This window comes from Herpailurus yagouaroundi, unplaced genomic scaffold (assembly GCF_014898765.1).
Source record: "Herpailurus yagouaroundi ecotype Mexico unplaced genomic scaffold, PumYag 139, whole genome shotgun sequence".
NCBI lineage: Eukaryota > Metazoa > Chordata > Mammalia > Carnivora > Felidae > Herpailurus > Herpailurus yagouaroundi.
This window is the reverse complement of record NW_024412394.1, coordinates 49,278,902-49,350,990: the sequence shown is the minus strand read 5'-3', so window position 1 is coordinate 49,350,990 and position 72,089 is coordinate 49,278,902. Positions and strand designations below refer to the sequence as shown.

The 72,089-nt window shown below is 38.3% G+C and overlaps 2 protein-coding genes across 4 annotated transcripts in view; both read right to left on the bottom strand.

Annotated features, from left to right (window-relative positions):
* GJA10 (gap junction protein alpha 10) overlaps positions 1-4,345 on the bottom strand; it is a 14,520-nt gene extending 10,175 nt beyond the window's left edge. Inside the window, exon 1 of the mRNA XM_040474175.1 lies at positions 3,511-4,345. The gene's annotated coding sequence lies outside the window, so the exon portion shown is untranslated. The remainder of the gene's footprint in view (positions 1-3,510) is intronic.
* An 11,332-nt stretch (positions 4,346-15,677) lies between these two features.
* CASP8AP2 (caspase 8 associated protein 2) lies at positions 15,678-51,864 on the bottom strand. 3 transcript variants are annotated; one of them, XM_040474172.1, is made up of 12 exons: positions 51,793-51,864; positions 41,470-41,545; positions 39,639-39,721; positions 37,327-37,395; positions 32,465-32,565; positions 31,844-31,918; positions 30,319-30,434; positions 24,679-26,888; positions 20,939-24,065; positions 18,726-18,825; positions 17,854-17,940; positions 15,678-16,286 (listed from the first exon to the last, which is right to left on the bottom strand). In XM_040474172.1, exons 3-11 carry the CDS (start codon positions 39,691-39,693, stop codon positions 17,884-17,886), a joined length of 5,910 nt encoding a protein of 1,969 aa, XP_040330106.1. In that variant the 5' UTR covers positions 39,694-39,721; positions 41,470-41,545; positions 51,793-51,864; the 3' UTR covers positions 15,678-16,286; positions 17,854-17,883. The 3 variants fall into 3 exon arrangements, with proteins under 3 accessions (XP_040330106.1, XP_040330107.1, XP_040330105.1); XM_040474173.1 differs by having other exon boundaries at positions 17,888-17,940; XM_040474171.1 differs by having other exon boundaries at positions 15,678-17,940.
* Between the last annotated feature and the right edge of the window lie 20,225 nt (positions 51,865-72,089).

Sequence of the window (72,089 nt, the reverse complement as noted above, 5' to 3'; positions counted from 1 at the left end):
GTGCCTAAAATGAGTTTTGTGAAGGCTGTGTCTTACATCCCTCATCTTGTACACTCTTTGCAGATAGGGACACATTCTATAGCATTTTGTTCTTTGCACACAGAAGGTATCAATAAATAATAGTGGGATGAATCATCTTTCCATTTTAAAACTCGGTTCCTTGACCTTATCACTGGAATAATCATCACACATACAACAAAAAAAAGTAAATCCTCATTATGTATTATATTATCCATGCTCCCACTGCAAGAAAACAAATCAGCCAAATATACCCGCTGGAACTGGCACAGGATAGCAGTAAAGATTAAGCAGACACAGAAACAGTACCAGACATGTGATAACATTCACAACGCCACATCTGGAACAGCATGTTTTCATGAAAGCTTTGCTAACTTAGAAGAAAAGTGAATATAAACTGCTTTTCTAGCAAGCTTGGATCCAGGAAAGAATTAAAGCAGAGCTGACATGAATAGGTTATTTGGTTTACCCTAAAAAAAAAATGTTTTTCAAAGTTCAATGAGATTAAAAAGTTAGATTAAAGGTTTCTAAGATGTAGAAGACTTCCCAATATGAAAGATATGAAGAAAAAACACGAAAAGTGTTATTAAGTTAAAAACCAATAATGAAAGAATTTTCTCTTCCATAATTCACCCATTCAATAATATTTACTAAATCTTACTATCATCTAGGCATTGTCCTAGATGCCAGGGAATTCAACAGTGAACAAGATATACCTGGTCCAGCCCTCACAGTATTTGGTCAGTAAGGAATCTCACTAACATAAAATGAACAAATCGTGAAAAGAATGGATGAATATCAACTCAAAAATACAAGAGATGGGGCGCCTGGGTGGTTCAGTCAGCTAAGGATCCACCTCTGATTTCAACCCAGGTCATAATATCACAGTTATGAGATCAAGCCCCACATCATTGGGCTCTGAGCTGGGTGTGGAGCCTGCTTGAGATTCTCTCTCTCCTTCTCCCTTTGCCCCTCCCCTGCTTGTGCTGTCTCTCTCTTTAAACACACACACACAACATGGAATCACTACATTTTCCCAATGTATCTCCCAAAAAAATAAATTCCAAGTGGAATAAAGTATTAAATGTAAAAACGCCAACCATAGGGGTGCCTGTGTGTCTGGCTCATTTGGTTAAGCACCCAACTCTTGGTTTAGGTTCAGGTCATGATCTCACAGTTCATGGGATTGAGCCCTGCATCGGGACAGACAGCACAGAGCTGGCTTGGGATACTCTCTCCCTCTCTCTGCCCCTACCCAACTCTCTCATCTCTCTGTCTCTCTCAAAATAAACATTAAAAAAATTTTTTTAAGTTAACCATATAAGTATTATAATAAAATATGAAAGAATGTTTTAGAATCTTGAAATAGAGGAAGTTTTTTTTAAGCACATCAATGCCAGAAATTATCATTGGAAAAAATTTTTAGATTTTACTCAGCAAAACTGAATGGCAAAACTGGAGCTGTCCCAGAAGGCATTTGGGTCTAGAAGACAATAAAAACAACAACAAAAAATACAAACTAAATGTAAACATTTGTGAATAATCACTGAATAGGTAGAGAGGAGATCACCCAGGGACAAGAAAAAGTGAGCCAATGACAAAACCCTGAAAAATAACATAGGAGAATACGTCTACAAATAAAATACAAATAAAATGAATACAAATAAAGTAAAAGTGAGAAATGGCCAAAGAAAGTTGGGGGGCAGGGGGAGATTATGAAAACAGAGAACCATCACTGAAACCAAAGGATAGAGTTTCAAGGAGAGACACAATGCCAAATACACATATACATACTCCTATTTATATGAATTAAATGTGGGATATACCATGCTCAGGGATTGGAAAGCTCAGTATTTGTAAAGCTGTCAGTTCTCCCCAAATGAATTGATTGATAGATTCAATGTGAGATTTTATATCAGATTAAAATAAAATCCTATAAATGTACATATATATGTATGCACATGTATATGGTGTGTGTGTATATATATATATATGTATATACACATATGTGTGTGTATATATATGTATATATATGTGTGTGTATATAGTAGATATATGTAGAAATATATATATATGACTTTGGACTATATGACTATATGACTACGGAGACTTTATGACTTTGAAAAAAATACAGGGCACACACCAGGAAGTTAATACAGGTTATTGGAGGTCTCTAGGAAGTGATGACAGTGGAGGGGGGTAGGGGAAAAAAAAAGGAAAAAGAATAAAGACTCTTCTTCTAAGCAAGTACAACTAATTTTTTATCCAAAGTAAACATTTATATAAATTTACCTGTATATGCATACATATATATAATTTCTTTTAATAAAATATAAATAGTAGATACCTCTCTGAATTTGGGAGGGGTATTAATGAGACTTTTATTTTACTCTATATGCTTGCGAATTGCTTGAAATTCAAAATTAAGAAGGTAGTTACATATACTACTTGTAAATAAAATATTAGATTTAAAAATTTTGGACTTATGCCTTATTAGCTGAAGCAACAATTTACTAAGTTCTATCCTCTCTTAAAGAGTTCAGGTGCTTTCTCATTATTTCTTTAAAAATCTACAGACATTATTCTTTTTTTCAAAAATTTTTAAATGTTTATTTTTGAGACAGAGCAGGAGTGGGGGAGGGGCAGAGAGAGAGACAGAATCCGAAGCAGGCTCCAGGCTCCAAGCTGTCAGCACAGAGCCCAACATGGGGCTTGAACCCACAACTGCAAGATTACGACCGGAGCTGAAGTCGGACACTCAACTGACTGAACCACCCAGGCGCCACTAGACATTATTCCTTATTAAAAATTAATTCCTGAGGAGCCTGGGTGGCTCAGTCAGTTAAACATCCGATTCTTGATTTCAGCTCAGGTCATAATCCCAGGGTCGGGGGATTGAGCCCCATGTCAGGCTCTGCACTGAGCATGGAACCTGCTTAAGATTCTCTTTCCCTCTGCCCCTCTCCCCCACTCGTGCACTCTCTCTTTCTCTCTCTAAAATAAAAAATAAAGATAAAAAATAATAATTCCTTTAGCACTTAAAAAAATATCTAGAGCTTCTATTTTATATAAAAACACTGAAATGGGAAAGTTAACTCAATTTGTTAAATTATCCTCTACTTGGCAGTCCTAACCTATTTAATGTTTCTATTGCCAGTATCCCTTTAAAACTTGGGAATTATTATCTTTAAATAACAAGTAAAGGAAAACTGGTCCAACATGGAAAACAGGAATACAATCATGCATATTGACATGCAAGAGCAAAATCCTTTAGACAAATATTCCTGTTTCCCAAAAGTAACTACTTTTTATCAATAATGAAAACAGGTCCTAGAAATATTCTTGAATTTTATTATCAAATACTAATTTAGCATCTCTCATGTAAAAACTGGTGTTCCTCTCCTGAATTTTATTTCAGATCTTATCTTTCTATCCCCACAGGGATTTCCTATATTTCTCATAAACAAGGAAGTCCACATATTTACCACTTACCTTATAGGTGGTCAAAAATAATAGTAACTGCTCACAGAACCTTAAAGTTGGACCGTGAGTGGCTAATTAGTGAAAAACTGCTGCTGGTTGCAGATATAAAGCGTCTAATCAGCTGGGTGTGGGGCAGGATCCAGAATGAGCACAGTAGTTTTGATCAATGGAGTCTAACCTAGTTCTCTCTAGAGGTCAAAATGTCCTCTGGGGCTTTGCAATTCTCTTGTGATATTTTCCTCTAATTGACCCCATGCCTGAGCCCCTCCTGGTATATCATATTTACAAATGAAAAGTGAAACAAATGAGAATTTTCCTATCTTTTTTGTGGATGATCACAGTGATTTGAGTTTTGGGTGCATTTCTTCCAACCAATTGGGAATCCATGTCATAGATCAATGGGTCACGTCCAATTTCATTCAACAGCTGCCTGGGATGAGTCTTGCCTCATGAAATGTGAACAAGTAAAAATGGAGTGACAATCAAGCCCAAAGTGTTCTTGCAAATCATGCTAGGCTGCAAGTAGTAACATCTCAAAAAGAGATCAATAAACCAGAGAGGGGGCTGTACATGTCTGTAGATTATGCGTGCTACCAATACTCTATTAGGCTGAAACAGGCAGCTCAGGATATCCCCACCGCCCCCCCAACCAACTCCAAGTGGATAATCTGAAAGCCTTAGAAAGCTCTGTCAGATTTTTTGGAGAAAGTATTTGAATTCCAGAGAGGTCAAATAACTTGCCCAATGTGGACAGAGATTAGGTCTCCTAATTCCCAGTCTTACATAACATCTACATTAGTCACATCTCAAGTACAGTCTTACTGCCATCTTAGAAGGGGTGACAGCAAGGGTGTTACTAGAACCCAATGGTGACTTCAAATCACAGCTCCTATGCACATTTCTGAGCCTGCTCTTTTCTGCTTAAATTTTGAAAGTATATAAAACTATTTAGGGTGGCTGGGTGGCTCAGTTGGTTAAGCATCCAACTTCAGCTCAGGTCATGATCTCACAGTTCGTGAGTTTGAGACCGACATCGGGCTGTCTGCTGCCAGCACACAGCCCACTTTGGATATACTGTCCTTCCCTCTCTCTGCCCCTCCCCCACTTGCTTGCTCTCTCAAAAATAAACATTTTTTAAAAACTATTAATAGTTCCTATCACCCGCCTATTCTATTTCACATATTTAGTTTTTAAAAAAGGATAATAAAGGCTAAACAGGTGAGGAGCTCAAATTTCCACTATATCGCACACTAGCCTCAAGTACAAATTGCCAGAATTAACTAGAGGCAAAAACACATGATGTATTAATATATGTATTTGTATAGTACTGGGCATACTGTCCCAAAAAGCCCTTGACATTTAATTCTAAAATTCACCTGAAGACTAATGAATGTAATACCTTTAATGCATTTTGTCAGAGTCAAACATTAAAATCATACATTATGCATTGAGTAATTCAGAATGGTACACAAGAAACTCCTATTAGTTGCCTCAAGGGAGGTAACTGAGTGACTGGGGAACAGGTGGGATGAATACTTTTACATTGAATCATCTGAACAGCAAATGCATTACCTAACTCAAGATAATAATGTTTAAACCAGAAAGTGAGGTTTAAAAAAACCAAAAAGCCCACAACCCTATGTTGATGTATTTAAAAATCTCCTGCAGGGGCACTTAGGGTGGCTCAGTCAGTTAAGAGTCTGACCTTTGCTTTCGACTCAGGTCATGATCTCACATTTGGTGAGTTGGAAGCCCACATGGGGCTCTGTGCTGACAGTGCAAAGCATGCTTGGGATTCTTTCTCTTCCTCTCTCTCTCTGCCCCTCCTCCACTCACTCTCTCAAAAATAAATTTTAAAATAAACTTAAAAAATAAAAATAAACTTTTCCCTGATAAAACAATCTGATCATTCTTGAAGAGTTTTAGCAAGCAGAGGATTGGCACAAAGTCAGCAACTCTCCCATATCCTCATAGTAATAATGTGAAATGTCCCCATGAGGTAATACTGCCCTGCACTGCTGCTGGGGGGGAGGAGCTCTACGCACTGCCTCATCCCCACCAGCCCAACGGCTCAGCAGGAATTAGCACACTAAAGGATGAGAATCAGTGCCATAGAGAACAAGTTTTGTTTTGTTTTTTCAAGTTCCAACTTTCTCTCTCACCAAAAGAGATGTTGAATCTATGAAGTCACTGGCAGGCCCAGGACACACTCAGAGAAACAGAAGGGAAAAGGAAGTTTAGAAAGAACAAACGTAACAGGATGGAGGAAGGCGCACCTGGAATGAGAGCTCCACTAGCTACCGCCTCCGTGCTAGTCAATGGTATCAATACTTTCCATGTCACTGCACTCACAGCTGGTGATATACACTCCCTAGGGCCACGAGGGGTTGTTGGTTTTCTGTAAGCAGCTGTAAAACATTAGAACTGGGAAGGCTGACATAATATCAGTGAACAGAAATTCCGAGTCATAGAGGGTAGCAGCAGCAGAAGAGGAAAGCTCATTTGTGTCAAGTCCTCATCTGCTGAGATTCAGAGGAACTTACAATAAGAAAATAAGAGATTCCCAGAAGAAAGTGTGAGAAATTATAGGAACTGGGTTAACCTATCAGGTTCCTAGCAGAGAATTTGGTGTTCCTCAGATAAAAGGTATTACCATGCCAAAAGATAACCACACCAATTACAGAAAAACAGAACTGCAAAATAAAAGGTCGAGGTGAGTGATTTTCAAAACACCGTAGGGGCGCCTGGCTGGCTCAGTAGGCAGAGCATGCAACTCTCAGTCTCGGGCCTATGCGTTCAAGTCCCGCATTGGGTGTGGAGATTACTTAAAAAATAAAATCTTTTTAAAAAAGTAAAATAAAGGTAGTTCTAAGAAGCATGAAATTAAATCCCACCTTCCACTTGGAAAAACATTCTACGACAGTGTCAACCTCACATTAATGAATATATGAAATTCATAGCTGACTGTCTCATATTTAGGAGACACCACAGCTTAATAAACATAGTAGTTCACTCTCACCACTTTCAGCAAGTCCTCTCCCAATCCCAGGATGTGTGCTCGTGAACATAATTTAACCTACTATCCTGGCCTTCAATTACATATCCTTATGGGAATTTGTTCTACAGATTTACCTGCACATGTATAAAATGATGTGTACAAAGTGATTCATTACAGTACTGCTGCATTTGCAGAAGATAAGAAATGCCAGAATGTCCATCAATAGGGAAATGGTTAAACACAATAAACTCTCATTTATTATTATTCTCCCACCCCCACTGCCCACAAGGGGTAATCCCTCCAGCAACCCTTTGTCCTCTATATTTAAGAGTCTCTTGTGTTTTGTCCCCCTCCCTGTTTTTATATTATTTTTGCTTCCCTTCCCTTACGTTCATCTGTTTTGTATCTTAAAGTCCTCATATAATATTTGTCTTTCTCTAATTTCACTTAGCATAATATCTTCTAGTTCCATGCATGTAGTTGCAAATGGCAAGATTTCATTCTTTTTGATTACTGAGTAATACTGAAGTAAATATATATCACATCTTCTTTATCCATTCATCCATCGACGAACATTTGGGCTCTTTCCATACTGTGGCTATTGTAGATAGTGCCGCTAAACATTGGGGTGAATGTGCCCCTTCGAAACAGCCTATCTGTATCCCTTGGGTAAATACCTAGTGGTGCAATTGCTGGGTCATATGGTAATTCTATTTTTAATTTCTTGAGGAACTACTATACTGTTTTCCAAGGTGGCTGCACCAGTTTGCATTCCCACCAGCAGTGCAAAAGAGATCCTGTTTCTCCGCATCCTTGCCAACATCTGTTGCCCGAGTTGTTAAATGTTAGCCATTCTGACAGGTGTGAGGTGGTATCTCATTGTGGTTTTGGTTTGTATTTCTCTGATGATGAGTGATGTTGAGCATTTTTTCATGTGTTGGTTGGCCATCTGGATGTCTTCTTTGGAGAAGTATCTGTTCATGTCTTTTGCCCATTTCTTCACTGGATTATTTGTGTTTTGGGTGTTGAGTTTGGTAAGTTCTTTATAGATTTCGGATACTAACCCTTTATCTGATATGTCATTTGCAAATATTTTCTCCCATTCCATTGGGTGCCTTTTAGTTTTGCTGATTGTTTCCTTTGCTGTGCAAAAGCTTTCTATTTTGATGGGGTCCCAATTCTTATTTTTGCTTTTGTTTCCCTTGCCTCCAGAGACGTGTTAAGAAGTTGCTGTGGGCAAGGTCAAGGAGGTCTTTGCCTGCTTTCTCCTGGAGGATTTTGATGGCTTCCTGTCTTACATTTAGGCCTTTCATACATTTTGTGTTTATTTTTGTGTATTGTGTAAGAAAGTGGTCCAGGTTCATTTTTCTGCATATCGCTGTCCAGTTTTCCCAGCACCATTTGCTGAAGAGACTGTCTTTATTCCATTGGATATTCTTTCCTGCTTTGTCAAAGATTAGTTGGCCATATGTTTGTGGGTCCATTTCTGGGTTCTCTATTCTGTTCCATTGATCTGGGTGCCTGTTTTTGTGCCAAACCTTCTTAATTTTTAAACCACATAAATGTATTATCTAGACAAAAATTTTGATTAAATATATGTAATTTACCCACAAGAAGCTAAGTCTATGCCTTCCCCAACTCTTCTCTGCCTCGCTGTCCTTCAAGGATCAGATCATATAGCACTTCCTCTATGTTGCCCCAACTTGTTCCTTGTAACACTAGTATACCACTTCTCACAGTTAGTTGGGTGTTTGTCTTCCCGGGAAGCTTAACTCCTTCAGAGGAAGAATGATTCATCTTTTTATCACCAGCTCCTATCACAATGTCAGGACTTAGGCACCTCAAGATACATTTAATTTTTAAAATATACCTCAGGGGCGCCTGGGTGGCGCAGTCGGTTAAGCGTCCAACTTCAGCCAGGTCACGATCTCGCGGTCCATGAGTTCGAGCCCCGCGTCGGGCTCTGGGCTGATGGCTCAGAGCCTGGAGCCTGTTTCCGATTCTGTGTCTCCCTCTCTCTCTGCCCCTCCCCCGTTCATGCTCTGTCTCTCTCTGTCCCAAAAATAAATAAACGTTGAAAAAAAAAATTTAAAATATACCTCAAGTGCATTGAATCAAATCAGTCATAATCCTTGTATCAAGGCACACACACTGCCTTTATTCTTCCATGGAAGAAATCTTTTAAAGTTTTTATTTATTTGTTTGTTTGAGAGTGAGAAAGAGAGAGAGAGAGAGAGAGAGAGAGAGAGAGAGAGAGAGAACGAGCCAGGAAGAGAGGCAGAGGGAGAGAATCCCAAGCAGGCTCCATACTCGACAGAGCCCATGTGGGGCTTGATGCCATGACCTCGGGATCATGACCTAAGCCGAAATCAAGAGTCAGATGCTCAACTGACTGAGCCACCTAGGGAACCCCCAAAATTTATTTTCTAATAATAGAGTCAATATCCATGAACCCATACCAAACTGAGAACTAGAACACTGACACTAAATTATATTTCTCTAGATGCTATCCCTTCCCTTTGCCTCTTTGAATCTAGACATAGAGCTTACAGCCTTCACAAAAATTAACTCGAAATGGATCACAGACAATACACTTGTCACCATCTTATCTGAAGGCTATATTAATTTTCCTCCTCTGCCATAAACTAGGCCACAGAAGTCTAGTCTAGTCTTGACATCTCCCAGAACTTTAGACTGGGCCACAATATTAATCTGATTGGATCTGATGAGAGAGCGGTAGCAAATATGGTAGATGCTTTAGTAATAAGACATGCAAGCCACAGGGCAGGATATAAACTCCCCCCACCCCAAAATAAGGCGCCTGCCACCTCAGTGGTTTCTGGAGGTCCAGCCTTTACAAAGTGAAAGATAAGTTGCTGTCCTTTGCACTAAAATAAGCACACACACACGCACACACACAAAACCCCACAATGCTTGATAAGCTTTTATGAATTCTAGAGGCCACTTGATGTGTTATTTGGCCCACTAAATGATCAACCTGTAAAGCTGTCAGCTTTCACTGGGGAACAAAGAAAAGGCTCTGCAACAAGTTCAGGTTGTAGTACAAAAGTCGTGCAAGATGCCAGCAAATCAGCTAATACTCAAAGAGATGATAGCTAATATGTTGCATGAAGTCTCTGGGAAGCCTCAATGAAACAATCAGAGTGCATACCTCCAGGGTTTTATAGCAAAGCTATGCCTTGTGGGAGACTGAATGCCTGACCATGGGAAATCAAGTGACCAGGTGACCCAAGCTGCCCAGAATTAATTGGGTGTTATCTGAACCACCCAACCAAAAAGTACTAAATGCAGCATTCATCAATTAAGATGAAAAAAGGCAGGCTGAGGCAGGTCTGAAAGATACAAGTGACATAAGCAGGTAGCTCAGACTCTAGTATGTAATACTGTACCTGCTTTCTTTACACTCAATCCAAACCTATAGCTTCGTGTGCAGCTCCTTATAACCAGTTAGGTGAGGAGAAAGATTTGGGTCTGGTTTCCAGGTGTTTCTGCATTACATGCTAACACAAGCCAGAAGCAGACTGCTATAGTATTACAACCCAAATCAGGACAGAATGAAAAAGGGAAAAAAGGGAAATTCTCCCCCAAGGAGGGGGGATGGAAGAAGTATAGAACTTTTTTTTTTTTTTTTAAGTTTGCTCATTTATTTTGAGAGAGAGAGGAAGCACACATCGGGGAGGGGCAGAGAAAGAGGGAGAGATTGAGAATCCCAAGCAAGCTGCACTGTCAGTGCAGAGCCAGACATGGGGCTCAAACTCACAAACTGTGAAATCAGGACCTGAGCCGAGGTTGGTCACTCAACCAACTGGGCCACCCAGGCACCCCAGGGTATAGGACTTATAACAATATATATAGTTGTCTCCTTCCTTCACTTTGAGAGCCAAAGCTAGAACCTATTCAAGGTTAAAGGCTTGACTGGATGGTTAAAGACTTAGAACATAATTGGATATATATAACAAAGTCTTAGGGAAGCAGCAATGTGAATGGACTTCTAACATTGTAAACAAAGAATGAATATTGTGTCCCAGGTGAATGTTCACAAAAGGCACCTTGCAGAAGAGAATCTCCATGAGATGGACAAGATAATACATCCTGGAAATGAGTCTCTTCCCCATGCAAACCCAGTGCTTACTTAATGGACCCATGTACAAAATGGCCATATGGCAAGAAAGCAAGCTTTGTATGGGCTCAACAACATGGACTTCCCCTCACCACAGCTGTTCTTGTTACCTCCATTGTGTAAGGCTTATCCTATCAACCACGAAGTCAAAGTTGAGTTCAAATACGGACTACCAACTACTAAGTAGCAGGTGTATTATAGCACACTGACTATCCATGGAGGGGAGGCAATTATACTATTGGAATGACACTACGGAATACCTGCTCACCATTATCACATTCCACACATTTTCTGTCCAAGAAACTCATTTCACAGCAAAATACATTCAGCAAATGGGTTTATGCTCATGTCTTTCACAATTTCATCATATACCTCTCACAGAAAACAGAAAAAAGAACATTTCCAATGCATTTTATGAAGCCAGCATAATAACCTGAATACCAAAACCTGAGGAGGCATTATTAAGAAAATACTTCAGATCTCACAAAAAAATTAAAAACCCACAGAATATCCTAAACAAAACATTAGCAAACCAAATCTAATATTATATAAAGAGGATCTAATACATCACATTAAAGTGAGGCTGATTTTTTTTTTAAGTTTATTTATTTTGGGAGAGAGCATGTGCATATACACGCATGAGAGCAGGGCAGGGGCAGAGAGAGGGAGAGAGGACCCCAAACAGGCTCCAGGCTCGATCTCACAATTGTGAGATCATGACCTGAGCCAAAAGCAAGAGTCGAACACTTAACCCACTAAGCCACCCAGGTGCCCCAAACTTAGGCTTATTCTGAGACTACAAGGTTAGTTTAGTATTTAAAAATCAATATAATTCACATTTACAAAATAAAAGAAAATTTTAATAAAAGTAAACATCCATTCATGATTTTTTAAAAATTTATTTTACAGAGAGAACGTGCAAGTGTGGGTGGGGGAGGGGCAGAGAGGCAGAGGGAGAGGGAGGAGAGAGAAACCCAAGCAGGTTCCATATGGAGCCCCGTGCAGGGCTTGAACTCAAGAACCATGAAATCATGACCTGGGCCCAAATCAAGAAATCCCACACTTAACCAACCAAGCCACCTGGGAACCCCCATTCAGGATTTAAAAAAAAAAAAAAAAAAAAAATTCTGGGGCGCCTGGGTAGCCCAGTTGGTATAGCGTCCAACTTCGGCTCAGGTCATGGTCTCACAGTTTGTGAGTTCGAGCCCCACATCGGGCTCTATGCTGATAGCTCAGAGCCTGAAGCCTGCTTCAGATTCTGTGTCTCCCTCTCTCTTTCTCTGCCCTTCCCCCGCTCACACTGTGTCTCTCTCCTTCTCAAAAATAAATACACATAGGGGCGCCTGGGTGGCGCAGTCGGTTAAGCGTCCGACTTCAGCCAGGTCACGATCTTGCCGTCCGTGAGTTCGAGCCCCGCGTCGGGCTCTGGGCTGATGGCTCAGAGCCTGGAGCCTGTTTCTGATTCTGTGTCTCCCTCTCTCTCTGCTCCTCCCCCGTTCATGCTCTCTCTCTGTCCCAAAAATAAATAAAAAACGTTGAAAAAAAATTAAAAAAAAAAAATAAATACACATAAAAAAAATTTTTTTTTAATTCTTAGGAATAGAAAGAAGGAAACTTCCTTAAACTGTAGTGGTTTTTATTTTTGTTTTTAATTTACAGGAAACCTTATATTTATAAAATATTGAGTCTTCACTATAAGATCAGGAATAAGACTAGTTCACTACCTTAGTGTTCACTAGTATCAAATTCTAAACTTTATTGTATTAAAGGTCTTTGACAGTGCAAAAAAAAGTAGGAAAAAAAGCTTACAGATTATAAAGAAAGAATTAAAACCATGATTTTGTACAGAAGATTCAAAAGAATTTACAAATTTTTGACACATATATGATAGTTCAGCAAATTTCTAGGTATAAAGTCAAGTGTGTTTCTGTATCCCCAAAAGAAAACTAAATCATTTACTACAGGATCAGATACTATCAAACACTAAGAAAAATCTAATGAAAAAATGCAAGCCTTATACGCACACACACATCATTATTTAAATAATTACAATAAATGGTGGAATATACCATGCTCAAGGACTGGAAAATTCAACACTGTAAACATGTCAATTCTCCCCGAATTTATTCAGATTCTGTGGAACTTGATAAACTGATTCTAATATGTATGTGGAAATGTGAAGAACCAAATATATCCTCTAGGATAGTGAGGAAAGAAAACAAAGTGATGGAACTTGTCTACTGAATATCAAAACTTATTATAAAGCTACAGTAATTAAGAGAGCAATAAGAAACTGAAAATAGAACTACCCTATGGTCCAGCAATTGCATTATTAGATATTTACTCAAAGGATACAAAAATACACTCAAAGGGGTACATGCACCCCAGTGTTTACAGCATTATCAATAATAGCCAAACTATGGAAAGAGCACAAATCTCCACTGACTGATGAATGGATAAAGGGGTGGTAACAAAGGGGTGGTAACGAAGGGATAGTGTGTGTGTATGTGTATATATATACGTATACATACATATATATATATATACATACACACACACACACACACACACACACACACACATATACACAATACCAGTATTACTCAGCCATCAAAAAGAATGAGCTCTTGCCATTTGCAGTGGTGTGGATAGAGCTAGAATGTATTATGCTAAGTGAAATGAGTCAATCAGAGAAAGACTAATACCATTATGATTTCACTCATGTGGAATTTAAGAAACAAAACAGATGAAGATATGGGAAGGTGGAGGAAGAGAAGTGAGGGAAACCACAAGAGACTCTTAATGATAGAGAACAAAGTAAGGGTTGATGGAAGGAGATGGGTGGGAGACTAAAGATTAAAATTAAGAATGTATATTCATCAAAAAATATGTGATCCAAGGAAAGGCAAACGACAAAGTGGGAAAAGGGATTTCCACATACAGAATAAAGAGCTCATATCCAGAATATATAAATTATTCGTACATATTAATAAAAGAGATCAGAGACTTGAACAGGGACTTTACCAAAAAAGGAAATTCAAATAGCCAACAAACATTCAGGAGGTATCATTCCACCAGAATGGCTAAGATTAAAGACTTATCATACTGAGTGGTAGAGAGCATGTGCAGAAACTGGAGCTCACACTACTGAAGAAGTATAAATGGATAAACACACTTTAGAAAACTGTTTGGCAGTGTTTACTAAAATTTCACACCTTTTTTCTCATTCTTGACCTGGATGGGTGTTACACAAGTATCCACTTTGTGAAATTTACAGAGCTACTTTTCCTCAATGCCACACTTTAATTTTTTTTAGGCTTAGTCTTTTTTAATGTTTATTTTTATTTTTGAGAGTGCATGCATGAACGAGCGGGGAGGGGCAGAGAGAGGGGGAGACAGAGGATCCAAAACAGGCTCCATGCTGACAGCAGAGTCAGTCAGATGCAGGACTTGAATACACAAACCATGAGATCATGACCTGAGCCAAAGTTGGTCACTCAACCGACTGAGCCACCCAGGTGCCCCACCAGACTTTAATTTTTAAAGTTCAGCGTTTTTATATTTGTACCTTCATCCTAACAAGGCAAAGACTCTAACATTTTCTTGGTCCCTTGACCTCCATCATGTTGATACTGTCTAAAATTAATTATGGATATTTCCTCTTTCTCGTCCTATTCACACTTTACCCAGGTATCTAACCACTCCTTCTGCCTAGCTCTGATAATATCTCTTGGACTTATTGTTGCTGAGCATTTTCTCAAAAAATGTTTATGATGTGGATTTTTGATTGGTAAATCTTAATGATTGTATTAAGCCCTCACATTTGAATAACAATTTAAATGGATGTAAAGCTTTAGGTCCAATACTTTAAAAGGTTTTCTTACAGTCAGTTTTGCTCTTGAAAAGACAGATCAATCTGATTCTTATTCCTTTATACAAGAAAAATTTTTATTTTTTACAAGAGTAACTTTTAGATTTTTCTCATTATCAATATGTCTCTAGATGTGGGTACTTCTTGTTTGGCACTTCACGGCCCTTTCAATCTTTAATTTTTTCTTATCCTGGACCTCTTTTGTTACTTGAATGGTGGCACATCTACTTTGTCCTTCATCTCACTTAAATCTGAATTCATGTCTTCTTTTTTCTCTTTTGCTTCTTTCTGGGAGAATTTCTCAATTTGACTTTCCAACTCACTAACTCATTCATCAGCCATACTCATTCAATTTTTATTCCACTTATGTTATTTTAAATATGTTTTTTATATTTCAACTTGGCTCATTATTTCTTATTCTTATACCACATTGCTAAACTCTTCCCTTTTTTTTCTGTTTACAGGCTTAATTTTAGATTCTGATGATCTTATGTAATTGAGTTTTCTTTTGAACCAGTGGCATTTCTTGGTAATCACTTTACTTTGGCTTGTGAACTCACTTACCTGATGGTATGGGCTCTTCTGAGTGATAGAATGCCCTGGGGAAAGGCTAAGGGCAGCAATCTGGGCTATGTTGGGGGTTCAAAGAGAGGGAAGAAGATAAAGCCCTATGGTGCACCGCCCCAACACTACAAAAACCACAGTAAATTATTTGTTTGTTATCTACGAAGTAACCCTTCAACCATAGCTCCCTCTTTAGACACCGTGGGAGAAATGGCAATTTCCTAAGGCATTTCCTAAAGTCTAGGGCCTACGCTGTAACCCATTAGTCCTATAAGTCTGGAGGGGGAGGAGTGAACAAATAATGCACAAGCTAGTCAGTCCTTACCTGTTTTCCCCAAATCTTCACCCAAAAGGGTTTTGTGCTGCCCAGATTTTATCTGTGAGGACACCTGCAGCAGAGGTCTGGTTCACTGTACTAGTACCTGCTGTGAGAAAGCAGGCAAAGGCAACTGGTTTTCTCTAATGAATCTACTCACAGACATTCAGCCAGCCATACCCCCACCAAGAACCACTTCAAAACAGCTCCCATATCCCCTGTGAGTTTTACCTTTTTTTCTTGTAATTATTATCTAAACACACTAAAAGAAACATTCTAATCAAAATATAATAGAACTTTACATGGCTTTATTTATACATTACTGGTATTGAAAACAAACTTTATACAAAAAGTTTTATACAGATAAAAAAAAATCCTTGGCTAGGCAAAGCCATTTATGTGTGTATGTACACACAAACACACCTATACACAAAGTATTATACATCACTGTAATTATACATATTTACATATACACTATTTAAATTATTTTACAATGTACCAAAATGAGAGGCAATTAGAAAAGCAAATAAAAATGGATGAAAATGAACTAAATAATCGTTTCAAATGCTACAAAATTATTTTGAAAAATCTAGAAAAGAAAGTCATTTCTTTGAGGTTTCAATGCCATTTCGTTGTTGCTTTTATCTTAATAACAAGTTCTGTTCAAAAATAAATATCTTGACCAATAACAAGTGAGCAAATCAGACTGATGACTGGAACAAGCCAAGCACGCTGACTTGAGATTAAAGCGTCAGCAATTACAAATGTAGATTTTTATTACTAATCGAATATGCCATGAAACTGCCCTCTACTTCCCCATTTAAAACATGAGGAATTCCAAGCTTCTGTGAAATATGCAATATCAATCAAGACTCCAAGGAATTCAGCAATTTATCTGTAATGTAAGAAAATGCTGAAGTTATGATTCTATTTTTCTGATGACCATTTTATAAGGTGTTGTTCTTTAAATGAGTTCACTCAGGTATATCAGTGATAAAGAACTAGCTTTTTACAGACTCAGTTTGGTAACTTTATTGCTATATTCTGATTCTGGCAAGAATCTTATGAGACTATAGCACTTGGATGGAAAAAAAATCAGTTAAGAGACAGATAGGAATAAAATAACCTACTATTTTTGCTATCATGCAAGCAAAAAAAATTTCAAGTAACAAATCCACTGAAGATTTTAGATTTGTAAAGGAATTTGGAAATTTCAAACTAATATGCATCACTTTCAGATACAAGTTAATTCTTTCATAAATGTATGTATTATCTTCACAAGGGAATGGAACTCACATTTTAACATAACATTCAGGTAAAATAAAAACTCAGTTTCATTTCTTAAAGGCAGTAAAAATTTTAAAGCACAGTAAATCTGAAAAATAATCAGGCCATTGTAAAAGGTTCTTAAAGAATAAGCTTTTCTATTTAAATTCTCCATTATTCAATCTTACATTCTGAATTATGTAAATAGGATTTTAACTTCACAGTAAACTGCTAAATATCTTCTGAAGATCTCACTAGCAAACTAGTTGCTTGGAGAAGATATTGAAACTAACAGGTTATCCACAGATAATAAAATTTCCACTGGGTCCAGAAGTCGATTTAAACTTCAAAAATATAAGGACCCTTCACACTAAGATCTATGTCCAAATATGGATTCTTTTCAGATTTAATTTAATTTGAACTGAACTGAATTTGAAATTGGGTGTTCTGCATTCAAGTAATTATGATACAAATATAGTGAAAACAGTGATAGGTTAAGTACCTTTACAACTTTCTTTATGTAAAGTCCAAAATATCTAAGCAATTGGTTCAGGCCTTAGAGAAAAAAAACCTGCTGATAATTATTGCCTGTATAGGAATGGCTTATATAATTATAAACCTGTAGGAATGGCTTAAATAAACTAAGAAAACAGGTCAGTGAACATCATTAATAATTTAACTTGGTAAATCATGTCATCTATTCAGATGACAAAGGATTTCATGTTTATGAATGATGTACGTTTTATATTTTAAAATATTTAGTACTCCTAATTAAAATTTGAAAAATACTAAATTTCAAAGACTACAGAGTTCACTGCCTGTGAAATGTATGCTATTCAAGAATGTTTTATTTTTCTTCATCTATAAAAAATTTTTTGTTAATCATCAAATGGATTATCCCCCCGCATCTTAGACTCATCAGCAATCAGAAGGTTGAGAAGAAATATGATATGTTGGTTATACTCCAAAAAAAAACAAAAAAAAAGGGTTGAGGAGAGGTGCCATGCTGATCTGAACTGCAGCAGGCTTCACTCTAAGCCATGTCTCTATGGATGAGCAACCTCTGAATCCTGCACGAGCAACCATCCTCCAACCTGTGACTGAAGCAGAAACTAAACTGGATGTCTCTACCCACTACTCATATCTTCAGTGACTAACAGGCCATTAACTGCACAGTTACAGTGTCAGATATTTACTTTACTGGTGTCCTGTAGCAGAACCATTAACTACCTGCATTTTGACTTTTCAAAAAGCTTCATTAGCTGCTGGAATCTTTCTGAGACCTGAAAAATTTTAAGTGACGGTTAATTACAAACATCTCAATATATATATATTTTTTATCTGTGATGAATATTTTCACAAAACATCTAAAGACAAAGAAAGTTGCCCTCAATAATAAAAACATGAAGTAATGTTTGGAAAAATAAAATATCTTCATTCTAAAGGTGATTGCTAGTTTAATTGTTCAATATTAAACATTCTTAAAGAAGCAAACATCATTATAAGACAAATGAGATCAAATAAGTAAATGGTAAGACAATAGGAAAAAATTAGGATTGTTCCCAACTACGTCCACAATCACCAAGATTTTATTTATTTATTTTATTTCCTTAAGTAATCTCTATACCCAAAGTGGAGCTCAAACTCAAGATCCCAAGATAAAGAGTCACATGCTCTACTGACTGAGCCATCCCGGTGTCCCTTACCAAGTTTCTAACAGTCCTATGTAAAGAGCCATACTGTTAAAGAAAATGGTTAATAGGAGCCCCTGGGTGGCTCAGTCAGTTGAGTGTCCAACTCTGGATGTCAGCTCAGGTCATGATCTCATGGTTCGGGAGGTCAAGCCCCACATCAGCTCTGCGTGGACAGTGTGGAGCCTGCTTGGGATTCTCTCTCTCCCTCTCTCTTTGCCTCTCCCCACTTGCGCTCTCTCTCTCTCAAAATAAACATTAAAAAATTTTTTAAAGAAATTGGATAATATCTACGTATTTTAAACATGATAAAGGTTAAATCTAAATATAGTAGAAACACTTGTAAAATTATAGAAATGCAAAAATTGGGTAGTTACCTGATATGGATTTTTATTCAACTTGGCAGCTAAATAAGAAAATGTTTTCAATGATGGCCCTCTTTTTTGACACTCCAATAAAATTTCCCGGTCATCATTTCTGAAGAGAGAAAAATGTTATTTTAGTTTCTGTAGATTAGAGTAGGAAGGTAACAAAAATTCCAATGCCTTAATGTCTACAAATAGGAGGTGACATTTTTCTTAAAAGCCCACAGAAACAAACTGCATATATCAAAATATGAACAATGATTATCTCTGAGAAATATACATGATTTTAAAAGCCCACAGAAACAAACTGCATATATCAAAATATGAACAATGATTATCTCTGAGAAATATACATGATTTTAATGTTTGAGTTCACACATATTTCCCAAAAAATTTAAAAAAAAAATTTTTTAACATTTATTCATTTTTGAGAGACAGAGTGTGAGTGGGGAAGAGGCAGAGAGAGACAGAATCTGAAGCAGGCTCCAGGCTCTTAGCTATCAGCACAAAGCCCGACGTGGGGCTGGAACTCACACACTACGAGATTATGACCTGAGCTGAAGTCAGATGCTCAACCAACTGAGCCCCCCGGGGGCCCCCAAAATTTTCTAAAATAAACCAATTTATTCTAATGACAAAATTAAAGGTTTTTTTTTTCTTAATCTACCTTTAATGTGTAGAGTACTTTCTTTTTAATGTTTATTTTTGAGAGAAAGTGCACACGTTCACACACAGGGGAGGGGCAGAGAGAGAGGGAGAGGGAGACAGAGGATCCGAAGTGGGCTCTGCACTGACAGCCAGCCAGATGCAGGGCTTGAACTTGCAAACCAAGAGATCATAACATGAGCTGAAGTCAGATGCTTAACCCACTGAGCCACCCAGGTGCCCCAATGTATACTTTTAAAATTAGGGCCCAAACAAGATCAAAGTCTTCATAAGCAGAAAAACCAAAAGTAAAATAGAATCCAGGCATTCTCATTCCCAGATTTGTTTTTCTACGTGATCTGAACCAGTGCGTGTTATAATCTGAGATACTATTCTGCCATCTATAAATTACCTGGAATGAAGGCATGGAAGACTGTGGTATTAAACAAAACTGGTTACCAGGGGGTTGCTATACAGTTCCCCTAGACCTTTGAGCATGTCCAGGACCAGAGGTTAAGAGCAAAAGCAAAGGGACAGTTTCTAGAGACTTGAGCTAAGCTCAAGGTGACAAGGGAGAAAGAATGTGGGACTCTCGGGGTGCCTGGGTAGCACAGTCGGTTAAGCATCCTACTCTTGATCTCGGCTCTGGTCATGGTCTCATAGTTGTTGAGTTTGATGGGGCTCTGTGCCGATGGAGTAGAGCCTGCCTGGGATTCTGTCTCTTCTCTCTGCCCCTCCCCAACTTGTGCTCTCTCTAAATTAATCAATTAATAAAACTTTAAAAAAAAAAAAAGGATGTGGGACTCTCAAATGGGGCAAAGAGCCAGGCACTTCACATGCATCCAAACACCAACTGTTCCCCAAACGTGCATGTCCCCACATTCCACTTCCCTCTCTCCCTCTGCCCCCTCCCACTTGCACATGCATGTTCTCCCTATCAAAATAAATATATTTTTTAAAATTAAATGCAATTAATTAAATAGAATAAAACAAATTAAACTAAATAAGTAAAATAAACAAAACTGGTCACCAATTTCAACATGATTCAGTTTCCCTCATTATGCACTCTAGTTAAGTCTGGAGAGCATGAACCTCTAGTCCAATGGTTCACAAATGTAGTCACCTTTAAATCTCCATTTCTTAAAAAGTTTACATGAAAGTCAAGAGGACAACCAATTGATGAAACTTTTTCGAAACTCCTAGTTTAGGGGAAAACTCAAATTACAAATGCACTTTTTGCCCGTTTCACCACCTATCATTCTTCCTTTCTAAAATGTGGTTATATTCTTCCTTTCTCCTTACAAAGAATTTTTAACTGAAAAAGTTAAAAAATTTTTAAAAGAACAGTGAAAAGTTATGTCCATGGTGCTGGACATACCTGGTTAAGAGCCACTGCTCTAAACTGTTCTATACTACAGCTGGACTGCACTCTAGAATGCATCCTTTACCAACTTTGGCCACTTTTCAAGTCAGTCCTCACTTGCCTTATTTTAGGATGGGATAAAACTATGATGACATGACAGAACAGATGCCTGGCCTCTCAAAATTTCCTGGTGACTTATAAGTCTCAAGATTCTTACCTTGTCCATAAAACTATAATTTCTCCCTTCTTTTTAATAACATTCTTTGCAGAAAGGCTTATAGGAGAAGTGGCAGTTGCTGACAGCTCCTCGATCCCTGGGCTTGACTTCAATGATGAGAGATCTTTAGTCACTGCAGGGGCCTTTTTCTTACTGGCTTTCTTTCGGTGAGCTTCACCATTCTCAGAAGAATCATGGGTAATTTTCTTAGTCTTTTCCCTACTGGTTAAGTCTGTTTCCTTTCTCTGTTTTTTATGAGAATGATTTAGATCAGAAAGTTTTTTTCTCTTTTTAGGAGCATTATCCAAAGTCCCAGGCAACACTGAACTATCAGAATTTGATGCCGACTCTGGTTTTAAGTCATCCTTTTTTACTTCACATGAACTGGGAGGTTCTGAGGTCAAATCGATACAGGCTTTCTCAACAATGCATTCCAAAGGCCCGTTTGCCACTTGCACTTTTCCTTCCTTACAGTTATCTTCATCTACACATATCACCTGACATTCCAAGCGTTCAACACCTAAAGCAGGATGGTTACTCTCATTTTTACTCTCACTTGAAACCTCTTGTGTCAAATCAATGAAAGCATCTACAGTATCAGGCTGCATATCATCTAGTATTTGAGCATTCTGATCCAAATTGCCTTCAGAGCATCCCAACTGATCAATATTTAAAACTGTTACTTCTATGAATTCCCCCAAGTTTTTGGTCTCAGTGACTGGATCTTTTGTGAGGTCTATATATGTGTCTGGAAGATGATCCTCAACAGAATGTGAAATTTCTTCCATTGGAGGCAATTCTTCAATGCTTTCAGGTACTTTTGGTTCCCATACTTGATGCAACTTGAAACACTCATCAGCCACTTCATTACCATGACTCACTTTACCTGAAGCATCTTTAAGAAATTCGTATATATCAGGAACCTGTGTTTGTATCATACAGTCCTGTTCTTCATGAGCTGATTTACTGCTGTCAACATTGTTGTTGGAATTTAATTCCTCCACAGATTTAAAAACTCCATTCTGACATGAAACATACTCTTTCTCCACTGCTTTATCTGCTTCTTTTTCCACTCTGGGCAACGATGCCAGTGACTCGTCAGCCACCATATTCTGTTTAAGACTAGGGGAGGTAGATGGTGCGGCACGCCGTATTTTCACAATGAAATGATCATTGGACTTTTCCATTATGACAGCATGCATGGGTAGGTTGGGGTGGTACTGAAAGCCTGGAGTAACAGACCGACTTGTCCATGATGAAGAACAACTTGATTTGCTGCTCGAATTATCAGACTCCAGAGCTAAATGAATATCTTGTTCAGATGCATCCTCTTCTTCAAGTAAGGCATCTTCACTAAAATGGGCACTAATAACTTCTTCAGGAGTTGAACTTGACAAAACTTCAGGCTTTAAGAAACTGAGATGACCATCTGACTTCAGAGGTGATGGTACTGTTAAAGAGACTGCGAGATCTTCAAGAAGTATGGAGGAAATGCAGGGCTTGCTCTTTTCTGAACTACATCCATTATCTTTACTCAAAGCTATATTAGTGGACACTTCAAACATGCAACTTTCATCCAACACATCAGGATGAACTGGCAAAGAAAGTCCTGAAGACAAAGATGGACCTTTCTCAGATGACAATAATGACCAATTGTCATCACTAATCATTTTAGGACATGGAGAAACCACCCCTGAAACCAGCTCATCAGTTGTACAAGTTGGTATAGATTCGCACTTAAGACTCTCCAGCAGCTGTTTTTCTGGAGTCTTTAACTCCCACTCACTTTTTTCATTACAATTAACACTGTTATCCAAAAGATCAGAACCCTGTAACAAACTTTTGAATATTTCACCCATCTGTGCATCGCTCACTAAATTAAAAGTAAGGCTAGATGCTTGCTGTTCAGTAAGAATCTCGAAACTGCGTTCTGGCTTCAAAGCTGCATGCTGGGATGTTTGTGCATCCTCTATGGTGTTGCCTTCCATTTTTCCTGGCTTTGGGATGCTGGGACAGTTTGGTTCCAAGGAGCGTTCTTCAGACTGAGAGTTCTTAATGTTATCAAAGCAAGTGTTAGAACTTTTTTTAATGTCACGCTTTACGGTGTTAATACTGAAATTATCTTGAGGTTTTTCCTCTGATTTTTTACATCCAAGTGCAGACTTATGATTAACAGAATCTTCCGATTTGGGGGATTTCCCTTTCAGCATTTCTTTGCTGGAGTTGTCCACATTCCCCTTCTGACAATTTGAATATTGTGCTTTCTCCTTATTTATCTTTTCACGTTTTCCTTCATCACTGTCACTGCCAAAGTTTATGGAATCACAAAACTTTCCTAAGATTTTCTTAAGCTTTCCAAACAAATAATCCAGCTGTTCTTCTACAAACTTCCACAATTTTTTTTTCATATCTGGTAGCTGCTGTTCAAACAAACGATCCACAATGCCATTCTTTTTAACTTGCTTAAGTTTGGATTCTATAACATCACAGAGATTATTCTGTAAAGTAGTCACTGACTTTGAGATCTTGGATAAGTCAAGGTGTTTAATTAGTGATGTAAAACTCAAAATTGCTGACTCGATAATTCTATGAAATTGTATTAATGAAAATTTTATCTTGAATTTCATATAATTTTTCCTTACATGTTTTCTTATCGTTCGTAACATGTGCATAATCTCTCGTACAGAAGAGGGTGCAGCAATAATTGGAACTATTTTTTCCAGGCTGGAGGTACTCATGGTCTTATCTTTCCTCTCTGTTTTTGAAGATCTGCTAGATTCACTTTGTCTATTATTATTCCATCTGCTTTTGGTCTGATGAATTTTTATAGATGTTTTCCTACTGTCTTTACCCAAGTGCATAGTACTTTTCCTACTTCCTGGGTTACTTTTTGCATTCTGGACTTCAGTAGAAGTTCTAGGTTTGGCACTTTTTTCAAAACTTTCTTGTGGTTTAGATTTTTCACTGTCGCTTATAATTTCTCCTTCTTCCAATTCATCTAAAGATGAATTCTTATGGTAGTCTGCATCTGTAAGTTTGTCAGATTTGCAAACTGGCTTTTGATTTTCCTTATTGAGATCAGACTTGCTCTTAGAGGTAGATTGAGCCGAATCTGGTGGAAATATATCTGTGGAAGAGAAAAGTGTATTATAGTCACATGACAACTGAGTTCTAGTCATTTGACATTTCCATACTAAACATAACAAAAACTTAAGTACTGAGGCAACTCATTATTTTAATAGCTTTTTTTTTTTTAGTAGAATGTTAATGCCTAATATTTAATCATGTCATATGTCTTTTGTCACCATTTTTAATAGCTTTTTTTTTCTTAGTAGTATGTTAATGTTTAATACTTAATCACATTCTATGTCTTTCCTGGCCTCAGTTGGTACTCAGTGATGGTGTGGTTTGGTCATTTGGATAACCATCAACCAACCGGTCAGGTATCTTTACTTCATGTTAGGATCACCTACTCTATACCATTTGATGATGGCTTTGGAATACAAAATATATCTGAAAGCAAGCAAAGAGTATTTGAAACAACCTGTCCTACCACTCCCTTGTTTGTAAAAATAGAGTTATCTAAATTTAGATTAAAGGCTCGATGTACCTCTCTAATTAACAGGGGTCTGAACAATATGTTAACTATGTTATCAAAAAAGAAAAAAGAAAAAGCACTAATTCTTCTTATATATTTTACAATCTCACAAAAAGTTATAGAACATAATATAAACTATTACCTTTATGACTGTTATTACATAATGAAACTTGAGATGGGCTTTCCAGTCTAAGAACTTTTGCTACAGGTCTCACTGGACTATTCAGAGGACTGATGGCTTCTGGAATAGGCCTCAGGTGATTGAGGTCAATGCTCAAAACTGAATTCTCATCATCATTATATACTGAGTTTGTTTCACCGATTTCCATTCTGTTGTCCACTATCGCAGACTGCTGAAGTGAAGATTCTTGTGTCTCTTTAGGTGAACAAGGCTCCAAATGACAAGACTTACTTTCATCCAATGGTGTATCTACAAGAGAAGGCTCAAATTTGGGGTTACCATCTTCTGAAAGGGCTACTGGCAAAATTTCAGTTTCTTCAACTGAAGGCTGCAAAATGCTGTCACTGGATTCAGCTACTTTTGTTGCAGAAGGCTCCTTCATCTCCATACCTTCAGAAACACTACAAGAATTTAAATCAACATTTCTTTTAGTATCCAATTCCAAGCCAAAGTTTTGAGAAACATTTGTTTGTAATATGTCCATTACCACAGGAACTGCTTCCCTGGCACCATTAATGGTTTGTTCCATTTCTGTTGATGATGGAAACAAGGATTCTGTTTGTTCCATTTCCACAGGTGCTGAGAAGGAAGTCTCTGTACCACAAATGGGCACATCACAACCCATAGTATTCTCAACAGATTTAACCAACACACTCTCTCCTTCCATTTTCCTTTCTGGATTACTGGTCCTGGGTTCAGATGCAACTGCAAGAGCATCCTTTGGTTCCAATAACTTTGATTTGGTTTCCTCTGCAGTATGTTCACTGACAGAGGACACACATGTCACTGTTGTCGCCTGAACCAAGCACTCCAAATCACATATGCCACTGGATTTGGGGATATTGGTTATTTTCAGGTGGTTATCCTGAGAAACAGGCTGCTTTTTAGCAGGAGAAAGGGTTAAGTTCAATTTTTCCATAAAACTCAACTTTAAGTCTTTGTTTTTTGTTTCATTTGGACCACTGTCAGCTTTAATTGCAGGCTCTTTATTATCCGCTCCTTCAGAAACCTCATTGTTAGAGACTTCACCTTTATCACTTTTGGGCTCATTCTGTCTCTTTAAATTCGTAGTGGTTTTCTTAGTTTCTTTGCTAGTCTTCTGCAAATGTTCTGTAGGTGTTCTTTTTTCATTTCTTATATGCCTATTTTCTTCTTTGCTTTCTCGTTCTCTTTTCCTCTTATCTTCAGTCCTATGCCGTTCTGCTCTTAAAGGTGTATTTTCCCACTGGTGCACAGCATCAGATTCTTTGGAGTCAGTGTGTTTATGAGTTCTGCTGGATGAAAAAAAGGATGGACATCTTCCTTCTTGAAAATTATGATTACTTACACCCCTATCTCTTTTACAATCTTCCCTTCCTCTTCTCTCTTCTAGATGGTATTTACTTGAATTATGAGATTTTATTTCATTCTTGGAATGAGTAAGTGATGGTCGTTCAGATCTTCTCCAATGATCCTGGTCTTTTACTACGGATTTAGGTTTCTGATCAACTTTTCTTTCTTCTTTGTCTTGTGACTTAAGTTCTTTTCTATTTATAGTTTGTGATCTTTCACTTTGTCTTTCTAGTTTTTTGTCACTTTGAGATTCTACTCGAGTATGTGACCTTTCTCTAAAGGTCTCTTTTTCCCAAGAGTTAATGCGTTCATTTTTATAATCCATATCTGTATTACTTTTAAACTTTGAATTTTTACTTTCAGCCTTTGGTTCACCTTTACCATATTTCTCAGGACGTCCTTGTAGCCTTTGACTAGCCTCTGTGTTCCTTGATTCACTATCACCACAACTAGAATTTAAGTCTTTCCGTATTCTATCCATTCCTCTGCTATATTGGCTATGTCTGATATCTTTTCTCCCTCTTCTATTATCCTCATTTGAGATACTCTCACCAACCTGATAATGGGAACGTGACCAAATGCCATTGTTGCAGTGTTTTTCAGTAAATGGAGACAAATACAAAGTGCTCTTTTTTTCACAATGTGATTTTCCTTCCTTTTCGGGATTTGGCAGTGAAGTGCTATGATGTACATCTTTAGAAACATCACTTTTCACTCTGAGATCAGTCTTTGCACAATCATCCAAATGGGGAGATCTGGATTTAAGATCTTTTGTTTTAACTATATCTGGTGTCCTTAGAGTTTTGTGATTACTTCGAAAATGTGAGAATTCAGACAGTCTGTTGAGAGATAGAAATTCACAACAAAAAACAAAGTTAATTGCTTTTTAATGATCCAGATTTTAATCACATGCAAAACATTTTAAAATTCAGGGGTCCCCACACTGGCAAAACTGTTTTACTTCATATAAAGATGTGAGTGATGCTTACCAGCTTCCAACTAAATGGGCCTATTTTCAAAACAAGGAACTCCCTTTCATTTGCTTTGTTCAACAAAGACTAGAGGACCTCTCTGTTCTATCCCAGGCTTTACCAAGGTCTTCCAGACTTCCCTCACCACAGGTGGATAACTGCCAAACTAACCACAGATTCATTTCTTTTAGAACAAATAATATTATTTTCTTGCCCTCACTCACTCTAGTGCAACTGAAACAGAAGGAAAAGTAAAATGTTGCCAGACAGCACAATCATAGAGTTCTGCGTAGCTCTCTACCCTGGTTTTCTGTTTCACATACAATCCCACAGTAAACCAAAGCATCAATAGCCATCTTAAAGTGCCACATAACTATGCAAAAATAAAGAGAAATATAGAGTTGTGATTCTTTCTTAGAGAAATGGCGTGTATTTATTATTTAACCAAAAAAAGTCTAAGTCTTAGGGTTTTATATTAGTGTTTCAGAAAACTGGCAGTTTTCCTAACAATAATATGCAAATAGCTCATTTTAGTTCTCAGTCCATCTTCCTGAACTTCCATAACTTCTCTAAATCTCCATAAATCTAATCCTAATCAGTACTAAATGTACAGAGAACACCAAAATTTAAAAGACTCAGGAGAATAAGGGGAGATTTTAATTAAACAAAAGAGGATATGGGAAATATACAATCTAAAACAATATACAGATCTTACATGGATCTTATAATGGGTTAAGTTATGTTCTCCCCAAAATTCATATGTTCAACGCCTAACTCCCAGTATCTTACAATGTGACTTTGAGGAGAGGGTCTTTACAGAGGGGAATCAAGTTAAAGAGAGGTCACTAGGGTGAGCCCTAATCCACTATAACTAGTATCCCTATAAAAAAGGGAAATTTGGGGGTGCCTCAGTGGCCCAGTCAAACATCTAGCTCTTTATATCAGCTCAGATCATGATCTCACGGTTCGTGGGATCGAGCCCCACAGTGGGCTCTGCACTGACAGCACAGAGCCTGCTTAGGATTTTCTCTCTCCCTCTCTGCCCCTCCCCAGCATGTGCACGCTAGATAGATAAAATACTATCAAAAGTTTTAGGGGGAGCCTGGCTCGCTCAGTTGGAAGAAAATGTGACTCTTGATCTTGGGGTCATGAGTTTGAGCCCCACATTGGGTGTACAGATTAGTTAACTAAATAAACTTAAAAAAAAAAAAAGTTTTATTTAAAACAAACCTTTACATTACACACTTTCCAGAATTTATACTCTTAAATTTTCACCTTACATTATTTATATGTTTTCTATTAAACGTGAGGTTTCAGCCAAATGATAAACACCAGTAGAATACCCGATACAGGTCACAATTAAAAAGTGAAAATAACTGGCAGAATGTTTATTAGATAAGGTATAACCACATGAATCAATCTAATGACATAAGTCGCATCATTTATTCACCCAGTTTCTCTCTCCACCCTGTTAAAACATCACAACTATCCGCTAAAAGATTTAAATATGTATAAAATCTCCCCAACATTTCAGGAAGCAATCATACTAGCTGCACTGGTGCGATTTAGTTTAGTAAACACACAGCCATCTTCATTTCCAAAAGGACTAAAGTGCTTTACAGTATCACACAGTCTACATATAAAATTACCTTCATTCACCTGTCAATCATTTATTGACCATCTGCCATGCGCCAAACTCTGAGCTAAGTGCTTGATAAAATGGATGAAGCTTACAGTTTAGTGAAAAGATAGATACTAAAAGATCATTCTAACCCACAGAGCTCTTAACAGAGATAACAGGGAGATTAGAAAGAGAAAGATACTAAACAAGTAACCCCATTAATGACTTTAAAAATTCTAAGTGTAAGAGGAATAACAGACTAATACCCCTGTGAAAAAGACCTGAGGATAGGTTGGTTTTTAGCAAGTAGAGGATGGGAAACAGGTGGCAAAGGCAGAGCTCATGGTACATCAGAGGAACCAAAAGAATGCAGAAATTCCAGAGCTATGATGCCTAGGGCAAAGGTAAACACTAAAGGCAAGGCCTGAAAAGTAGTTTAGAACCATATTGGGAAGAGTCTTGTGGGCCACGTTCAGATTTATGATCTTTTATCCTAAGAACAATGAGAATCCATTGATATATTTTAATTAAGAAAGAGGGTAGGATGGAGTAATTCTATGATAGTGAGATGTTCAGTGTGGTTTAAAAAGTGTCCTGTGTGGGGCTTTTACACTGAAAAGAGATGAACCAGAGGTGGAAAAGAGCAAGAATGGATGCAGAAATACCAGCACAAAGACTACTGCCAGATGAGAGTTGATAGGTAACAATGATGAAATGAATTGAGAAATGAATAATCTGAGAGATTATAAAGACATAAAAATCAGCAGAACATGGTAACGAATTAGGTCTGAGGGATGATTAGAGAGGTAAGGGCTAATGACGGCTTCTAGGCACGGTGACTATGTGTCCCAGTTTGCCAAGTAATCTCAGTGCAATTATTAATAGCATGCCCTTCTACTCTCAAAAGGGTCCTGGTGTGGGCGATAAATTAAATGGCCAGTCTACCCCTAGGTCTCTGGTTTACACCAGCTGAATAAATGATGGAGAACCCACTGAGTAAGAAACAACTGAAGAGGTTTGATCATAAATTCCATTTTGAACGAGGTGATGTTGAAAATTCTGTATAGATGTGAAGTAGTTATTTCTATATAAATGGAACTGATGTAGTAGGAGTGAGATTACTTCAAATGAATATACTGACAGAGACAGGAAAAGACACAGGTCTGAGTTTTAAGAATTCCAACCTAGTCAAGTACAGAAGAATAAACCTCAAGTTAGGAAGAAAATTAAGAATCATGAAAGCCAAATCAAGAGACTATTTTCAAGAAAAGGTCAATTATGTCATATAATGTGTGAGGGTAGTTAAAATGAGAAATCAAAACTATTTGATAGACTTAGAGGCAGTCACCATTGAGCAAAATGACAGCTATTTGGGTGTACCAATGGAGGCAGAAGTCAGAGTGAAAGGGGGTCAAGAGTGAGTAGAAACATAAAATGAAGACAGCAAGTTTAGATAACTGCTTTGGAGGTTTGACTATGCAAGGGAAGGAAACATGAAATTCTCTGGAAAATACTGCCCCCAACCAAAATTTTAAAAAGAGATAGAATATTAGTCATAGTAAAACCTTAAAGACTTAATAAAATGCAGGATTTTCATCTTTCCACTCAAAAGTTTAAAATATTCCACATATCAACAGCCATGTAATTCATAAACAGATCCACACCCCTCAATTATACCTTTGGTGAAGATTATTTATTTCTTCATCCTTGCGATTTATTTCCACTCTAGCAGTTTTGATAAGTGCTGAAATATTCTTCTTAAGAGACTGGTTTTCATTTTTTAAGCTGAAATTCTAAACATCATAAAATATATTTAAAGTATATATATAAATAAAGTATAGGCCTACAGGATTATTAAACTTTTACTTATATAATACAGCTAATGTTTACTGAATGCTCTAACTGCAAGCCAGGCATCACTTTTTTTATCTTGTGTGATTCCAAAAAAAGTCCTACGAGAAAGAAGTACTATTATGTTCATTATACAGCTGAGATTCAAAGATAACAGACACCAAACAAAGGCCATTTCAAGTGAAACTACTTAAAACATGGATCAAGGGGCACCTGGGTGGCTGTCAGTTAAGCACCCAAGTCTTGATATTGGCTCAGGTTGTGATCTCGCAGTCATGAGATAAGACACTGCACTGAGCATGGAACCTGCTTGGGATTCTCTCTCCCCCTCTCTCTCTGCCCCTCCCATACACACCTGCGTGCACATGCTCTCTCTCTCAAAATAAATAAACATTAAAAAAAAAAAAAGCCAGGTTCAAAATGAAAAGACAATAACAAGAAAAAAGTTCTGCCTGGGTTATTACCTTGAAAACTGAAGATAAAAACGATAAGGCTTTATTATATTTAACAATTCACGTTTAACTTACAACAATGTACTAATTCTCAAATGAACAAAGAATGAATTTAGGATTGGCTAGTTATTTGGGGGGAAAGGGAAATGAAGAGAAACAACTTTACCCAAAAAAAATAAATAAATAAATAAAAATCAAAACAAGACATGACATTCCTGTATTCTGCAGCATGCTCACCAAAAAAGTCACTCTTGCAAAAATATGAAGGTATCACCACCTTCCCCCGACAGCCATTCTAAATCTTTGCTCCTCAAACCATTCCCTTTTAAAACACCTGGTATCGGGGCTCCTGGGTGGCTCAGTCACTCAAAGTGTCCAACTCTTGATTTCGGCTCATGCCATGATCTCACAGTTCATGGGTTCAAACCCCATATTGGGCTCCACGCTGATAGAACAGGGCCTGCTTAGAATTCTCCCTCTCTCTCCCTCCCTCTCTCTCTGCCCCTCCCAACTTGTGTTCTCTCTCTCAAAATAAATTAACAAAAAAACAAAAAACAAAAAAATACCTGGTATCATCTCCATTAATGTTCTATTATTTGTTAACTAGCGTAACAGATTTTTATGCCAGTGCCATTTAACAAATCAGTTTTCCAATATCATTTTCAGTGACACAGAAAATAATGCATGTTTTTGCATATTTGGTACATCATTTAACACTAAAAAGAAGAATTTCCTTATAAACCGCCAACACTTAAGCATTTTAATTTCTAACAAAAAAAAATTTTTACATTTTGATTTTAAAATAACACAAAAGGCCCTAGGGCCTCAATAAAACTTCCCTTCAATGACTGGAGCAGTAAAAGAAAACAGAGAGGCAAAAATACTCATTATAATCCTACCTGTGTCTGTATTTCCTTAAACTTTTTCATCAGCTCTTTCATTTGCAGCTGACATTTACCATATTCTACTTGCAACTGTAAGATATAAAAAGATTAAGCATCATCCTAAATTATTTTCTTAGCTTATATGACACTTCAGAATATTTTAAAATTTAGAAAATCAACCCCCTACGAAGGTTAGACAAGATCTATTTCTACTAACAGATATTTAGTAAAACTACTAGTTTTTAACATTGTCTCAACCAAAACACATCTTGTTAAGTTTCACATTCAATCTCCAGACCTTAAAATTCAAATAAGGTAGAAAGAAATTCATCTGAATTAAGTCTTGGGACATTTTATAACTTAGTACAAATCATGAAAAGATAAAATGTTTTATCATACTGACTGCCTGTTGAGATTTTATATATTCGCTTAAATTTAATCAAGCAAATTATAACTAAATTTAGACAAACATTCAGAAAAGATTTTAAAAAGCAGATCTGAAGACAGAAACTTAAATATTCTTTTAGACTAAGAGCTATTTCTTCAACACAGAATGTTTAATAATAAGCTGATGTCTGCACTTCAGAAGCTACAAAAGGTTAAAATAACTCTGTCCTTAATTCTGGCAACCCATACATCATTATATGTTGCCTCCTTTGCAGTTCCTTCTTCAGTCAGGATTTCTTCATATAAATCCAAACAATTTCTGGATGGTACACACGATTTGGAAGCACTGTCTAAAACAAACATACAAAAAGCCCTTAAATTAAAACATGTACTTTGAGATTCAATGCAATCCCTATCAGAATTCCAATGTCATTTTTCACAGAAATAGAAATAACAATCCTAAAATTCGTATGAAATGACAAGACTGCAAATAAAAAAGCTATCTTGGGGCGCCTGGGTGGCTCAGTCGGTTAAGCGTCCCACTTCGGCTCAGGTCATGATCTCACGGTTTGTGGGTTTGAGCCCCGTGTCGGGCTCTGTGCTGACCGCTCAGAGCCTGGAGCCTGTTTCAGATTCTGTGTCTCCCTCTCTCTCTGACCCTCCCCCGTTCATGCTCTGTCTCTCTCTGTCTCAAAAATAAATAAACACTTTAAAAAAAATTTTTTTTTAAATTAAAAAAAAAAAGCTATCTTGAAAAAGAAGACCAAAGCTGTAGGCATCACATTTCCTGATCTCTAATTATAATACAAAGCTATAGTAATCAAAACTGTATGCTATTGGCATTAAAACAGATATACAGATCAATGGAGAATACAGAACCCAGAAATAAATACAGTAAATTTATGTATGACAGACAAGCTAAGAATATACAATGGGGAATAGATAAGCTCTTTCCATAAATGGTATTGAGAAAACTGGACCCCTATCTTACTCCATGCACAAAAATCAACTCCAAATGGTTTTTTTTTTTTTATTTTTTTAAATTTACATCCAAATTAGTTAGGAAATATCATCAACAATGATTTCAGGAGTAGATTCCTTAGTGCCCCTTACCCATTTAGCCCATCCTCCCTCCACAACCCCTCCAGTAACCCTCAGTTTGTTCTCCATATTTATGAGTCTCTTCTGTTTTGTCCCCCTCCCTGTTTTTATATTATTTTTGTTTCCCTTCCCTTAGGTTCATCTGTTTTGTTTCTTAAAGTCCTCATATGAATGAAGTCATATGATTTGTGTCTTTCTCTGACTAATTTCACTTAGCATAATACCCTCCAGTTCCACCCACGTAGTTGCAAATTCTTTTTGATTGCCAAGTAATACTCCATTGTATATATATACCACATATTCTTTATCCATTCATCCATCAATGGACACTTGGGCTCTTTCCATACTTTGGCTATTGTTGATAGTGCTGCTATAAACATGAGGGTGCATGTGTCCCATCGAAACAGCACACCTGTACCCCGTGGATAAATGCCTAGTAGTACAATTGCTGGCCCGTAAGGTAGTTCTATTTTTAGTTTTTTGTGGAACCTCCATACTGTTTTCCAGAGTGGCTGCACCAGCTTGCATTCCAAATGGGATTTAAATGTGAGACCCAAAAAGTCTTAGGGAAAAAAATAAGGAAGGGGGTAAGCTCCTAGACATCAGTCTTGGCAAAGATTTTCTGGCTTTGACACCAAAAACAAGGGAAACAATAGCAAAAATAACAAGTAGGACTACATCAAATTACAAAGCTGCAGCACAGGAAAGAAAACCATCAACAAAGTGAAAGGCAACCCACAGAATGGGAGAAAATATTTGCAAATTAAGTATCTGACATAGGGTTAATATCCAAAATATATAAAGAACTCATACACTCAACAGCAAAAAAAAAAAAAAAAAAAAAAAAAAAATCAGACAGAAAAATGGGCAGAGAAACTGAATAGACATTTTCCCAAAGACATACAAATGGCCAACAGGAACATGGAAAAGTGCTCAACCTAACTGTTAGGGAAATGCAAATCAAAATCACAATGAGATAACACCTTACACCTGCTAGAATGGCTATCACCAAAAAGAAGAGATAAAAGCTATAGAATAGGGAATATAATCAATAATATTGTAATAACTTTGTATGGTGACAAATAGTAACTACACTTACCATGATGAACACTGCATTAGGTACAGACTTGTCAAATCACTATTTTGTATACTTGAAACTAATATAACACTGTATGTCAACTATACTTCAATAAATAAATGAGTAAGTAAAAAATAAAAAGCACCAAACACTTGCCACACTTAGTAAGTAAATGTTCAGTAAAGACTGCTGTTATCAGAGACCTCCCCGATTAAAAAAAAAACAAAACCAAAAAACAACCATGAGATAACAAGTGTTGGCAAGGATGTGGAGAAAATAGAATACTTGTGCAAGATTGGTGGGAATGTAAACCAGTGCAACTACAATGGAAAACACTATGGAGGTTCCTCAAAAACTTAAAAATAGAAATATGATTCAGTAATCCCACCTCTGGGTATTAATCCAAAGGATATAAAAAGAGGATCTTAGGGCACCTGGGTGGCTCAATTGGTTAAGCGCCTAACTTCGGCTCAAGTGGAAGTGGTTCATGGGTTCAAGCCCTGCATCAGGCTCTCTGCAGTGTACAGAAAGCTATCTGTAATCAAATGCTCTACCACTAGACTATTACTATGGTGATCATTTCACATTATATACAAATACTGAATAATTATGTTGTATGCCTGAAACTAATATGTAATAGAGTCATAAATATGATCTCACAGTTCATGGTTTGAGCCCCGTATAGGGTTTTTGCTGTCAGTGTAGAGCCCACTTCAGATCCTCTGTCCCCCCCTCTCTCTGCCCCTTCCCCACTCAATTTCTCTCTTTTCCTCTCTTTCTCTCTCTCTAAATAAATAAATAAAAACTTAAAAAAAAAAAAAAACACGGGATCTCAAAGAGATATCTGCACACTCATGTTCACTGCAGCATTATTCATAATAGCCAACATATGGAAACAACCTAAGTGTTCATTAACAGATGGTTAAAAGAGATGTGGCATATGTATACAATGGGATATTATCCAACCATGAGAAAGAAGGACCTCCTGCCATTTGCACTAACATGGACAGATCTTGCAGGCATTATGCTAATTGAAATAAGTCAGAAAGAGAAAGACAAATAGCACATGACACCAACTTGTATGTGAAATATAAAAATGCCAAATACATAGAAACAGACTAGAAGAGTGGTTACCAGGGGCTGGGGTGACAGAAGAGATATTGATCAAAGAGTATGAACTTCCAGGGGCCCTTGGGTGGCTCAGTTGGTTGAGCACTCTTGATTTCAGCTCAGGTCATGATCTCATGGTTTGTGAGTTCTAGCCCCACATCAGGTCATGATCTCATGGTTTGTGAGTTCTAGCCCCACATCAGGCTCAGTATTGACAGGGAAGAGCCTACTTGGGATTCTCTCTCTCCCTCTCTCTCTGCCCCTCCCCTGCTCATGCTCACTTGTGCTCTCTAAATAAATAAATAAATAAATAAATAAATAAATAAATAAATAAATAAACAAACTTTAAAAAACCAGAATATAAACTTCTAGCTGTAAGATAAATAAGGTTTAGGGATCTAAAACAGAGCAGAGTGATGATAGTTAATCATACTGTGTGTATTACATACTTAAAAGTTGCTAAGAGAATAGATCTTAAATGTTCTCACCACAAAAGAGAGATGGTAGGGGCGCCTGGGTGGCTCAGTCGGTTAAGCGACCGACTTCGGCTCAGGTCATGATCTCACGGTCCGTGAGTTCGAGCCCCGCGTCGGGCTCTGTGCTGACAGCTTAGAGCCTGGAGCCTGTTTCGGATTCTGTGTCTCCCTCTCTCTGACCCTCCCCCGTTCATGCTCTGTCTCTCTCTGTCTCAAAAATAAATAAACGTTGAAAAAAAATTTAAAAAGAGAGATGGTAATTATGTCACATAATTGACGCAGGCTAATTATATCACATAATTGATGCAGGTAATTATGTCACATAATTTAGCTAAGGCTAAAGTGGTAATCATTTTGCAACATATAAGTGTATCAAATCAATACTTAAACTTACACAATGTTATGTGTTAACTATATCTCAATAAAGGTGGGGAAAATAGAAAATATGTGTCAAGCTTTTTGATGTTGTGTCTACTGCAAATCAAAGGGCTATATATTTCTGCATCTCCTGCATTTCATCCAAATCTATACTGATTGGTTGGAAAGCCAATTTACCTAAAATACTTATGACAACAAATCAGATGTGAGGACCATATTTGTTCAAAGCTTTGAGAGATTTGATTATGGAAAGGTTTCTAATTTGGATAGGTCGTTAGACTCTCTCCATACCACTCTTACTGATACATTTGTTTGTTTGTTGGTTTGTTTGTTTAATGTTTATTTTTGAGAGAGAGAGCGACACAAAGAGAGACAGAGAGAGAGAGAGAGAGAGAGAGAGCCAGCAAGCAAGCAAGCACAAATGGGGGAAGGGCAGAGAGAGAGAGGGACATCAGAATCTGAAACAGGCTCCAGGCTCTGACCTGTCAGCATAGAGGCCTGACAGGGCCTCAAACTCACAATGCAGGGCTCGAACTCACAAGCCACGAGATCATGACCTGAACCAAAAAGTTGGATGTCCAACCAACTGAGTCACCCAGACACCTCTTACTGATACATTTGAAAACATTTATAGTAACTACCCTTTTCAAAAGTTCTAATATGTAAGCCATGACAGTATGAGCAGTAATATATGTATAGACCCCACCAGCAGCTGCATTTCAATGTACAAAATATACCTGCTCTAGGTCCAGTTACATCTAAGACCTAGATGAATAGCAAAACTGAGTGCTAATTTGTTTTAGTGATCAAACTTTGGTCAAAAAAATAATTACCTAAGTATAACCATTTCAAAGAATGGGCAAATTGTTCAGGAACTATGTATTACTCCAAGAATTGGCAACAACAAAATAAATACTTCCAGTACACTGACCAAAGAAAATGAAACTTTTATTTTAGAATTTACATACCAGAAACAGCACTGTCCAACCCAGCATATATGTCCAAAGAACCTTCATCATTATTTTTAAGAGGAGAAGCTGCAGGAAAATCAAAGATAATTAAAACTGACTTTATGCAGTTAGTGAAGTTTTTCTAATCCAGGAAAAGACAGAGACTTTATTAGTCTTATACCAAAAAACACAATTGTTTACAATTTTTAAACATCCTTATAAATAGAAAGATCTCAATACACAGATTTATGACTCTATTACATAAGATTTAGACTTAAAAACTCACTTTCAAAAACAAACTTGTGAGAAGGTTCCAATTCCAATAATAGCAGAGTGGTTCTATCAGACCAATCCTCCTGCTGATAACAACTATAAACTCTAAGCAAATTATTAAAAGCTATCTGTAGTGAAATGCTCTGACACTAGACTGTCACTGTGGTGATCATTTCACATTATATACAAATACTGAATCATTATGTTGTATTCCTGAAACTAATAGGATGTTATAAGTATAATTATACCTCAATTAAATAAGAAAAAAAAAGGCAATCTGAAAATCTAAAAATAATCCAAAGAGGGCAAAAACTGAATGGGAGACAACACCTGAAAGGAGAAAACAGTCTTGTATGCATTCCCTATCCCCCTTTATTAAAATTTTTTGTAGAAGGATAAGCCCTAGTTGGAGCCACTACGAGCAGTGAAAGCTTAGATGGAAACCTCTGGTCCTAAAAGCTTGAATAATGACAGAAAAAAAATGGGGAATGATAACAGCAACTAGAAACTAAGAAAGAAAATCCAGAAAGAGTATTCCCCAATTTGTGCCCAAATCTCCAAGTGACCTCCAAACTACATAAGTAAAGGTGAGAACTCCAAAATGTCCAGTTAAAGCTAAAATATCTGAACAGATTTTCAGCTGCTATCCACTACAGGTAAGACAGAAGTTTAAGTTCAGCCAAGTTAAATACTTGCTAAAAGTAAAAACAATATAGCATAATCCAGTGTCTCTAGAACATAACAGAATTGAGCACCCAGAATGCAATCCAAAATTACTACATAGGAAATCTTGGCAGAGAAACAGAAACCATTAAAACAAAGAATGAGGGATGCCTGGCAGGCTCAGTTGGTGGAGTGCAACTCTTGATTTTGGGGTCATGAGTTTGGGCCCCACAATGGATGTAGAGATTACTAAAATTAAATAAATAAAAAATAACAAACTAAAACAAACAAGCAAAGAGTAAATCAATAAAAATTACCCAATCTGAAGAATAGAGAGAAAAAGATTTAAAACAAATAAAAAACAACAAATGTCTTAGTAACCTTAGTAATATCAAAAGTTCTCACATACTGTATATCTGCAGTCCAAGAGGAAAAGAGAGAATGGGGAGGAAGATGATACTGAAAAGCTATTAGAGGATACTAGGACTAGAAACGATAAATAACAGAGTAAATATAAATAACAAATTTTTCTTAATTTCTTTTAATTCCTCTTAAGTTTTTAAAGATACGTAGAATGATATAAAGTAAAAATTGAAGCTCTGTATCATGAGGTTTATGGCATCTTTAACATAAAAGGATGGATGAAGGTTAAATAAAACTATACATACAAGATTCTACATCTTAGGTGAAAAAGTACAATACTAGGAAGTAGACTACAAAATGTTAAAGAGGTATACTCCAATCCCTTAAGCAGCCACTAAAAAATAATGCAAAGAGGTGTTGTAGCCCAAAAAGCTAATATATAAATTAGAACGAAATTCTGAAATATATTCAACATTTGAAAGAAGGTAAGAAAATCAGAAGGAAAAAAAAAAGATGAGAAAAACTAAAAGTATTAAAATGATAGATTAAAATCCAATCATAATAATAAAATGTTGGGGTTACCTGGTAAAACAGGAACAAAAATAGCAGATTAAATAAAAGTATTATATCAATGTTAAATTTACTGAAATTTTGATAATTGTGTTCTTATATTAAAAAACCCAAGTTTTTCTTATGAAATACACACTTAAGTATTTGGAGTAAAGGACCATAATGTATTCAACTTACTCAAGAGTAACAAATACCTATTTTATATTTCTTTGGATAGAAAAATAAATATCATTACCACTCATATTGACAAAGTTGTTAATTTCATTATATTTGAGAGCCTTAAAAGCCCTGTAATAATAAGAAAGCTCACATTTACTAAACATTTCCTATTTGCCAGGCACCTTACTACGTTAATTCATTTATGTGTGGGAAGAAAGAGTTGATAACAGTGTTTTCAATGAGAATAAATGATTTTGCAATTAAATACACTTAGAAAGACAGTTCAGAAAGACAGGTCTTACCAGAAAAGACATCAAATAAACTTGTTCCATCACCATTGTCATCATCTGCTGCCATGATCCTATTTCCTTTTGACAGTCGCCATCTAAAGCATGAAATATAAAGATTTTTCCATTGTTAAAATCAACCTCACAATTCAGAGAATAAACCTAGCTTTCAGTTAAAAAGCAATTTTTAGGGGCACCTGGGTGGCTCAGTCGGTTAAGTGTCCTACTTCGGCCCAGGCCGTGATCTTGCAGTTCACGAGTTCAAGCCCCGCATCAGGCTCAGTGCTGACAACTCGGAGCCTGGATCCTGCTTCAGATTCTGTGTCTCCCTCTCTCTCTGCCCCTGCCTTGCTTGCACTGTGTCTCCCTCTCTTTCTCTCTCAAAAATAAACATTTTAAAAAATCGTTTTTAAAAACAGCAATTTTTAAATGTGGACACAATGAATAAACTCACTCTCTACCATCACTTCAAAAAAAGTGCCTACTGTTTTCCAAAAGCTTAAGCTTACTTATTATGGCTAAACCATGTCACAAAGTAAATGATACTAATTTTATAAAATAGACCAAAATACAAATTAATTTTTATACAAAAATAAGCCAATATCATACTAAATAAGTACAACTACATGAGTTCTGTGAGTCCTCTTAGCAAATCATCAAACCTGGGAGCAGTCTGGGGAACTCCAGACATATGTGTTTTCACCAATAAGAGAGTAAGACAGGTAAATAGTAAAGAATTTGATACCATACTAGGGTTTGTAAAGATGTGACAAAAGACATACTCTCATACATCACCCAAGTATATACTTGCACAAACTCCATGGAGGCAATTTGACCATAGCTATCAAGTTTTTATATGCACATAATCTTTGACCCAACAAATCATATCTAGTAACTCATTCTGAGAGATATACAAGCACATGGTTACAAAATATATATACAGGAAAATTCAATGTAGTGCTATTTGTAGCAAGAAAAAAGCAACAGAAGTATCCAAAACAGCTTAAAAAAAAAAAAAAAGAAAGAAAAAAACCTGACTTATCTGACATTTTCCATTCTGCCAGTAAAGTCTGATGAATGATGCCTGTGGTCAATGAACTATGGCCATTGTGGATACAGACAGTCATTAAGAATACCTGCACCTGTATATTTCTGCTCCCACCAACTGAGATATAGGCTTATCGATAGCCAGATCACATTTACTACCAAATCCAATTATGCAGGTTTCCTTATTTTTCTAAGTAATAGTATTATGAAAGATTATATTGCCAAAGGAAGTTCTTTTCCAGTAAAAACTAAGCTGAATGCTTTGAAAAGATTATAGGTGAGCAGAAAGATACACACACGATTGCTTGTCAAATCAAGTGAAGGTGAGATAATCCAAAATAATGGAAAAGAAAACCTAGTCTGTATTCACACTGATTAACAAGTATCTAGGGGCGCCTGGGTGGCTCAGTAGGTTGAGCATCAGACTTCAGCCCAGGTCCTGATCTCACAATTCACAAGTTTGAGCCCTGCATCAGGCTCTGTGCTGACAGCTCAGGGCCTGGAGCCTGCTTCAGATTCTGTGTCTCCCTCTCTCTCTGCCCCTACCCAGCTCGTGCTCTGTCTTTCCCTTTCTCTTCCTCTTTCTCTTCCTCTTTCTCTTTCTCTTTCTCTTTCTCTCTCTCTCTCTCTCTCCTCTCTCTTTCAAAAATAAATAAAAACATTAAAAAAGGAAAAAAAGAAAAAAACAAGTATCTAAATTCTTACTCCATTTTAATTAAAGAAGGAAGGAAGGGAGGGATGGAAATCATAAGCAATGTCTTATAGGTGTGGTTTATGCAAGAAAGAAGTCAGGGGGCACCTGGCTCAGCTGGTAAAGCATTTGACTCTTGATCTCGAGGTCATGAGTTCAAGCCCCACGCTGGGTATACAGCTTACTTAAGAAAAAAAAAGAAAGAAAGAAGTCAGAACTCTGATCACTGGACTCATTCTCAAAGAAAAAGTCATGGTTCTATCACAAGAGATACAATTTACGTTACTACTTTTAAATACAATCAAAGTATATATCTTTTTTTAAAGACGTTTATTTATTTTATATTTAGAGAGAGAGAAACAGTGTTCATCTGAAAGTAGGGCAGGGACAGAGAGGGAGAGAGAGGGAGAGGGAGAGAGAGAGAGAGAGAGAGAGAGAGAGAGAGAGAACATCTCAAGCAGGCTCCACGCTGTTGGTACAGAGCCTGACTCAGGGCTCAATACCATGAACAGTGAGATCATGACCTGAGCAGAAATCAAGTCAGACGCTTAACCAACTGAGCCACCCAGGCACCCCTAAAGTATAGCGTTTTGTTCATTACTCACATTCCCCACTGCAACACTTTTTCCAATTAGCTGAATTGATTAACTGTTATAATATAGTCTGTACAATAATTACAAATGGCATAATCATATTTGTCAAATAACAGAACTAACTCTTGGTAAAGCAAAACTACTGACACAGCAGGAACTCACAGGCTTTCTAACAGTAACTTATCACCAGCTATATAAACCGTCATATGGGGGCGCCTGGGTAGCTCAGTCAGTCGGTTAAGCAGCCAGCTCTCGATTTCAGCTCAGGCCATCTCACAGGTTCAGGAGTCTGAGCCCTGCATCGGGCTCTGGGCTCACAGTGACGAGCCTGCTTTGGATCATCTGCCTCCCTTCTCTGCGTCTGCCTCTTTCCCGTTCACATGCATGCGTGTTCTCTCCCTCTCTCTCAAAAATAAATAAATGTTAAAAAAAAATAAAAGTGGTGCCTGGATGGCTCAGTCGTTAGGCAACCAGCTTTGGCTCAGGTCATGATCTCATGGCTCGTGGGTTTGAGCCCCCTGTCAGGCTCTGTGCTGACAGCTCAGAGCCTGGAGCCTGCTTCAGATTCTGTGTCTCCCTCTCTCTCTGCCCGTCTCCGACTCGCACTCTGTCTCTCTCTCTTAAAAATAAACACACATTAAAAAAATTTTTTTAATGAAAATAAAAAATAAAAATAAATTAATTTAAAAATAAATAAACTGTCATATGGAGGAGGGAAAATCAGTCAATGGGTTTTTTACAGAATGGTGATAATGATTTGGTTAAACAGAAATCTAATAGATCAAAGTCTTCATTGCATATCATTTTATAGTTTTAGTTTTTACTACTGGCAGGTATTACTTAAAAAAAAAGATGGGGCAACTGGGTGGCTTAGTTGGTTAAGTGTCCCAACTCTTGATTTTGGCTCAGGTTATGATCTCACGGGATGAGCCCCACACGGGGCTCCACACTGAGCGTGAAGCCTGCTTGGGATCCTCTTTCTATCCCTCTGCCCCTCTTCCCCACATGAACCCTATCTCTCTCCCTGTCTCTGAAATAAAATAAAAATACAATAAAATCTTAAAAAAAAAAACAAAAAAATAAAGCAGTGTTGGTTCATAATTACCATAATATATGGTACATAAATGTACCATACTAATATCATGTAATAAGACATTAACAACGGAGAAAACTGGGGAGGGAGATGTAGCATGATAAACAAGATTTCTCTGTACTCCTGATTTTTTTTTTTTTTTAAGTAAGCTCTACACCTAATGTGGGGCTTGAACTCATGACCCTGAGATGAGGAGTCACATGCTGTACCTGAGCCAGACAGGCACCCCTGTGCTTCTGAATTTTACCATAAATCAAAAACCATTCTAACAAGTGGTCTCTCAGTAAAAAAAAATTTGTATATTTCATCATATTAGAGACAAAATATGTGTATCCTAACATCTGCTCAGGAAGAGCATATGATAAATTCAATACTAACTCCTAGCAAACTTGGGAGTTTATGAAAATTTAAGGGACTTTTTTAAACTGATAAAGGATATATTTCTACTACAAAACAAAACAAAACCCTCAAACTTCATACATGATGATGACACCACAAAAGCATCTCCTTTAAAGTCAAGCTTGCTTCTGTTTGAAAGAAGAGTAAGGCATGAATTGAGACAGAACTGGAAAGAAGCAAAGCTGACATTATTTAAACTACGGCCACCAATGTAGAAAATCTACAAATTATTAGAATAAGAGTTTTTTTTAAGTTCTTGAATGTAAGATAAACACACAAAAATGCTTTCCTGTATGCCAGCAAAATAATTTTAAGGTTTTTTTTTTTTAACTTTATTTTGAGAAAGAGGGAGAGAGAGCGTTAGAGGGGCAGAGAGGGAGTGAGAGAGAATCTGAGCCACCCAGGCACCCCGCAAGAGTTTTACAACATAACTGATAAAAAGATATTTACAACAACAAAACCATTAAGTACACAGAAATTATATTCTCATTCTCTCTCTCTCCTCTCCTCTTTCTTGGTGCCTGGGTGGCTCAGTTAGCTAAGCATCTGACTCTAGGTTTCAGCTCAGTTCATGATCATCAGTTCATCGGTTTGAGCCCTGTGCAGAGCCTGCTTAGGATTCTCTGTCTGCTTGTCTCCCTGTCTTTCTCTCTCTCTCAAAAATAAATAAACATTAAAAAAAAAAAAAAAAAAGATTCTCTTTCTCTCTCTCTCTCTGTCCCTCTCCCTACCCATGCACTCTCTCTCAAAAAATAAATAAATAAATTATCAAAGAAAGAAAGAAAGAAAGAGAGAAAGAAAGAAAGAGAAAGAAAGGCCTAAATCAGGGGTATGGAAACCTTTTCTTCTTACAAGGCCAGAAAGTAAATATTTTGTGCTTGCAGGCCATCTGGTCTGTCACAACCACCTACCCCTGCCACTGAAGCTCAAAGCAACCAGAGACGACATGTAAACAAATAGGTCTGACTGTGTTCCAATAAAACTTTATTTACAAAAACAGGCAATTCGCTTCTGATCTAAATAAATGGCAAAACATAATTCAATCATATTTAGGAAAACTCAATATCAAAGTTGGCAATTCTCCCCAACTCAATGCAATCCCACTCAAACTTAAGTTGACCATAAAAATTAAATTGAAATGTAAAGGGCCTAGGAGAGGCAGGACATTTTTTATTTTGGAGAAAAGGAAGTAAGCTTTTTATTGAAGTATAACATAAAGGAAAAAAAACGACCAATCATAAGTATACAGTCCTATGATTTTTGACAACCTACACACATCCATCTAACTACCACCCAGATCAAGATACAGATCATTATCATCACCCTAGAAGTATTACTCATGCCCTCTTGTAGCCACTATCCACTCCCAAATGTTGGCAAAGATGTGTGGAGAATAAAAGCATGCATACGGCTGATGACTGGTTTGTAGAAGGACCTGCATATCAATGGAAGAGTGGGAGGAAGAGTGGAGATAGGTAGATTCCAAATGAGAACACCATTAACTTTGGAGGGAAGGCATATATGAACCTCAGACAGAAGAGGACTGGGAGAGAAGACTGTCAAATTTCATTAGAGTCAAACAGAAGATACTAAATGTCCAACTAAGGAATCTGGCCTTGAAATTTCAGAAGACAAGAGCACTGAAGGTTTCTGAGTTAGAAACACTGGTATAAAGAGAAAAGATTAACATGTGGAATGAACTAGAAAGACAAACGTGTAGGAAAAGAAAGAGTCCACATGATAACATAACCCAAGATGGAGACAGTGAGATTGAAAAGGATATTTATATAAGGCATAATAATGAAAGAAAGCAAATAGGGTAGATGCCTAGATATGGGAAATATAAACCATTATCTCCTGCCTGAACTCATTCTCAAGCTACAAACTCTCATTATCTTTGATTCGTCCCTTACATCCACACTCACTTTCAAGTGATCACAAATTCTTAGTGATTTTATTTTTAAATCTCTCAAATTTAACATCTCCTTTCCACTCAGTCATTCCAGTTTTCAATATAATTATTACTCATTTAAATTATTACAAAGTCTCCTAACTAGTTTCCATACTACCAACACCTTTTTCCTTCTACCACTTTCCACACTAAAGCCAAAATCTGTTGACTTGTAACCTGTTTCACTCCCAGGTCAAAAAGCCTTTAAGAACTACCCAAAGCAACATTATTGAATTAAGCTTCCCTAGCACAGAACTACAAGGCCTTTCCAGAAATATCACTACTTTTCTCACACTGCTACTCTAACCTACCCTATTGAACCACATGAGATATTCTGTACTACCACAGCATATTTCTATTTTTTAAAGGCTTATTTATTTATTTATTTATTTATTTTGAGAGAGAACGGGGAGAGGGGGAAGGGGAGAGGCGGGGAGAGAGAACCCCAAGCAGGCTCCAGCTCCATGCTGTCAGCACAGAGCTTGACACAGGGCTCAAATTCATGAACCATGGGAACATGCTCTGAGCTGAAATCAAGTCAGACACTTAACCAACTGAGCCACCCAGGTGCCCCTACCGAAGCATGTTTCTATAATGCGAGGCAGCACACACGTTATTGAGAAATAGAGAAATGATGTTAGTGTAATGCAGAAACTATACTGGTTCACACAGGGTTCTTCCCAGATCATTACAGTTTTGCACCATTAACAGCAGCTAAATGCAGCAACTCTTGAAGGAATCTAGTCCTACACTGATGCCCTTACCCTAGGTGCCCATCACTCTCCTTTCTTCCTCTTGTTTCAGTACAGTAACAGGCTCTGTCTTGCAAGGGTGTAAGCATGATTTTCCTCAATCTTTGTCAGGGTACAAATAACCCAAATACCAGGCAATAAGCCAAAGCCATCCAGTCTGCCATCACACTATTCACATCAAACCTGCAACCTGTGTTTATGTCCCTCTGTTCTTGTTTCCACAAATCAACATCTTCAGTTCTTCCTTTTCCTCCATCAGCCTATTTCATCTTTCTTCTTTCTTGAGAAAAAATCTATATTGACTGAGATATTCATTAGGAATTTTACTTGCCTTAACTATGCCAACATTTTAATTAAAATTGTTATTGTTCCTGTTGGTGCTCTAGTAACATGAGTAGAGAGGTTTTGAGTATTCTGCCCCTATTTTTCCCATAAACCCTGTTTTAGTGACTTACAGAACTAAAGGTTTTTCAAAAATGCATACATTAAAGCAGAAATGTCTGTACTTGCAGTTCCTGAATTATGCCATGAACCTCAACTCCACAATCTCTTGCTCATTCTATTGCCCTGCCTGGTCTGCTCATCCTCGCCCCAACCCAGCTACCATAAAAGAGAACCCCCTTTTCTGGAGACATAGTCAACCCTCATTTCCTTAATGTACTGACATACTAAATACATCATTACATTTAGCTACCTCCATTGCAATCATTTGCTTTCTAAAGTTGTTCTTATTGGCACCTGGGTAGCTCAGTTAAGCATACAACTTTTGGTTTTGGCTCAGGTCATGATGTCAGGGTTCGTGGGTTCAAGCTTTGCATCAGGCTCCGCACTGACAGTGCGGAGCCTGCTTGGAATCCTCCCTCTCTCTTCTTTCTCTGCCCCTTCTCTGTTCACTCGCAGGGCCAGGGCCAGGGCCAGGCAGGGCAGGGCAGGGCAGGGAAGAGAAAGAGCGGAAGAAAGGAAGAAAGGGAAAGAAAAGAAAAAAGTTGTTTTTAGACTTCAGCATGTTTTTAGACTTCTAACCTGAAGGAGTTAGAACATAAGACTGATGAGTCCCATTCCCCCAGTTTTTGATTCTGTAGGTCTAGAGTGAGACGTGAATATCTGCAACTCTAAAAAGTTCTCAGGTCATGCTGCTAGTTCAAGGACTACACTTTGAGAACTACCTTTTTAATTTTTTAATTTTTATTTTTTAAAGATTTTATTTTTAACTAATCTCTACACCCAATGTGGGGCTTGAACTTAACAACCCCCAAGACCACAAATCACATGCTCCACCGACTGAGCCAGCCAGATGCCCTAAGAACTACCTTTTTTAGACTAGTGCTGTCCAATAGAACTTTCTATAATGACAAAAATGTCCTATATCTGAGCTGTCCAATATAACACTAACCACATGTGACTATTGAGTACATAAAATATGCATAGTGTTACTGAGTACATTAGTCTCCTATTGCTGCTCTAACAACTTACCACAAACTTAGTGTCTTAACACATATTATCTTACAATCTCATTTGCCATGAAAAGCTCACAGAAAGGATTTCACAGAGCTGTGGTTATTACCATTTCAATAACACCTAACTAGCTCTAAATGCTATTGGGCTCTTATAAAAATGCTTTTGAATGTTGTACTAAGGCAATGAACTCCTGGACATCAGTATCTTATTTTCTATACCTGAAAAGCAAAATTTATTACGTTGTGTTAAACACTTGATGAACAAACACAAGGGGGTAAGGGATAAAGAGTAAATACTGCCACAAAAAGTAGGGGTACCAGATCAGATTTATAGACCCCTCTGCTGCCACCTCACAGTGCTGGAAAATTAGGAACTGCTTGTACTAAAACACAAACCAACAGTCAGCAATAAGATGCTAAAGTTAATAAACACATTCCTGTAAGTCCCAATTCACCAAGACCAAAACCAAAAGAGACCATCAACATGTGTCGCCTCCTGACATCTCTACTTCTTTCACTGGCACTAGCATTCCCTAATAGCCTTCTGATACAAGTCCACAATGTTTCTCCCATTTATCCTCATTCTTTCCTTCTGAATTTTATTTCAGGCTCCACTATACCTATCTAATTATCTCCTCTCTCCAAATATATGCCACACACAATTGCTGGATTCGTTTTTCAGAAGCAATCCTGCTCATTATCACTTCTTGCTCAAAAACTTTCCATTACTTCCCAATGTCTACTGAATAAAGCCCAAACGCCTTACCATGATACACACTAATGCCTACCTTTCTAGCTCCATCATTCACTATCCCAAGGTTTCCAAAATCCCAAGGTTCAGTGAAACTGGGTTCCCGTTTGCAAACACAATTCCTATACCATCTCCCCACTACATCTATGAGCTCACAAGGAAGTATGGGTGTGAATACCTACAGATTAGAATTTGAGAAATGAGGGGTTTAATAATTTATTTTTTTATTTACATCCAAGTTAGCATATAACGTAACAATGATTTCAGGAGTAGATTCATTAACGCCCCTTACCCATTTATCCCATCCCCCCTCCCACAACCCCTCCAGCAACCCTTTGTTTGTTCACCATATTTAAGAGTCTCTTAGGGGCGCCTGAGTGGCTCAGTCAGTTAAGCATAAGCATCGACTTCGGCTCAGGTCATGATCTCACAGTTCATGGGTTCAAGACCCGCATCAGGCTCTGTGCTGACGGCTGGGGCCTGGAGCCTGCTTCAGATTCTGTGTCTCCCTCTCTCTCTGCCCCTCCCCTGCTCACTCTGTCTGTCTCTGTCTCTCAATAATAAATAAACATTAAAAAATAATAAAAAGAGTCTCTTATGTTTTGTCTCCCTCCCTGTTTTTATATTATTCTTGCTTCCCTTCCCTTATGTTCAATCTGTTTTGTATCTTAAAGTCCTCATATGAGTGAAGTCGTATATTTGTCTTTCTCTGACTAATTTCACTTAGCATAATACCCTCTAGTTCCATCCACAGAGTTGCAAATGGCAAAAGAGAAATGAGGTTTTAGAAGTCAGGTGATATATTACATGATTAAGATACTTGGACTTCATCCAGTAGAGAATGAGAGAAACCACTGAAGGTTTTTAAAGCAAGAGAATATCACGATCAAATCTGCATTCCAGGAATTTAACTCTAGCAAGAAAAGTATTGAAAATATTAGTACCAAAAGATAAAGACTATTAAAACAGTGCAGGAGACAATGAGGGGTGACGAAGTCATCAGTAGTGGAAATAGGGAGCAGATCTGAGATTTGTGACAGAATCAAAAGATTTAATGGAAAGTGTATTCGAATGTCCAATCTTGACCACTTCAAAACCAGAGCCTGAGTTATCTTTTCAAAATGCAAATCTGATCATGCTCCCTCCTCTACTTAAAACCCTTCAGTGCTTCCTGCTGATTTTAGATTTAAAAATTTTGTCACAACTCTGCTTGCAAAGTCTAGGGAGACCTGGCCTCTGCCCACAATTCCAGAGATAGTCTGTATCCTTCTTCCCCATTTCCCAGCAGGCAGTCTTTACTCTTGATCATACTGACCTTCTTTCAGCTCTTCGGCCATGCCAATTGTTCCCTCCCGCCACAGGGCCTCTGCAGGGAGTGCTCTTTCCTCAATGCTCTACCATCACTCAACTCCTCACTGGTATTTTGTCTTAAGTAATGTTTGAGCCTTCCCTGGCTACTCTCTCTCTCCACTATGTCAGGCCCTCTGTTACAAACTCTTATACCACTGTGTCCTTTCTCGATACGGCCTCTTTTCAGTTTATAATTACATTTTTGTGCGATTCCTAAAGAAATGTCCATCTCACCCACTGGAATGTAAGATCCATGAAGACCAGGACTGACTCTGTTCTGTTCACCACTGTATCACCAGCTCTCAGGACAGGGCCTTGCAAGTTAGTAGGTAATAAAAAGATATTTGTTGAATTACTGAAATCCCCAATTTATTAACAATAACTCCAAAGTTCCTAGCTTTGGTAACAAGGTAGTCATGCTTTTAACTGAAATAGAGAACCAAAGAAGACATGATAAATTATCTGTATGACATCCAAGTGAAGATGTCTAATAGACAACAGGAAACAGGAGTATGTAGCACAAAAGATAAAACATAATTGGTAGAGTTGAGAGTTGAGATTACGGTCTTGAAATCACAAAGGCCAGTGATTCTCCTAAAATAGAAGGGAGGAGGGAAAAGAGGAAGGATTATGTATGAGAATCTCTTGGGAAGAGGGGTTTTATTCACATTTACTCTCACTTTCCCCTAAATGAGGACCTCAATATATAATTAGAGGGACTACTGACAGAGGAGTGTTGCACCTAAACAGTGTAAAGGCTAAGGTTTACATGTTTAAAACCATGATGATCAAAGAAAAGAGTTGAAAGCTCACTCATAATCATTTTAGGAACAAAGCACATGAAAGGAGGATTACCTAGCCTTTTGTGATAGGACAATGTCTTAAAGACAGTCTAAAGGAAATTTTCCTTAAAAAAAAAAAAATTGAAGGAATGAAGTTAAGCATTTATAGAGGAAAACAGGAAAAAGCCAGGGGAGGAGGAGAGTGTCTTTTAAGGTTCCTGGGAAAGGTTAAATCTAATACACCAAGATCCCCAAAGAAAATGTAAAGGGAAAATAACAAACACTACATATACTGAACACTACGTGCCAGGGCCTTAAATGTTCCAAATACATTATTTTAAATCTTCCCCAAATCCCGAGAAGTATATACTATTCTTTTTCCCGTTTCACAGTTGAGGAAACATATAACAAATGATTAAGAAACTTGCCCCAAGGTCAAACAGGTGTTAAATGGCATATTTGGGATTAGATTCCCACTGTCTTTAAAGCCAAATGACAAATCAAGAATATTCGTGAGAAAAGTATATATTTTTTTTCTTTGAAAGGGGGCCACCTCTTGTGAAATGGGAAGAAATGCTAGAAGATAATTGGGGTGGGGGTGGGGAAATTTTTGCTCTGGTCTCTGTCCTCCAATCAAAGAAGAGCTGAGTGAGATGGGGGAGGGGCACTGAGGAAGGGTAGAGGTTTGGAGCTATAGCTGCGGAGAATGGGAAAGACCAGGGAGGAATCTGGGAAAGACCAGGGAAGAATCAGTCAATGCCGACCCGATCGCTGAAGCACAAATCCTGAGATTCTGCACATTCTACATTAACATCTGAGTTGGGGCCAACTATGTGTCAGGTATGGTTCTAGGCGTTGTGGAGATAACTTCTCTGGGTATAAGAGTAGCGAAAACAACCAACATCAATGATCACCTTACACTTACGAAAGACCCATTCCTCCAGAATCCCATCCGGAAGCCTCAAGAAGTGCATTCCAAGACAAGATTGGTTTTGGGGGAGGGGCGGGAGGAGCGGTCGAAAGCGTAGTTCCTACGTGCTCTCATCCCAATTCCCCCCTGGATCCTCTCGAGGGACCAGAGAGGAACGCGAATGCTAGTCCTGAAACTGCACCCGAGGGCGGCGGGAAAGCGGCTACCTAAGGGCCCCGGACATCAGGCGCGCCCCCCCCCCCTTCCCCGACTCCGTGATTCTCTTCGACGCCTGGGCTCCCCGAAAACCGCTTGCTTCCGCTTGGAGCACTACCGTGCCATACAGCCTATTCCCAAGAGCCCCGAGCGGACCGGACCCCCACATCAACTTACCCGCCCTGCCCAGCCCAAGATAGCTGGGGCTCCTTTCTGGACACCGAGGTCTCCCAGGCATCTCCACCAATGCCAGAACGCACTCAGGACTGGGAGGCGGGACCGAGCACCCATGGCCAATCAGACCACACGTACAGCACGTCCCGGCGCACAGAACTAGTTCCCGCCTTTAGGAGGGCGAAAAAAAAAAAAACACGATTGGCGCCAAACTCGCGTAAGCTGGTGCGGAGTTTAAGGGAAAGGGGCGGGGCCTACGCTGTTGCAGGAAGGGGCGGGGCTTGGAGCTGTTAAGGGCGGAGTCTGGGAGAAGCTCTTTAATGAAAGGGAAAGTAAACTCTAAGGCCCTGTCATTTATTTGGTCTTTTATTCTATAAATTCTGTTGAGTATGAACCGCGTGCTAGACGTGGTGCTGGACACTGGCTCGATAATGATGAATAAACACTGTTCCTTGCCCTCAGACACTTTCCTACATAATAGGCAAACAATTTAGGCCAGGGTGTTGAGAGCTTTGAAGAGGGGATACCAAGTAAAGTGGGGTAGGAGGAACAGGAGAGCTTTTTAGAGGGTAGAATACCAGAATTGTCTTATAGAACATGCAGGAACTAGAGGTGCCCCTAGGGTCTAGTCTACGGGGGCGGGGCCTACGCCATTGATTGGTAGGGAAGTAAACCAAAAACAACTTCCTCTGCTACCTGATCTGGGGATCTTCCTCTTGACCTCTAACCATTTCCTCCTGTTTGTCCATTTTAATAACTTGTAACTGTCATATCGACTCGTATATTTTTAAATTTTCTGGAAAGACCTCCATTTGGCAGAATATGTTCTGGGAGAACACCAATTTCCCAGATTCTCTCCCAATCGCTTTGTTTCGGAGAAGTCAGTCAGACAGGCAAGCATTCCAGGTAGTGGAGACGGAAAGAGTAGAGGGTGTGCAACCATAAGGCGTTTATTGTTGCTGGAGCATGAAGTGTGAGATGAGGCTGGCGGGGAAGCTATGGGTCAGAACTTGAAAGGCTATATATGCATACATATATACACATATACATGTATGTATATATATGTCAACGAACTTGGAATTTATCTTTAAATGATGAGGCATTGAAGGATTTTATGCTTGGTGCGGTGGTGATCTGATTTGCATTATTAAAATCCTCTGGCCTTGAGAAGGAGAAGTTTCAGATGTTATTACAGAGATCAGGCTAGAGAAAATGAGGATCTGAAGGAAATGGTAGGCAACAGGATAGATTTGAGAATATTTAGGAGACGAAATCAACAAATTTAGCAATTGATTGAATATTGGTTTTCAGCATAGGTGCATAATGATGACATTCATCAAAAAATATTAATGGAGGGGCGCCTGGGTGGCTCAGTCGGTTGAGCGTCCGACTTCGGCTCAGGTCATGATCTGGCCGTCCGTGTTCGAGCCCCGCGTCCGGCCCTGTGCTGACAGCTCAGAGCCTGGAGCCTGTTTTGGATTCTGTGTCTCCCTCTCTCTCTGACCCTCCCCCATTCATGCTCTGTCTCTCTGTCTCAAAAATAAATAAATGTCAAAAAAATTAAAAATATATATATTAATGGAGAACATAAAATATATATCTCGAAAATGACTGAAGTTTTCCACCAAAATTATCTTTCAGAGAAGAATGACCTTATTACTGATGTACTTACAAAGCCTCTCATTCTACTAGTACTTCTTAAAAACTTTACATTGACTAGAAAGTAGTGATTGGTTTAAAAATATTTGCTTAGGAGCGCCTGGGTGGCTCAGTTGGTTAGGCCTCTGACTTCAGCTCAGGTCATGATCTCACAGCTCATGAGTTCAAGCCCAGAGTAGGGCTCCGTGCTGATAGCTCTGCTTTGGAATCTGTGTCTCCCTCTTTCCCGTGTAGAGCTCTGTGCTTCTGTGCTGATAGCGCTGCTTTGGAATCAATCTCCCTCTTTCTCTGTTTCTCTCTCTCTGTCTCAAAAATAAACATTTTAAAAAATGTATTTGCTCGGAAAGACCTCAACCAATGCCAAATTGGGAATTTGGGATACTTACGGAACAGAAGTCAACTGAAGGTATTTTTTTTTTTAAGAAAACAAAGAAATGTAACACAGTTACATATTTTATTAAGTCTGAACTCACAATTGCAAATGTTGCTTTAAAAAAAAAAAAAAAAAGCAAATTCCGGGCGCAAATTCCGGGCGCCTGGGTGGTTCAGTCTGCTCAGGTCATGATCTCACAGTTCGTGAGTTGAAGCCCCGCATCTGGCTCTATGCTGACAGCTCAGAGCCTGGAGCCTGCTTCCAATTGTGTGTCTCCCTCTCTCTCTGCTCCTCCCTGCTCACATGCTGTCTCTCTCTCAAAAATAAATAAAGATTAAAAAAAGATTATATTAAAAAAACACAAATTCTAGGGGCACTTAGCTGGCTTAGTAGAGCATGTGACTCTTGATCCTCTTGATCTTGGGGTAGTGAGTTCAAGCCCCACCTTGGGCATAAAGCTTACTTAAATAACAACAGGAAAAAAAAGCAACTCCTGAAGATGTCTATATGTACTTATATTGGGTAATCTCCTAGGGACAGTGTTAAGGAAGGAAAAAGTACAGTATGGTATGCTAGCTTTTGTATAAGAAAAAAATGAGTGAAAGAATGAGTGAAAGAAATGCAGTACATATATTTGCTTGTTTTTGCATAAAAAACACTTGAAGGGTAGGGGCCCCTGAGTGGCTCAAACGGTTAAGTGTCCGACTTTGGTTCAGGTCATAATCTCGCAGTTTGTGAGTTCAAGCCCCACGTTGGGCTCTGTGCTGACAGCTCAGAGCCTGGAGCCTGCTTCGGATTCTGTGTCTCCCTCTCTCTCTCTGCCCCTCCCTCACTTGTGCTCTCTCTCTCTCTCTCAAAAATAAATAGTGTAAAAAAAAAACACTTGAAGGGTAAATTAGAACTTAATAAAAGGGTAATTTGGGGTGTCTGGGTGGCTCGGTTGGTTGAGCAATTGACTCTTGATCTCAGCTCGGTTGTTGATCGCAAGGTTGTGAGTTCAAGACCCATGTCAGGCTCCAAGCTGGGTGTGGAGCCTACTTAAAAAAAAAAAAAAAAAAGTGGGGTGCCTGGGTGGCTCAGTGGGTTAAGCAACTGACTTCAGCTCAGGTCTTGATCTCATGGTTCATGGGTTCGAGCCCCGCATTGGGCTCTGTGCAGACAGCTCGGAGCCTGGAGCCTGCTTTGGATTCTGTGTCTCCCTCTCTCTGCCCCTTCCCCACTTGTGCTCTGTCTCTTCCTCTCTCTCAAAAATAAATAAAACGTAAAAAAAATTTTTTTGAATAAAAAAATTTTTAAAAAGGATAATTCTTCAGGGAAAAAGACAGCTTTTTTTTGATAACAGCTTTATTGACATATAATTCACATACCATATATTTCACCTATGTAAAGTGCTGAGTTTTCCTTTTTATAACCTTTTGCTTTTGAATCACAGAAGTGTTTCTTATATTCAAAAACTGAATCAAATCAGAAGGAAAAAATGCAAAAATTGAAAATAAATTGAAATAAATGAAACTGTGTAAATGAGAGAAATATAACCACTCAAACCAATAATAAGTGACATTTGAACACAGTGCTCTGACTATACATCATTAGTGGGATATATTCCAAGCACAAAAAGGACTGCAAAGAAATCTTATACTTTATGCAGTAGTTTTATTGTTAGTCTCAATAGTGTAATTTTGAAACTATTTCATGTATATTGTAAGATAAAGAAGTGTGTAATATGTTAATAATTTTAGGAACCAAGATACTTGGTGAAAGCAGCCACAGATAACATATAAACAAATTAATATGACTGTGTTTCAATAAAGCTTTATTTATAGAGACTGAAATTTGAATTTTATATTTTTTACCTGTCACAAAATATTATCCTTCTTTTGATTGTATTCCCAACCACTTAAAAATGTAAAAGCTATTCTTTGCTTATAGACCAAAATGTACAACACCAGTCAATGAGCAAGATTTGGTCCTTGGGCTGTAGTTTGCTGACACTGCTTTAAAGTCTCATCGCTTGGTACTCCCTCACAGGCACTATGCTTCCTACTGGCCCTACAAAACATTTTTTCTTTTTTTTAAAGATTTTATTATTTATTATTTTTTTTTATTTTTTATAATAAATTAATGTGGGGCTCAAACTCATGAACCATGAGATCATGACCTGAGCCAAAATCCAGAGCCAGACGTTTAACTGACTGAGCCACCCAGGCACCCCTAACCGAGACATTCTTTAAGAAGTTGGAGGACTTGCACTGTTAGTGATCAGTGAGATGATTGATTTAATGTGTTAACTTATCTAGGTCACAGGCCCATATGTTTGGTTACATATTCTTTCTGGTTATGTCTGTGATAATGTTTCTTCCTGAAATGGTTGAATGAATAAAGTAGATTGCCCTCAGGGGGACTGGGTGGCTCACTCGGTTAATGATCCGACTTGGGGTCAGGTCATGATCTCACGAGTTCCTGAGTTTGAGCTCTGCATCTGGCTCTGTGCTGATGGCTGGAGCCTGAAGCCTGCTTCAGGTCCTGTGTCTTCCTCTCTCTCTGCCCCTCCCCTACTACTGCTCTGTCTCTCACCCCCCCCAAAGTAAAAAAAATCTAAAAAAATTTTTTTTCATAAAAAATAGGGCACCTGAGTGGCTCAGCTGGTTAAGCATCCAACTTCTCAGGTCATGACCTTGTGGTTCTTGGGTTTGAGCCCCCATTGGACTCTGTGCTGGCAGATTAGAGCCTGGAGCCTGCTTCAGATTCTGTGTGTCCCTCTCTCTCTGCCCATTCCCCACTTTCACTCTGTCTCTCTCTCTCTCTCAAAAATAAACATTAAAAAAATCATTTAAATAAATAATAATAAATAAATAAATAAATAAATAAATAATAAAGTAGCTTGCCCTCACCACTGTGGGTATCATCCAATCAATTGGAGGTCTGAATAGAGCAACCAGGTGGAGGAAGAGAGAATTTACTCTGATTTAGATCTGGAACATTGATTTTCTCTTGCTCTGGGACTAGAACTTAGACCATTAGTGCTTCTGTGTTTCAGGTCTTTGGAATCAGACTAGAACTGCACCACTAACTTTCCTGGATCTCCAGCTTCCAGGTGGTAGATCATGGGACTTCCTAGACCTTGTAAGTTCATGAGTCAATTCCATATATGTCAAATATATATAATAGGATATTATAGGAAATATTTGTTTATACATAAGCATCTTGTATTGTTTCTGTTTCTCTGGAGAATCTTGACTACTACAACAGATTTCAAGACTCACTATAAAGCTACAATATTTATGACGATGTGGCATTACTGCAAGTATAGACAAATGGCCTAATGGAACAGAATGGAGAGTCTAGGAACAGAACCACACATACAGGGTTACTTGATTTATGATAAAGACAATAAAGGACTGTCTTCCAAGTGGGAGAGAAAAACCCAGCCACAATAGTTTCTCCAGCAATGAATGAGATGTGGCAATCAGGGGAAAGTGAAACATACCGAATGAGTAATGTCAGTCAAAAAACACCATGGCACAGAATATCAGTATTCTGACCAGGGCTCAGAGATGTGGCATATCAGTATGTGAAAACGAGGGCCCGAATTTATGTGGAAGGGAAAGTAGACTATGGTGAATATACAGATAAAAATAATGTGAGGCAACAAGCAACAATAAATATAACTGATAACATTCTATTTCTGAGAGACCAGACCAAAGACAAGGCATGGAGTGGACGATTCTTCTTTGGTCATTGTTTAGTGCAGTTTCATTTCCAAATCATGTATATAGTCTTTACAGTTCCTAGGGACAAGAATTTATTCTTTTACATAAAAATAAAAGGTGTCTTTTCAATAAAGGTGGAGAGCAACTGGATATCTATATGGAAATAAACCATGGATTACTTTTAAAAAATATTTTTAAAAAAGGGGTGTCTGAATGGCTTAGTCAGTATACCATGAGACTCTTGATCTTGGGATAGCAAGTTCCATTTGGCATATAAATAACTTAAAAAAATAATGTTAAAAAATTTACTGTGCTGTACTTCACACCATGCATAAAAATTAGTTTAAGACAGATTATAGATTTAAATGTAAAAGTTGGGGCACCTGAGTGGCTCACTCAGTTAAACAACTGACTGTTAATATCAGCTCACCATTTGTGAGATCAAGACTGCACTGGGCTCTGCACTAACAACACAGGGCCTGCTTGAGATTCTCTCTCTCTCTCTCTCTCTCTCTCTCTCTCTCTCTCTCTCTCCCTCTCTCCCTCTCTGCCCCTCCCCTACTCTCTCTCTCTCTCTCTCTCTCAAAATAAATAAATAAACATTTAATATAAATAAATAGAGGTACCTGGGTGGCTCAGTCAGTTGAGCATCCAATTTCAACTCAGGTCATGATCTCATGGTTCATGGGTTTGAGCCCCGCATTGGGCTCTGTGTTGACATCTGGGATCCTGGAGCCTGCTTTGGATTCAATGCCTCCCCCTCTCTCTGCCCCTGCCTCCCCCCCCCGCCACCCCCACACACACACTCTCTCTCTCTCTCTCTCAAAAATAAACACAAAAAAATTTTTTAATAATAATATAAATAAATAAATGTAAAAGTTAAATCATAAAGCTTCTAGAAAAAAATAGAAGGATTATAATTTAATGACATTGGTGTAGCCAAAAATTTTTTTTAAACAGGCCAAGAAAGTACTGACCATAAAACATTATTAAAATGAACTTTACTAAAAATTAAGAACTTCAGGTGGTGCCTGGGTGGCTCAGTTGGTTAATTGGCCAACTCTTGATCTTGGCTCAGGTCATGATCTCGAGGTTCATGAGATCAAGCCTCATGTTGGGCTCAGTGCTAATGGTGCGGAGCCTGCATGGAATTCTCTATCTCTCCCTCTCTCCCTGCCCCTCTCCTGCTTGCGTGCATGCTCTCTCTTTCTCACTCTCTCTCTCTCTCTCTCAAAAATAAATGAACTTTAAAAAAATTAAGAACTTTAGTTCAACAGATATCATTAAGATAGTAAAAAGGGAAGCTACTGTAAAGAGGAAAGTCTTCCTCTTTACCTTGTAGGTTCATAACTGCATCTATGAAATAAACTGACAAAAGGCAGATTAACAGGATAAAAGGAATACAAATTTATTTGTTTATTTATTTATTACAAACTCACTGATTTTAATATCATATGCATCACAGTGTCATCACGGGGGGGGGGGGACTGTATACCCAAGAAAGCAGTGAGCTGTGAAAAAATTTTTTTAATGTTTATTATTTTTGAGAGAAAGAGACAGGCAGAGAGCAAGCAGGGGAGGGGCAGAGAGAGAGGAGACACAGAATCGGAAGCAGGCTCCAAGTTCTGAGATGTCAGCACAGAGCCCAACATGGGGCTCAACCTCACAGACCGTGATATCATGACCTGACCTCAACCTGAATTGAGACGGACACTCAAGTGACTGAGCCACCCAGTCGCCACCCTATGAAATCTTGTATACCATCTTGCTAGGGGAAGGTTGAAGGGGTATGTAAACTTTTAGGGGAGAGTCAATGAGTTTTAGGAAAGATGAATAAACCCTTAGTAGTAGATAGTAGGGTAGTTTGTGACAAAATGTATCTGGGTATGGTGTAGACTTCTAGTCTCCTCTTCTGTGTTAAGATTCAATCTTCCCTGACCGATGAAACTCCCAGGAAGGCGATTTACGACAGTTGAGTTCCTTTTGGAGGATCTGTCTCTAGGCAGATAAAGGGAGTTCAGAGAAAGCCTCTCCCTGCATTTACTGTTTTTCAAGTGCCCTACAGCTCAAAATAATCAATATACCAGAGCAGTATATTTTAGGGTGGAATGTCCTAGGCTTCTTCACTACCAACCATGGGAAGATATTTATAATACATATATCTGACAAAGAATTAAATCCAGAATACTAAACAAAACAACAAGCCACACTCACACCCATAAATCAATAACAAAAAGATGACCCGATTTTTTTTTAATGGGCAAAAAAACTACACCAACAGTATACCCATATGACAACTAAGTAGTTAAAGACATACTAACATTCTTGCTCATCAGGGAAATGCATTTTCAAACAATGAGATACCTCTACAACCCAACCAGTCTGGCTAAAATTAAAAAAAGTCTGAGATGGGAATGCAAACTGGTGCAGCCACTCTGGAAAAAAGCATGGAGGTTCCTCAAAAATTAAAAATAGAACTACCTTACAAGCCAGCAATTGCACTACTAGGTATTTATCCACGAGATACAGGTATGCTGTTTCAAAGGGACACATGCACCCCCATGTTTATAGCAGCAGTATCAACAATAGGCAATGTATGGAAAGAGCCCAAATGTCCATCGGTGGACGAATGGATAAAGAAGATGTGGTATATATATACAATGGAGTATTACTCGGTGATCAAAAAGAATGAAATCATGCCATTTGCAACTACGCAGATGGAACTAGAGGGCATTACGCTAAGCGAAATTGGTCAGTCAGAGAAAGACAAATATCATATGACTTCACTCATATGAGGCATTTAAGATACAAAACAGATAAACATAAGGGAAGGGAAGCAAAAATAATATAAAAGCAGGGAGGGGGACAAAACAGAAGTGACTCTTAAATACAGAGAACAAACAAAGGGTTGCTTGGAAGGGTTGTGGGAGGGAGAATGGGCTAAATGGGTAAGGGGCACTAAGGAATCTACTCCTGAAATCATTGTTGCACTATATGCTAACTAACTTGGATGTAAATTAAAAAATAAATAATTTTTTTAATTCCAAAAAAATAATAAATAAATACAAAACTTCTGTTACTGTGGGAAATTAGACACATAGAAATGATCTTAAAATTTATAGATGCACATTTTTCAAAATAAAGATACAAGGATCCAGTGGAAATTAAGGACTACAATGTTTGCTCAGAATGTTATTAATCACAGTTAACATAATAGTGTTACAGAATGTACTAGTGAACAGAGAAAAGAAGAAAAGAACAAACTGATGATAATGGTGTGACTGTAAATGAAGACACTTGTATATAATCAACATCCTTTTCCATAAATGTATATGTAATAAAGACAAAATAAATAGTTTAAGTTATAAGGGGGAAAAAAGTCTGAGAATAACAAGTATCAACAAAGAAACAGAATAAGTGAAACTTTCACACTTTCCTAATGATGGTGAGAATTGTTGCAACCATTTTGGAAAACTGTTTAACATTATTTACCACAGCTTGTGTTTAAAATAACCAGCCTTGGGGCACCTGGGTGGCTCAGTCGGTTGAGCGTTTGACTTCAGCTTAGGTCATGATATTGCGGTTTGTGAGTTTGAGCCCTGCATCAGGCCCACTGCTGTCAGCAGATCCCACTTTGGATCCTCTGTTCCCCCTCTCTCTACCCCTCCCCTGATCACTCGAGTGCTCTCTCTCTCTCTCTCTCTCTCTCTCTCAGAAATGAATAAACATTATGGGGCACCTGGGTGGCTCAGTTGGTTGAGCCTCTGACTTCAGCTCATGTCATGATCTTATGGTTCATGGGTTTGAGCCCTGTGTCGGGCTCTGTGCTGAAATCTCAGAGCCTGGAGCCTGCTTCAGATTCTGTCTCTCTCTCTCTCTCTCTCTCTCTCTCTCTACCCCTCCCCAGCTTGCTCTCTCTCTCTCTCTCTCTCTCTCTCTCAAAAATAAACATTTTTTAAAAATTTAGAAATGAATAAACATTAACATTTAAGTCAGTCAAAGACAAATACCATATGATTTCACTCATATGTGGAATTTAAGATACAAACAGATGAACATAGGCAAGGGAAGCAAAAATTGAGAGGAAGACAAACCATAAGAGACTCTTAAATACAGAGAACAAACTGAGAGTTTCTGGTGAGGCATTGGGTGGAGGATGGGTTAAATGGGTGATGGGCATTAAGGAGGACACTTGTTGAAATGAGCACTGGGTGTTAACATATAAGTGATGAATCACTAAATTTTATTCCTGAAATCATTATTACACTATATGCTAACTAACTTGGATTTAAATATTTAAAATTAATTAATTAATTAAAAAAAAAAAAAACCCATTCGGAAAAAAAAAAAAAAAACAAAACAGCTTACGACCCCACAATCCCATTCTTGATTATATACCCAAGAGCTATGTGTGTTTTGTACATCAAGAAGCATATATCATGATATTTATAAAGGCTTCATTCATATTCATAACAGCTGTGACTGGGAACAACCTAAATGTTCATCAATACGAGAAAGAAAAGGGGTGCCTGGGTGGCTCAGTTGGTTAAGCATCTGACTTTGGCTCAGGTCATGATCTCACAGTTCATGAGTTCAAGGCTTAGGTCATGATCTCTCACGGCTCATGAGTTTGAGCCCCAAGTCTGCTATCAGCACAGAGGTTTCTTTTGGATCCTCTGTCCCTCTCTCTCTGCCACTCCCCTGCTCTCTACCCACCCCCCAAAATAATGAAACATTTAGGGGCGCCTGGGTGCCTCACTCAGTTATGCATCTGACTTGGGTTCAGGTCACAATCTCATAGTTCATTAATTCGAGCCTCTCATGGGGTTCTGTGCTGACAGCTCAGGGGCTGGAGGCTGCTTAGGATTCTATGTCTCCCTCACTCTCTGCCCCACCCCCACTCATACCCTGTGCCTCTGTCTCAAAAACAAACATTAAAATTGTTTTTAATTCACAAAAATTAAAAATACACATTTTTAAAAGAAAAAGTATATTTAAAAATTTTTTGATATTTATTTATTTATTTATTATAAAAAATGTTTATTTATTTTTGAGAGAGACAGAGAGAGAGACACACATTGCAAGTGGGGAAGAGGGAGAGAGAGAGGTAGACACAGAATCTGAAGCAGGCTCCAAGCTCTGAGCTGTCAGCACAAAACCTAATGCGGAGCTTGAATTCACAAACCACAAGATCATGATCTGCGCCAGAGTTCGATCCTTAACCAACTAAGCCACCCAAGCAACTCAAAAAGAAAAAGCACATTTAAAAAAAATAAGAGAAAGAAAAACATAAATTGTGTTATAACAGACACAGATAATGCATACTGTGTGATTTCATTTATAGGAAGTTCAAGACCAGGCGAAACTAATCAATGGTCATATTGATAATGTTAAAAGATAAACTGAGATATATTAACATTTTTAAGGGTTTATTTAAGCAAAAATCTGAGTCAGGCAGCATCCAATCTAGAAAATGAAAAAGAACTCTGAGGAGCTATATAAAATGAAGAACTTTCATAGGCAAAAGAGAGTAGAAACAAGGAAGTTGTACTGGTAAAAAAATCAAATGGGTATTGCAGTTACTTTCCTCAGGGATTGGCAGGAGACTTTCAGGCAGATTACCTACTAGTGCTAATCAGGCAGATTACCTACTAGTGCTAATCCTGACTGAATGGTTTAAAACTCCATTTCTGGGCATGCTGAAGTGTAATTAAGTCTTGGTTTAGTGAAGTAGAGCTTTGCATAAGCACCTCCATTTTGGGATCTGTTGTCTTGGTTTTTTAAATTTTTTTTAATTTAAAATATTTTTAAGTTTTTATTTATTTATTTTGAGAGAGAGAGACAGAGCGAGCAGGGGAGGGGCAGAGAGAGAGGGAGAGAATCCCAAGCCGACTGCACTGTCAGCACAAAGCCCCATGTGGTGCTCCAACTCACAAACCATGAGATCATGACCTGAGCTGAAACCAAGAGTCGGTCTGTTGTCTTGTTTTTAACAATAGTAAACGTGGGGGTAATTGGTTAAAGAATTTGGACTGTGAGAGGGGTGCCTGGGTGGCTCAGTCGGTTAAGCATCCAATTTTGGCTCAGGTCATGATCTCATGGCTCGGCTCATGGGTTCAGGACCCATGTCAGGCTCTGTGCTGACAGCTCAGAGCCTGGAACCTGCTTTGGATTCTGTGTTTCCTTTTCACCCTGCCTCTCCCCTGCTCATGCTCTCTCTCTCTCTCTCAAAACGAAATAAACATTAAAAAGAAAAAAAAAATGGGGCGCCTGGGTGGCGCAGTCGGTTAAGTGTCCGACTTCAGCCAGGTCACGATCTTGCGGTCCGTGAGTTTGAGCCCCGTGTCGGGCTCCGGGCTGATGGCTCAGAGCCTGGAGCCTGTTTCCGATTCTGTGTCTCCCTCTCTCTCTGCCCCTCGCCCGTTCATGCTCTGTCTCTCTCTGTCCCAAAAAGAAATAAACGTTGAAAAAAAAATTTTTTTTTAAAAAAAAGAAAAAAAAAAGAATTCAGGCTGTGAGAAATGCATGGCTATTAATATGCTTTGGAAATTCTCCCAGATATTTTGGAAACATATCATAGGTGAGGCTCTGTGGAAAAAGAATGGACTTTTCCCAGAAGAGAGATTCACTTGATGGAGGAGCCTTTCTCAGAGCAGGGCAGAGAAAAGAGTGATTGAGACATAAAAGAATAGGGCTAGCAACAAGGGTCTCCATGAAAAGCTTACTAGAGAAATAGCATCTAATGTGTAATTTCTTTGACTTTTCTCTAAATCTGTGATAAAACCTATTATATTACTTTCGACCCTGAGCTCATATCCCATTTTCTCCAGAAGTGTTTGCTGTTTTCCAGGTTGACTTGGCAGATAAGCTATTTGTATTCTCATAGCACCTTCTCCCTAAATCTCTATGGGAACCCTTTGTGATACTATCCCTTAGGTGTCTGCCTTCACCATAAGACTGAGAATCCTTTAAGGTCTGGGCCCCTGTCTGTCATCTTTACATTGAGTATGAGAATTAGGAACAGTTGAAACCAGAAAATCTTGAGAGAGAAAGAAATTTTTTTTTTTTGCCTCTTATGGACATTTACCATTAAATATGAATAAAGAAAGGTCTATAGTAGGTATTGAATAAGCTAACTGGGTAGTCAATGTTTATGGAAGGAACTGATAATTTAGCAAGGAATTCATTATTGAAAATAATGATGAGAGGGACTTGGTTTCTTCTAATTCTCAATGTGACCGCTTGTTTTATGTATGAAATCACGGGATGCCTTGGGGGCTCAGTCAGTTGAGTGTCGTCTGCCTTCGGCTCAGATTATGATCTTCAGGTTTGTGGGGCTGGGCTTGCACTGAGGGCTCAGAGCCTACTTTGAATTCTCTGTCTCTCTCTCTCTCTGCCCCTCCCCTGTTCGTGCTGGTGCTCTCTCTCTCTCTCTCCCCCTCAACAATAACCATTAAACTTTTTTAATATATGAAATCACAGCTGTTGGGGAAAACAATTAAAAACAAAATCTCTTCCAAACCCAGAAAATTTCTCCATGAAGGCAGAGAAAGGTAACAATTTTATTACTGAATTAGCATAAAACCAGAATGTGATGCACATCACAGACAATCCCCTAAAGAGGTTGCAAAGACAGAAATTTCACCCTTTTATATAGTGTTAAAAGATACACCAAGGCTTAATAAAAATTTTAAGAGTGGGGGAAGGGGTGCCTGGGTGGCTCAGTGGGTTAAGTGTCTGACTTAGGCTCAGGTCATGATCTTACTGTTAGTGAGTTGAGCTATCAACACAGAACCTGCGTTGGATCCTCTGTCCCTCCCTCTCTCTGACCCTCCCCTGCTGCTCGTTCTCTCTTTCTCTCTCTCTCTCTCTCCCTCAAAATAAATAAAATAAACATAAAAAAATTTATTAAAAAAAAAAGAGTTGGGTTGCCTGAGTGGCTCAGTTGGTTAAACAACCAACTCTTTTTTTGTCCTTAAGTTTATTCATTTTTGAGAGAGAGAGAGAGAGAGAGCACAAGCAGGGGAAGGGCAGAGAGAGAGAGAGAAATGCAGAATCCAAGGCAGGTTACAGGCTCTGAGCTGTCATCACAGAGCCTGATGCAGGGCTTGAACTCAAGAGCTGTGAGATCATGACCTGAGCCGAAGTCGGTCACTTAACCGACAGAGCCACCCTGGCACTCCAAGCATCCAATTCTTGATCTCAGCTCAGGTCTTGATCAAAGAGTCATGAGTTCAAGTCCTGTATTGAGCCCCACAAACAGTGCAGAGCCTACTGAAAAAATAGAAAAAATAAAATAAAAATTTAAGGGTTTATTTGAGCAAAAATCAATCCAAATTAGGCAGTGTTAAACCAGAAGTAGTACTCTGTGACAGAAGCCGAGAGAAAAATTTATACAGGAAGTATAGATGCAAAGAAAGGAATTGGATTTGCTATAGCTCAAAGCTGGGTTGGCTGTTTGTGATTGTCTTTAGTGTTTGATTTCCTAACCTTCAGGCATTCACCAGACTTAGATTTTGATTTGCTTAGGAAGGCTACCAAGGCATTAGAGCCACCTCAGTCTCATGGCCTGTTTGTTTAATTAACTTAACAATAGCCAAGTGGCTATAATCCATTATATAAGGTAGGTTTTGCAATTCAGAGTCAGGTGACAAGTTAGGTCCATCTCCCCAGAAATTGGGCGACTGAGCATTATCTTCCTTGGCGATGATTTTGTCACAAAGAGATGGCTCCCAGGTCCTTAAGGAAAAATTCCTGAGTTGTAAAACTGGCAAGAGGCTTATTTTAAAAAAAATATACATGTATTTGAAAAGAGCTGGAAAGAAGAGAAAGAAATTCTGAAAGAAAAGAATGAAGTGGAGAGAGGAGGAGTTTCCTCCCTTGTTTTCAAGGAAAATTAAGCCTCTTAATTTGTATATGCTCTTACACAGTTTATAAGTAGATAGAGAAATCAGTGCAACAGTTTCCCCCCGCCTTTTTTAAAGATTTCATTTTTACGTAATTTCTACCCCCAATGTGGGGCTCAAACTCACAACCTTGAGATTAAGAGTCACACACGCTACCAACTGAGCTGGCCAGGTGCCCCTGGTACAACAATTTCTAAACGTGTTATTTTTTATAATTTGCACAAGTGATTTAATTAAATTGCTCCTGGTTTTCTCAGTCATCCTGGAAAGGTTGAACATTTATTAAATGCATATTGTGTATGAGAAAAGTATGTCAGCACTGTGTGATATGGCACTTCCTGTGTTCCTAGAGTATTTATTGACTCTGGGAGACAGACACAGAATCAGAACTTCTAGAGAAAAACTGAGGCTTTGGAAGGTTAAGTCACTTAACCTAGGTCACACAGCTAGTTAATGGAAAAGTACAACTAATGGCTGAGGTCCTTAGATACTGTTTCAGGGCTCTTTCAACTTCAAAGAACACTTCTGATATCCTAATGAGACACAAATAATTTTTTTTTAATATTTTACTTTTAAGTAGTCTCTATACCCAATATTTTATTTTTAAGTAATCTTACAATCCCAATATCAAGAATTGCATGCTCCAGGGGCGCCTGGGTGGTTTAGTCGGTTAAGCGTCCGACTTTGGCTCAGGTCATGATCTCGCGGTTTGTGGGTTCGAGTCCTGCATCGGGCTCTTTCCCGACAGCTCCAAGCCTGGAGCCTGCTTCGGATTCTGTGTCTCCCTCTCTCTCTGCCCCTTCCCTATTCATGCTCTGTCTCTGTCTCTCAAAAATAAATAAACATTGAAAAAAAAAAAAAAAAAAGAATTGCATGCTCCAGCAACTGAGCCAGCCAGGTGCTCCTGAAGCACAAATAATTTTTTGACTGCAATAATTTGAAGTTAAAGAAGAGTGCCTGGGTGGCTCAGTCGGTGTAGCATCCGATTTTGTTTTAGCTCAGGTCTTGATCTCAAGGTTTGTGGGTTCAAGACCCTTGTGGGGCTCCACACTGTGCAGAACCTGCCTGGGACTCTCTCTCTCTCTCCCCCCACCTCTCCCACTCATTCTCTCTCTCTCTTCCTCTCTCAAAATAGATAAATAAACTTAAAAAAAGAAAAAGAGCACCTGGGAGAAATGAGAACTCTTACCCCTGATGTGTCCTGAGTTCTGAGTCCCACAATTTTTTAGTTTTTATTTACATTTTCTGTATTCATTAGAAAAACTTACAGAACAATAAAAACATTTATTAATGAAATATTATTAGGTAAATATCATTGTAACTGCCACACAGGTCATGAAATCAAACTTACAAGCTTTTCTATACGCCCTACCCCAAACACAGCCCCTCTCCTCCAAACAAAAACTACTATCCTGACTGTCAGGGTAAAAACTCCCTTGCATTTTGTTATGGTTTGATTAACCAAGTGTGCATTTCTAGGCACTACAATTTAGTTTTGCCTGTGTTATAAAAATTTGCTAAGTGTCATAAGTCTCAGTCTTAGTTCAGGCTGCTAGAACAAAATATCACAGACTGGTGGCTTAAACAACAAACATTTATTTTTCACAGCTCTGGAGGCTGAGAGGTTAAGGTCTAAGGTTAAGGTGCCGGGAAATTCCGTGCCTGGTGAGAGCTCTCTTCCTGGTTTGTAGGTAGCTGCCTTCTTACTGAATGCTCACATGGCAGAAAGAAAGGTTAGGCTCTGGTTTCTTCTTGCAAGGGCACTAATCCCTTTATTGGTGCTCCACCCTCATGACTTTACCTAAAGCTAATTACTTCCCAAAGGCCTTGCCTCCAAATACCAAATACCTTGCCTCCAAATACCATTAATTTTGGAGGACACAAACATTCAGTCTGTAGCAGTCTCATAATTCAGTTTCCCCTCTCATACCTTTCTTTTCCTTTTTATTTATTTTTTTGTTCTTGTTTTTTAATATTTTATTTTTAAGTAATTTCTACATCCAACATGGAGCTTGAACTCAGAACCCTGAGGTCAAGGATTGTGTGTTCTACCAAATGAGCCAGCCAGGTTCCCCAGCCTTTCTTTCTTTCTTTTTTTTAACATTTATTCATTTTTGAGAGACAGAGCATGAGTGGGTGAGGGGCAGAGAGAGAGAGACACAGAATACTAAGTAAGCTCTAGGCTCTGAGCTGTCAGCACAGAGCCTGATGTGGGGCTTGAACTCACAAACCGCAAGATCATGACGAGCCAGTCAGATACTCAACTGACTGAGCCACCCAGGTGTCCCCCCTTACTTTTTCTTTAAATTCATCTCTTTAGGGGCACGTGGCTGGCTCAGTCGGTTAAGTGTCTGACTCTTGATTTTGGCTCCAGTCATGATCTTGAGGTTTGTGAGTTTGAGCCCTGAGTCAGGCTCAGCAGTGACAGTACAGAGCCTGCTTGGGATTCTCTTTCCTCTCTCTCTTCCCCTCTCTCCTGTGGGCACCTGTGTGTGCACACATGCACTGTCTCTTTCTCTCAAAATAAATAAATTAATTGAAAAAAGTAAGTTCATCTCTTGAAAAATTGTGTTTTTGTCTTGTATACTCTCCCAACAGTCTGGATTTTGCTGATTATATATTCATGGTGCAGTTTATTTTATTTATTTTTTTTTCAACGTTTATTTATTTTTGGGACAGAGAGAGACAGAGCATGAACGGGGGAGGGGCAGAGAGAGAGGGAGACACAGAATCGGAAACAGGCTCCAGGCTCTGAGCCATCAGCCCAGAGCCCGACGCGGGGCTTGAACTCACGGACCGCGAGATCGTGACCTGGCTGAAGTCGGACGCTTAACCGACTGCGCCACCCAGGCGCCCCTCATGGTGCAGTTTAACATATTTCTCTGTTCTTTATTTTCTGCATATTGGCAGCTAGATCTCGAGATTTGATACTTTTGAGAAGACTATTGGTGGTATTATGTTCTTTTTATTTTTAATTTTTTTTAAGTTTATTTATTTTTGAGGGGGCTGCAGAGAGGCAGAGACAGAGAGGGAGAGAGAATCCCAAGCAGCTCTGCACTCAGTGCGGACCAAAGGTGGAGCTTGATTTCATAACTGTGAGATCATCACCTGAGTCGAAATCAAGAGTTGGACACTTAAGCCACGCACTGAGCCATGCAGGTGCCCCCAAAGGTAACCAGTTTTTTAAAAATATTATTATGTAGTCATGGATTTAAACATATATAACGTGTCAATTCATCGCAATTGTTATCTTCATTGAAGCTCAAATTGTACCATCATTGGTCAGCGAGATCTCTTTAAGTTGGTACTGTAAAGGAGGAAAAGAAATAACTTTCCTTACCCATTTTGGGTTCTCTGGCTTGGGCCTGATAAAATACATTAAAAAGAGACAGATTAACAAGAGAAAAACATAAATTTATTAACATGTGCATCATGCATACACATAGGAGGACTCAGATCAGTAACTCAAATAGTTAAAACCTGGGCTTATATAGCATCTTAAAAAAAGAACAATAAATTTTTAGAGAAGTGACAAAACAAAGGAAAAGAACTTTGAGTTTCTGGAGGTGGCAAATTGTGAGAAGGCAAATATATGGGGAAACTAATGGTGGATAACAGACAGTTTTAGCAAAGTTTGTTATATAGTTTCTTCTGCTGCTCTCTCTGTGCTAATAAAGGTCTACAGTTGTAGAGAAGGGAAGGGGAGACACTCTTAAAAACTTATATCCTGCTTACAGGCAAAGAGGAGGGCAGAGAGTTTCTGGATCTGCTTTTCCTCAATTGTGTTCAGTTCAAGAAAGCTTATAGATCTTCTAGAAAAAGCAGCAATAGATTTGTAAAGAAATGACAAGGCAAAAGAGGTTTGAGCTAGAGGCAGTAAATTGTAGGCAAGCAACTAGGAGACTTAGGGAGGGAAAATTAGTGGAAGATAAGGATTATTTTAGTAAGTTTGTTTGTACAGACCCATTTGGTGTCAATTACCAGTCTCAGGTGGTAAGTACCTTCTTTTATTCCTTGTAAAGTCGGGGGGGGGGGGGCGCAGGGCACTTTTCTCATGGGAAATTTTATGCCTTGCTATATGTAGAAAAGGGAGGCATGGTCAGAGAGCCCTTCCTGCATCTTCTATTTCAAAGGGTCTTTACCTCAAAATAATCAATATACCAACGTGGCATAGTTTAGGGTGGCATGTTCCAAATTCCTTCATGCCTAAGTGGTATATTCTGCTACTGTTTAGTACCTGAGTCCTTTTGACATGACCCTAGTAGTCTTTTTGAAAATAGATATTATTTTACCTTTTATTATTGAAACTTTTCTACTCAAAAGTAGAAAGAGTATAATGAACTCCCTTCACTCAACATCTAGTTTCATTAATTATCAATATATTGCCAATCTTGTTTCATCTGTACCTACACATATCCTATTCCTTGCTGATTAGTATAACTTTATTTTTAGAGCTTTTCCTTTTTGTTTTTTTAAGTAGGCTCCACACTCACTGCAGACCCCAGTGTGGGGTTTGAACTTAACGACCCTGAGATCAAGACCCTGATGCTCAACTGACTGAGCCACCCAGGCACCGCTAAAGGTTTTCTGAGGTTTAACTTATATACCATAAAGTTCGTTCATTGTAGGTGAGCAATTCAATGACTTTATTCCATTTATAGAGTTATGCCACCATCACCGCAATACAGTCTTGGAACATTTCTATCACCCAAAAATGTTGCCTTATGGTTGCTTGAGAAAGGTCATAAGAAAGGGTGTGTAGAGGAGGAAAAATAATTTTTCCTTTACCCTTCTAAGTTCTTGGGTAAGACCACTGTCATATAAGACTGATTAACAAGAAAACAACAACACATAATTTTATTAACAAGTGCACTTCACATATATATGGGATATACCCAGGGGTAAAAATGAGTAATTCCTCAAATGTGGGTAATTTTTCATCCATTGTGCTATGTCCTCAGGGAACCCTCTTGATCTTCTTGGGAATTTTAGAAACATTATTTATGTGGAAACGTTTTTTGCCCACCTCCACAGTTCCCTAGTTCTGGAAGTCCTGGGCTTGAGTTTGAGTTCCCCCAGAAGCTAACATTCAAACCCTAGGGGAAAAAATTCAAATTCAAATACATTTTTTAAAAATTTTATTTTTATGTAATCTCTTCACCCAACATGGGGCTTGAACTCACAACCCCGAGATCAAGAGTCACAGGCTCCACCAACTGAGCCAGTCAGGCATCCCTCAAATACCTTCTTAAAATATTGACTCATGGTATACACTTGCTATTAGAGATCTACCCCCCTTTAAAAACACTTTTTAGGAATATAATTTACACAAGGTGCACAAATCTTGTGTACAATTTTTTGCTTTTTAAAATTTATCTACCAGAGTAACACCACCAAGAGGAAGATAAGGAAACATTTCCATTACCATAGCATGTTCTCTCAGGTTCCTTGGTTGGCAACACTTCTCATAGCAACCGTTAGCTTGACTTTGTCATTATTTTGGCTTGTTCTTGAACATCACAAAAATGAACTTTCAGGTTCTCTTCTACTCCACCCTTTTAAATGACGTCGTAATATATAATATATATGCCCTACTTTACTTAAATATTCCCTAACTGAACACTTATTTCCAATATTTATATTTTTCAATTT

Excerpts from the sequence above, each read along its gene's own strand:
- CASP8AP2 (XM_040474171.1), bottom strand. The coding sequence starts at position 39,693 with ATGGCAGCAGATGATGACAATGGTGATGGAACAAGTTTATTTGATGTC. Across the intron at positions 31,919-32,464 it reads AGGAGGCAACATATAATGAT|TTGCAAGTAGAATATGGTAA; the intron begins GTATGGGTTGCC and ends TATATCTTACAG. Across the intron at positions 30,435-31,843 it reads TTAAGGAAATACAGACACAG|AATTTCAGCTTAAAAAATGA; the intron begins GTAGGATTATAA and ends TATGATGTTTAG.